The sequence below is a fragment of the Lineus longissimus genome, chromosome 17 (assembly GCF_910592395.1).
Source record: "Lineus longissimus chromosome 17, tnLinLong1.2, whole genome shotgun sequence".
Lineage (NCBI taxonomy): Eukaryota > Metazoa > Nemertea > Pilidiophora > Heteronemertea > Lineidae > Lineus > Lineus longissimus.
The window spans coordinates 1,645,244-1,717,332 of NC_088324.1; the positions used below are offsets into that span (position 1 = coordinate 1,645,244).

The following is a 72,089-nucleotide window of genomic DNA, read 5'->3' on the forward strand; positions in this document are numbered from 1 at the left end:
TCGCATGGCTATTTCCCGATGGCTTTTGTGCTAATCCGTCCCAACGGTAAAGTTTTCGTGCAAGAACATCGTGGTCTTCTTTGTTCAGGATGGGTCTAGACGTTTTAAAAAATTGTCTCCATTTACCAAGTTGAAATTAAACTATAATATCACTATAACGCAACAGGTTAACGAATTATGCCAGAGTTCGCAGTTTTAGGGCGCCTTCCTTACGCTGAATATGGAGGTATTATAAAGCAGGAGACACAACACCGCTCACAGCCACTAATCCCTCTGATCACTTCCTTTGTTCCCCCTTTGTCCAAGGTGTGAATAATTTCCTTTCATTACTCCTTTGATACCCATCAGCAGTTCCGACAACGCAATTGTTTGCAGCACCATCTACAAATTGGCTGGAGTCCCTAAACACGTTTATGAGTTTTTTGGTGTTTTGTGTTTTTGCGTTATTTTTGGCGGCCGTTTAGTAGAACTCCGAATTTTGTCCTCTACAAAGTGGTAAAAAAAGCGTTGAAATCGGTCGCGTTAAACGGAAGCTACAGCCAAATTTGGGTAGTTATGAGTCAACTTTCAAACTCCGTTTTAATACCTTTAAAGTGAGCCAAAGTTAATCAAATGTGGACTGTTTATTAGATCTAAGTGTGCTACTCATGATATACTAGGTCACATGCATGCGCAGTGGTGCAATTTTGGTTTGAAAATCATCAAATTCTGTATATACTCGACTGCCGCTCTCCTCCAACTTGACTGAGTCTCGCCCCCACGCGCACACCTCCTTACTTCCTTCTCCACCTGCATTCACAAAGCAACGCAAAACAAGTAGTCCCCCCCTCATTTGCTTCCCGATTCCATTCCCAACCCCTCCAATCCGGCCCAATACCCAGTCTGCCCCCTGGCGTTACAAATTACATCTATTCTTTTCTTTATATTTCATAACATTTCTTAATTTTTCTCCTCATGCAGGCATACTTTGATTTTTATGTTTACGTTGCCATTACTGTAGATATCTGTATTGTTAAATTTTGTTTCTATGCCCAGGGCTAATAATGCATTGCGTCAGCCTTGGGCTTGTATCTTTCTGTAACCTATAAATACTTTAGTTAATAAATCGAAATCATGTCTAAAAAACAAACTGCATAGCACTCCGTTTTGGTGGTGACATGAATAGCGTTAACGTGGACTTCCTCTTGAGTGGTGGCGTCAAAACCAATGGTTTTGTCTTTCTCGGTTATGATTACTTTTGCCGTTTGCAGTTCTGCTATGACACCAAGTTCCCGTGCCATGGCTTCCACAGTGGTTCTGGCAGGCACATCCTGTAAAGTAACACCACAGCGTAGGGCAAACTTCTTAATTATGTTCTGGACATTGCTGGTGGGAACTTGATTTACGATGCAATCATACACCATCATGCGCATGTCAGGGGAACAGGACTTTCCATCAGTCTTTGTCGGCATCACATCTGCATCCAATTCCTTCACTCTTTCTTCAAACACTGCTTTGTCATGTTGGAGCTGTTTGATTTCTTCATCTCTGTTGCAGATCTTAACTTCAAGATTGCCTGTCTCCTGTTCATTTGTAGCAGATATCCTGTGAGATGCTTTTAATGCCTTATACTTTGCGTTCAGTTTTTGATGTTTTCTTTTTAAAGTGTCTTGGGCTTTCTTTGCAATGTTGTTCCAATGTGGCTGCTGAGGTGCATAACTGTCCTTTCAACATAGATATTTTCAATTCTTTTCATTTGACCATTTGTCGCAGACTTTTGAGAGATCCTTTTTTTCCTGTTTAGCAGTCACATTTCTAATGGCAATCAACTTTTCCTGCTGCATCCACAGTTGTTTTTCCCTCATCGACCTCAAACTTTTTTGTCAAATGTCATCAAGAGTGTCGTTCGAGCCTGGAATCCTTTCATAAAAACATCTGTCTTCTCTTCTTGGGGGGAGAGCAATCATATGCAAAGAAGTATCTGGGTGTATAGCCTGCAGTGTTATTGCCAGTGGGTCATACTTTTTGTGCATCAGAGTGGAATTCCAGTGGAAAATGGACATCTTGCTAGACAGGACAACACTAGAGGGAAAAGGGGACGCGGAGATGGGCGTGGCGCAGGGCGTGGTCGTGGCGCAGGGCGTGGCCGTGGCAGGGGTGCAGTAGATCGTAGCCGCAGCCCTCACTAACATTCTAAACTCTATTGCAATGTACAGACTATAAAAACAGTGATATTGTTTGATTTCTGATAAGTGATAGGACAGTGGATGAAGTGAACTGCTGCAGTGTATCTGCCGGGTGATCTGACAAAAAAATGAAATTTTGTAAAAAAAGAAACTGATGTTTGATAATGTTCCTGATGGAATTTTCACTTGAAATTTCATGAATATATTGGTCTATCTATGAGTAATACATGGTGTGAATTTCATTTCATTCGCTTGAAAATGGATGTATGTTGCTAAGGAGTTTATATTGATCGTCTTCAAGACCATTTTTGTCAAAAGTTGCATTTCCCCGAATTACTAAAATTCAAAACTTAAAACTCCCATATCTCTGCCAATTTTTGTCCGATTCTTAGAATTCAGGTACCAATGAAAAGAGGTTTTTATACTCTTTCATTTGACACCATTATCTCCATTTCTTCAATTTGACCCAAGTGTACTGTTTTGTACTGGAGGGTCACAGATCGTAACTGTCATCTTAACCAACGTTATTTGTCGCAGCCAAGATGGAAATCGACACGAAGGAACCTTTGCACCGTGGGTCGTTCTGGATAAATTTTGCAATGTCCTCGATTTTAGCACCTGGAAGTTAGCATAAAACAATACCAGAATCGTGCGACACGTAGCCGCTTGTAGTCCAAGTTTTTACCGAGAGAGTTAGTAACTACAAGGTGAGCTTGCGGAGGCTCGAGCGCATTCCTGCATGCGTTATCCTTGTGCACCAGAGGAGGGGCTTTCGGCGTGGTAGGTGCTCTCATTACCTTGTGATTGTCATTGACATTTGCCTCCTGTGGGGATTCATCCGGTGTGGTCAATTTCTTTCTGGGTTGCTTTGGCTTTTTCATATTCACACGCTGAAAACCCTCGTCACAGTTTGGCCCAGTGTGGCATTCGATTTATTTAACAAATCCTGAATATGTGACTGAGCAGTTTCATGTTTCGCGGCACACGATTTGAGTTCATCATCCATTTGACTGGATCATTTCGTCCTTTGTTTCAGATTCAAGTCTTGCAAGGTTTAGATCTGCACGTATTGCATCCACGGAGGAGAGAGCTGGTTGGAGACTTTGAAGATTGTTTTTTGATTGTGCCGATAAGCGCGAGTTTTCGTTCACAAGACTGGATTTCTCTGCTTTTAAAATCGAAACCTCAGCTTTCAGTTTCAGGATTTGCACGTCTGCAGTTGGGGACACAGCCGTTTGTTTTTCGAATTTCGCCAACGCGGATTATTGGTGCATGATCTTGTCGTTAGCTGCACTTAACGAAGTAGACAAAGAGTTAATTTTGTCCTGAAGAGACTGACTTGTTGATTGATTTAGAGCCGAAACAATCTGGTTCTCCATTGTGTCCATGCGTTTCAGAATAGTTATCAGCTCTGGACATGGGTCAGAATTCATACCAGGAGGATCACCAGGGCAGGCACTCCCACTGATACCAGGGCTAAGGGCAGTTAAACTTACAGATGGAGATTTCAGAGTTCTGAGACAGGACCACAGTTTAAAGGATACCACTATTTTCAGGGCCAGGGGTGATGGAATCACTATCTGAGACGTGGATCTGTACATCTCCGTTCTGGTTTGCACATGCGACAACTTGAGAATCCTCATTGGCAGTTTGCGCATCCGCGACCTGAGAATGGACTGGTGCCCCGTCAAGAAGGTTTTTTTTTCAATATTGACAGGTGTTCAATGTACCACAACAAGTAGGAATTGCCTTGTACGTTTAACTTCGGCTCCTTTGAATTGTAGACAGTTATTGAAATAGTCCCGAAGATAAATTCACTGACCGGAGATGGTTGGGCACTAGCGCTGTCTGACGATTGAAACACAGATGAGGAGAATCTTGCATAAAACCGATGACCATTTGTGCCCCTGTCCACTGGAGGACCGTATGTGGATGTGCATAAGTCCAGCCAAGCTTGGAACGCTAGAGGCCTGCATCTTAATTACAATACAGTTTGTATTTTCTTTCACATCAATGACCGAGTCCACTGATCAATTGGGCTCAACATCACCACCATTGAGACTACCATCATTTGCTCTTCTTGTGCCTTTGCTTTGGGTATTCAGCAAGTGGGCTTTGGCAGGTCACTGCTTACATTTGGAGTTTGACCATCAAACTGGTTGCTCTCTGACCTTTTCAGGACATCCGGTTGTGTTCGCACCTGAACACGTTTATGTGCTACAGCTGATGCAGGAAAATGAATGCATTCAACTGAAAAAGAGAAAACAAAAGTTGCTAAAGAGCAGACCTTTCAATCTAATGGGAACAACTGCTCCTGCATGCACACCATAGATCATGGGAGGTTCTTTGCTTTCCTATGATTCTGATTATTATAATTCAAAATAAATCAGAATTAGATTTGTGAAAATAATCTCTAATGCTATTTTCCTATTTGCACTTAGTGACTTCTGACCCAAGCTCAGCTTCCTAACCCTTGTGGTTGATGCCTACCGACAGCAGACAGACAGACACCATTTGAACCATTTTACTAGCTTAGTTGACCTTGTCAGCAGAGTTAAAAAGATTTACTTACCTTTTCTTTTTGACAACATGGCTGGAGGTTTTGGGGGATATCTTCATGCCAAACTGCAAAGAAGCTTCAGTTTAAAAACAGTCTTGTGTCTAGGTAACATAGCAAGTACATAGGCAGATTTAGAGGGGGTGGCAGCGGAATACTAGAGCACTTCACTTTTTTCAAATTTTACTTGGGGAGTGCCCCTGAAACCCATTAAGGTCGCACTGAGAAGGGTTACATCCCCTAGTTTAAGTCAACTCTGGATCTGCCCTTGAAGTACGGTGCAGCTGTTTAAATGATTAATTAGATTTAAATTTTCAATACAAACACATGCCATACAGTGGACTTAGAGTAGACTTACCTAAACTTCTTGACAGATGGAAGCAGGAAGGATGAATACCTGAGGCTTCAGGTATGTCCTGATGGTCAACTCCGACATCGGTCAAGCCCTCAGCTTCAAAAGATGTACTGGGTGTTGGTGCCGCTTAACTTTGGCACAGTTAAATTTAAGTGTTAAGTTTGTTTCCATGAGCCTGGAAACCGCTGAATAAGTTTCACTTTAAGCATCGTCTGTTTCTACCGCAACTTGCTATTTTTAGAGTCCATTGACGTCATAGCTATGTCAAATTTGCATAATAATTGGGTTTTCCCAGCTGTTGTCGTGCTGGGGATGCGTCCTGACGCTATCGGTTTGGTATAAATACTGGGATTTCTCAGCACAGAGCAGAAAGCCTTCGGGAGTGACCAAGACTGCATGGAAGCAACGAAGTTGAATGGCTAGACAGGAAGAAGATTGCAGAACTCCAAGAGAAGAAGAAGAGAGAACTCACCTTTGCCGAGGGAACTTCTGCTCTGTCGCTCAGGAACCGATGCACCACTGCTGGTAGAGTCAGGTCACGGTCTACAGGCTATTTTGTCCCATTGAAACTCTAGTTGGGCTAGAGATTTCTGAGAGGTTTATGCACTGTAAGATCAAGATTGTCAAAACCAGAGTTAAGGCTCGCACCACAACACTGGGGTATAGAGCATCATACTCTGCCACTGCCTCAGCAACAATCTGAGAATCAAATCACCATAATTGAATGAAGTAAACAAGATCAAAATCAAATCACCATGATCGCACTCACACCATGCCGACTTGTAATCATGTCATTGCTTTGGGACTCATCATCATCGTATAGATGTATGGCATTAGGCCCCTATGTACTGTACATGGCATCATGATTTTTTTATTTAAGCTAGTTGAAATTAACAACTTCTATAAGCAAATACAAAGAGAAAGAGGTACCGCGATAATTAAACTTAAAAAGTATAGAACTGTTGTCTATTATTACAGCCTAACAGTAAGGGCGCCGTCGGGTTAACAGGATTTGAGTGCATCCAGTTGATACTTACACGCTTCCTCTCTCTCTTCTTGATGGCACCATTTGGCCCCTTCGAAACCTTAGCCTTTTCTGGAAAGAGAATGCTGGGTACTGCATCCTTCTTTCTACGCAGCACAACCCTGAAATGATATGGATGAACTTAAAATTTTGTGAGGGTGCGGTTAGAAATTAGACAAAATGACAGATACCAGATAAAGGTCAAAGGCCAAGCTGTCCACAAAGAAAAACAATTCTAGGTATCGGGGGGGGGGGGGGGGCAGAACTATAGGATTTGAGATGCCGTCAGTTTAGCGCAACCTACTCTTTAGTTCCATGACCATGATTTCGATTCAATGCAGACCACTGCAACACAGTTGCTTGCGATTGACCACTCCGGGCTGCACTGACTGACACACGCACACAATCACAAGCCACTGGCACTGTGCAGTGTTTGCAAATGCATGTGCAATGATATATCCTCAGAAAAGATACCCACGTAATATATAATAATAGTGTGTGCCTAGCCTACATTTACTGTACATCATGTCATAAGTGTACATTTTGTAATGTAAAATGCACATGCTGTTTGGTTGAGCAATTTGCTATTTACTACGGGCCAGATGACATTGTTTACTTAGTAGGCTACTATTAGCTATATATCGTCGGCGGAACATATTAGGGGCCTACCTTTTTCCATTCCCCAACATGATATCTGGAGGCTGGGTAAAACAATCGCTGGTGAAATGCCTTGAACAAATCACAGCCGATCTGTTGCCTGGGGCAGGTTCCTGGAACCCAGTCCTCGACCTCTGTACAAATTTTACCCATGCGGCCCTTACTCCGACCCAACAGCCGGGAAAGCAAACGTCGAAATGCCAAGTGCGGCATTGGCCTCGTTCTTGCAGCCCCCAACTACACAATAGTTGGGCATAATCGAGAACAAATACGGCTATTCAAAACAGCTGAACAATGCATTCAACCATTATCAAATTATTGTTTGCAGTATGAGCTCCCTGTAATGACGTCACTGCCGAAGATTACCGAAGATTGCCGAGCGTTTTCAAGGTGTTTTTTTTCCTCGTTCGGCCGGAAAGAGAGGCACACAAAAATGCCAAAATAATGAAAACTACGGAGAAATAAAGTTTATCAGGTGCCATTTATTGAAAGTTTATATGCATATATTATTGTGACAAAATCTAGTTTTGGTCCAATATTCCACTTCAACGTATGCATTATTTAGAATCGTAAAGTTTTTCGTTGCAGTGAGAGATTTAGTTTCAGACACTTTGTCCGGATGGTATAACCTTGCTAACTTTCTATACGCAGCACAGACCTGTTGTTTGTTTGCAGCAGATGGTAGTTGTAACACGTCGAAAGAAGACATGTCCTTGTTTAGCTCCGGCATGTTTACATTTTCTGTACTCGAGTCCGCCATATTGGATGATTGTTGTTGTTTGTACTTCGAGGTCGATGGGCGGTCACTATTTCGAACCATTTTCTGGGATCGTATTAGCACATATTTAGTAAAACTACCCGACAATATCGGCTATAGCATATCATAGTTCATTACCTATACTTAATTGTCTTTTTGCACTGCCCAATGGGCTGAAATTACTGAAGAAAGGTTGGAGCAAAAATGTTCATGAGTCAGGCGTCATGAGTCATGAGTCCTGAGACTTTATCACATGATAAAACAGATTACCAAACATTCACAATAAAATGTAATACATGAATACAAAATAAGATGGAATAATTTAGCTGAATTGTTCCTGAACCCAACCATTCCTTGTCTGCAACTGGTGTTCATTGAATGACAAGACATAGATGCAACAAATAAATAAAACCATTGCAAAGGCGCTACTCACATGTTGGATCAGTCCAATGACACCCATGGGGGTTTGGGACATTCTGTTTTAAAGGGAAAATCTCCTTGTAATAAATTTTTCTCATATAGTATCCCAAAATTGGTATGACTTCCTTTTTAATGCGAATTTCAACTTGTCTCCTAGGGTTGCGTACATCCATGACTGTCCTTTAGGACGTGTGCTCTCGACCAATATGTTCATTCCAATCAATTGCAGCTAGATTTGCCCGCATTTCATATATTTTATCTGAAAATACAACAAGTTTGCCAGACGTGCGTTCCACTGCGGTCTTTCGATGAAACATGACAAATTCATCCTGGCCACTTCTCCTCCCCTGCGCTTGTTGAATAGAGAAACGAGGCAGCACAACGCTCCCGACAACTTTCACCATGAACAGGATGATGGGTCTTCTTGAAGGTCCTGCACGCAAGTCGCCAACTGTTGTTGCAGATAGTCTTGAAATGTTAGCTAGTCACTAATTACTGACAGTATTTCAGCTTCAGATGCTTTTATCAATTCTCATTACGCAATTAAAACTCAGCCCTCGAGCTTGTGGCCTTTGCCGCAGAATCAGGAAGGGCCGTTGAGGTGTTCCAAGGGTGATCGGTCCCCCAGAACACCCCACAGCCACCTTTTGGGTGACTGCCTCCATTGTCAATGCAAGAACCATCCACGTGAAAGGATATGTCAGCCTCAGGTTTCATCAAGTGTTCAACATCATGTTCGTGCAGGCCTAGGTGGTCCTTGGCCTTAGACGCATCTCCTACAGCTGGCTCAACATCACTGGCACGGCCATCCTGCTTGTGATCTAACAGACACAGCTTGTCAACAGTGACGACACTTGCACTGCTCAGCTTTACAGTTTCAACATCATGTTCGTGTAGGCCTAGATCCATGAGATCCTTGGCATTGGACTCTCCTACAGCTGGCTCACTGGCACTGCAATCCGGACATAACTTGTCACCAGCTCCGGATTGTCTATGGTATCATCACTACATGGGGGGGGGGGGGGGGCATTACATGCACATCAACGTGTACATTCGGCACATTGTGACTGTCTAGATCGAGGACAGGTACCTAGATGTTAGAGTTATTTTCCGGAATGACAGACATAGCACGGCCAGGTGTACCACTAAACATTGACAAAGTGTTCATTAGACATTCATAATTCATTTTCGATCTGTGTCCTGTACGTGGAACTGGATTATCGGGGTAAAATCGTTAAAATTAGCAGATAAAATTCATCGCCATTTGCTTTCGATGAGGTAGCTATATATGTCAGGCATCGCCCCATATAGGCTGCTGCGGTACTGTTGAGATGCATCATCCAGTGGTGCTGCCATCAGGCTAGACATTGATTGATACCCAGACTCTGGTGAAGGAATCCCTTGAGCAGCAATTGGAAAATGTTGTCTCATGGGTCTAGGCCTATATGTCATTGGTTGTGCTGCAGGCATGGGAGGCAAGGCTGGTGATGGGCGCACATTACCCATGTTACCTGTTAATGGAAAGGAATAATGGTCAGGTTGCCCCACTTGTGATTCCTAAATATGTACAATGTACCAAAGGGACGGAATTTATTGTAAGGGTAGAAACGTTTCCCAAGAAGGAATTTTCCGAAACTGAGTAGACCACACATTGGCACCATGGATATGATGCCCATGGAGATCCCCATGACTTCAAAGTTGCTCCAACTCCATAAGGCCACACTTTTTTTAATAAGATGGATTTTGAATCTTATCATCTTTGTTACAAAATGCTTTTTCCCACCCCACCCACATGACATGGGTTTTGGTTAATCCAACTTATCAAAAATGTATACAGAGAATTGAAGATATTTATACACTTACCAGGTGCATTGCCACAAAATCCCATCATCATCTTCTTCGTTTTGAACTGCTGTTCAAATTCTTGCTCTCTTAATGCTTTCTCAGATTCAGGTTGTTGCCGTCTCACTTTTTCTTCATTCGCACGGAACTCTTTTTGGGCTTGGTCTTGCCTCTTGTAGAAATCTTGCAAAATTTCAGCAAGGTCTTGACCAGATTTACGTTTCCTTTTTCGTCTTGAAAAGTCTGAAACAAAATACTACATGTAAGCTTGGAGGAACTTTTTAATTTCAAAATGAGGTTTTGATAAGACTACAGTTAGGCGAGTATAAGTAAGGGACTGCATGTCGTGTGGTTTCAGTTGCCACTGTTGCCTTGGTATAGTTGTTCATACATTGGTATGTACACAGGATACCGTCTATAAATATTCTCTGCCACACAGGAAAAAACCCTGTTTATTCCCCCATACAGGGTGACCCAAAATGATAGCAACTCATAAAATGCATGTCGTTTCTACAACTGATGATGGCTTGTGATTCTTTTGCAAAGTTATTAACAAGTTGATAACAAGTCAGTCCTGAAAGTTTGGGTTCTGCCCAGTCCATATTTTATCACCTTTTCAAAATTGACATGAATTAGGATTTCTTGCTGATTCACCAATTAGGCCCATTTTCTTCTTCCATGTTAAGAGCACAAATTGATTTTTGGGGCCCAGGATACCAGATACCAACTGACGCCAAAAAATTGCACCTAATCGAAGAACCAGAAATCACAAAGGAAGTCAGAATTCATGTCAGTTTTGAAAAGGCAACAACTGAAAATATGGACCACAGAACCCAACTGGACTGACAATTCCAGAGATAGCTATCTAAGGGGTATGTCCCCATTCAAGAATGAACCAAACAGAGCCCCCTCAGGACATGGTAAAAGTGATACCAACCATTAACGAACGTCTTCATAGCAACATTGTCTTCTTCAGCAGTACTTGTCCCAGGAATAGGTTCTGATGGCAGTGATGCTTTTGTGGTCGATTTCGCTGATTTTGCAGATCCAACACTTGTCGTTGAAGCATTTGACAGGCTGAAAGCAGGCCTCCCGGTGTCCAAATCCAGATCTCCAACTCGAAGCGCTCCTTCTCATGTTCGAGTTTGTCCTGCAGATACTTAACATAACATCTGAATTCAGATAGTCTGTTGGACGTAATTGTACTGCCATGATTACAAAGAGATAAGGAAACAAGAAAACGATGAAGAAAATTGGACCCACAAAAACTAAGCAGTGTGATCAACGGTGGTCTGATTTTATACCCTTACGTACGAATAAAATTTAATTCTACTTACCAAATCATCCATAGAGTTATTCCTTTAAAGTATATTCCAATGCATCCAACTGCAGCAAATCAACTGTACCATTGATGACATTCACAAGAGTCACTAAACACTGTCTACAGTTCACTGGAAAGTCAAACATGAGCGGGTTTTGCTGATCTGATGTGTCCAAATGTTTTTCGTGTTCAGGCTCTCTTCCTTCTCCTGGTTGCTGTTTCTGGTATGTGCTCACTCGGGCCGTATTGCCGCAGAACTACGATTTCCACACAAGCATTGTGTCTCGCACAAGCCAAGGGGTTCCTTTTCTACTTATGCCGAACTTTCACCTATCATCATAGTTCGTAATCTATTACAATTTGCGTACCGTACTGTACAATCCAATCCTGATGTATCGAAACTACATCTCCTATCGACATTCTTTCCTATGTCCATAAATCTATATGTATATCATGATATTCAAGACATCTATTAGAATTTCATGCCTTTCGCATTGAGACAACCACCAACGTCCTTTTGAGTAGTCGGATCGAGTTTAAACGACACTGTACACGTTACTCCACTGCATTTTTAACATGCTCTAGACAAATGTTCATGTTGGACAACTGTTGTAGCACCACAAAGGTTTGATGAAAAGTACTTTCATTTCCACATGCCACGTCCAAATCAACTTCTACGTGTACCTGTCCGTCCGAAACGTGTTCGTCTGCTAACTTTACGGGGAAAGAATGAGAAAAAAGTCCTGCCCAAGGTCGCCATGTAATATAAATGATAAAAAATGATTAAAAACAAAAATTAACTTAGTCACGGCATTTTCTTCTTCTATTTGTGTATATGGGAGGGGGTGTCTACACTTAGCTTTAATGTTTTGACATTGCTCAGGTTCCGGACACTTGCGTATGGGCGGGGGCTACGGAAACAGTACCCCTGGAAGTTTATGGCTTTCAGGGGGATTAGAGATAAAGATATATAAATCAAGCCCTTCGGCGATAATGGCTCACTGTGAGAAATGATTGCTATAATGTTGTCAACAGGGACTGGACCAATTGGTTCACTTACTGAATCCAAGATGGCGGACCACCAGACTAAAATGCGAGTACGAATTGAAGAGCTTAGAAGTATAATCAGGCTAAGGCACATTTTAAACCCTATATTTGGAGAAAAATGCAAAAATATGAAAAAAATCTTCACATTCCCTGGAAACACGCAAGTGATGATTTCTAGATATCGCTGAATCATTAAGAGGCACAGATTATATGTGTTGAAAGCATTTGCTTCTTTAAGGGTATAAATACTGCAAAATGTGCATAAACCAAGAAGGGTTGTTACAACTAGTTACACTACGGACTTAGTGATAAGGCCTCGTCCCATCGCCCTTACCGGCCACTACGACAAGTCAATACTCTTGCTGATGATTCGTCATTATTGGTCGTCGCAAAAACAACGAATTGACACATATATCAACTAGGTCAACCAATCACGCGGTAGTCTGGCGGACACACCTCCACGACACACTTTATGTGACTTAGCATGGTGTCCCTGATGGTGATGCGGCCACTAAAGACATGATGACGTAGATTGCCACAACAAACTTGTGGTGTGAAGCTATATTGCAATAAAACTTGCAAAATATGTTTTAAATAACCTATTTTATTGATTAATGTCAAGAAAATATAATTTTGATAACTTTGAAACCTGGTGGACGCTGGTGGACGCTGTTTAGGATGTCCGGCCTATACGTATACGTTGACTTCAGAATTCACCGGCCATCCGCATCAGGCTGCAAGTGCAACTCTGTCAGTCAGTGTCACCCAAACCAGGTCATACCAATGCTGCCAGCGATTCACAGACAACTAATTGACACTTTGATGAGTATTTCCATCACCTCGACATCTGAAAACTTACTGATTTTGTACAGAAAGCAAGCAGTGAACGATGTAAACATTAATGGATGACGGGAATTACGGTGATTACCTCGTTCCGAATGCTCACCATAAGCTTAGTTGCATACAGTCATACACCTGCAATACTTCATCGATCCCAGGTTGATTATCGGCTAATGTAGCATATCATTATCACACCCCCGGATCAAACCTTACTAATCAAACCTGAAACTATCGAACTGGCACGATTATCGTTCTTTTCTTTAAATATTTGTCGATGGAATCAAATGGAATCAAATGGAATAAATTGTTTGTGGCCGATTTGCACTACTCACACGCATCCAAAAAATCTACATTTTGCGAATGTACTCGATTTGTTGGAACATAGTAAGCTCATCCCCTTGTACGAATGTACGTTCATATGACCATAATAAATCAATATGAATAACACCCTGGAAAAGGGGCGTTCAAAATTACATGGAAAAATGAAAAAAACAGATATATACGATGGTTTGTTGTCCAAAATCACTTCACGAGACACTCCTATGATGCCAAACACAGCCAATGATGCCGATTGCGCCCGAATCGGTCAGCCCTTATGGACAAACGAGGTTATCGCAAAATGAGGTTAAAAAACCCATACAACTTTAATGGTCACTATAGACAGTGAGCCAATAATCATTTGTTCCCCGGACATTCAACTTTTGGAACCTCAGTTCCCGTTAGAAATTTTAGGCAAATCCCAAGGGTGTCTATAACAGTTCATGCCTTTGCGTCACCACTATATCGGGCTCCACAAACCCATGACAGATTCCATGCTATTTTCGTGTTCCATTTCAGTTTCAAGCACACTGTGACGAAGCGTGTGCCATACAATATTCAAATATCCCAGTACATTTATCCTGTGATAGAGTGGTCTAGTTTATAAAAGAGCCAATATTACAGCCTTGCCTCTATCTCGACCTAACTTGAAAATAGTACGCATCCCTACGGCCTATATAATGTATGCTATTGCGTGGCCTACTTACTGACACAGACTCCCTGTAGCAAGGTCAGAACTATCTGTCCAATATCAACTTAAGCTAAAAAAATTGCAATGCATCAGGTGGCGATATACTGCTTATCATGTGATGTCCAGTTATCTTTACATGTTCTGTTAACACACAGACCATGCAGACCTTAGCCTAGGAATTTTATGGTCAGGGGTGAAATCCCAAGGTGTATTGTAACAGTGACAAACAGGAATATTGCTTCAAATCTGCCAAAGGTTTGTGGAGTGACTTAGATATGAAAATGTGACTCCTGAGGGTTGAAAGTAGGTAGAAGGCCAGAGGCAGGGGTAGACGGGAGTGAGAACTCTGGCCTTATGATAGTCATCCTCGGTCACCTTGAAGTCACTATCACTATCAGGTTTTCAGTTCTTTCATGACAGACTCCTTCATGAATATGATGATGAATATTTGTTTCATCATCTCTGCCTCAGCTTACAATATTTGAACGAAATTTCATGGACATCAGATAGAAACAGGTCAGGTCAGGCTAACTACCTGCCACTGGTAGCCCTGTAACCCAGTGCCACCTGTCTCAGGTGGGTGACTAGAAATCAAGGTTACTAGTCACTCAGGGCGGATGAGCTCGTCATAGGGTCAACGGCCGACTAGCTTTCCCCTAGCATTGCCTAGCGGAAACTATGTCTCCCAGGTAACTAGACACACATGTGACTGGTCACCTGGGGGTAACCGGGTAGTCTAGGCTCTTCAGACGGGTTATGGCAACCAGACTAGGAGACGGAAACTCTGATATAAAACCTGACTGAAGACGGAGCACACCGGCCATACTGGCGTCTAACCGGGTACGCACGCATTCACAACCTAAAATGCCTATACAAAGCACTTATTTCGTTGTGGCGTCAGACCTATGGTTCGTCAACAGGTAGGTAGGACGCCTGGGCCTCAGCCTCGAGGGGCTCCACCTCATGCTACTGGAGGCGGCTACAGGATGACTGGAAGTACCAGGGTCACCTGTAGCAATGTTACTGGTAATAAACATCTACGAATTGCTCACTGGAATGCTGAGGGTGTGAGAAAAAAGAAGCTAGACCTGCTGTCCTTCCTAAAATCTAATAACATCGATGTGTGCTGTGTCCAAGAAACACATCTCAGCCCTGACCACAGATTTACCATCAGAGGATACGAGACCTTCCGGCAGGACAGGGTTAACATATCAAAGGGAGGAATCATCACGCTGGTCAGAAACAATATAGCGGCCACCCTCACACAAGACTCAGGCCAAGAAGAGACTGAACACCTAGGAGTAAAGATGAAGTTAAAGAACGCGAACAACTTCACTGTCTACAACATCTACTCCCCACCTGACAAGCCTATCTCACTCCACGACCAAGAGCCATCCACGAAAAACTGGGTTATAATGGGCGATTTCAACAGCCACTCCCCAAGCTGGGGCTACAGGGACCTCAATGCAAAAGGGGAGGAAGTAGAGAACTGGATGATACACCACCAACTACAGCTGTTGAATCACCCAGACGACCCACCAACCTATTACTCGAGATCATGGAGGACTACAAGCACCCCTGATCTAGCCATTACCACTGAAGATGTTCAACGGATCAGCAGGAGAGAGGTCTGCCCACAACTTGGAGGGAGTGACCACAAACCTGTGATCATTCATGTAGAACAGCAAGTCAACAACGAGACAGGACTCCCACCCAGCTGGAATTACAAAAAGGCCATTTGGGACCAATTCAAACTGGTGTCAGATAGAAATAGTCAAGACATCATCCTCACCAGACGCAGCTCAAGCAAAGATGTCAAGCGTTTCAACAAAGCGATACTAGAGGCAGCAAAGGTAGCAATACCAAGAGGAAGAGGGAAGGATTACCAGCCCTTCTGGACCCCGCATCTGGATGAGCTGCACACGAGACTCTCTGAAGCCAGAGAGAAAATGGAGAAAATGGACGACAAGCCGCTACATCTCCGCCACAGGACTGAGGTTATAGTTTTACTTGGGCAGGTTGAACGCTGAAGAGGAAGAGGAAGAGGAAGAAGATAGAAACCAATGCAGAAGCATACACTGCTTCTCTGCATCAAAATCATTGAAGATATATAGCAACTGTTCCTTGACCAATCCATGACTCATCATTATATAACATTAGATAACAATTCATGGCACGAATTCAGCAACACATCATCTTTCGCTAACGGGGTCTGGCTGTCATGCGAAGTACTTGTACCGGATGCATACCCTGGCGCTGGTCTTAACGGGGTACTTGACTTCTTGCAGGCACACTTCCAGTAAACATGGGTGACCCCTGGTATATGGATGCATGTTTTCACTGGTACATTTTATCAACCTAGCTTCATCATGATCAGAAGTGGTGTTGGTAGGCACATGACCTTGGCATTTTCTTTCTTGTCACCGGTGGTCTTACCTGGATGATACATGTAGACCCAGCAGAAGAAATTGATGAATTATCATCACCTTTGCCTCCCATCTCATCAGAAACCAACTTGACTTGTTGTCTGTCAGATGTTACTGTTGATCGACTCTGATGCTGGAAAAAAAATAACGAGTACATGCAACTGCGCTGTTTGCTATGATCTTGAGCTTCATTCATTGAATACTACTAGTGGAATTGACTGAGTGGTGTTAGCGTTGGATTTGGATGAACTCTTCAGTGATTGGCTTAGCTGAATACTGATCAGCCACAATGTAAATGTCAGTAAGGATTACTATGATTCACACTTTTCATTGAGTAAAACAATCATCTACCACTTTAGCAGTAACACTAACAGAAATGCGTCCTCATTATCAGTATCACTAGTATGCCCTGTACTGAAAGTGAAAGAACATACGATAAAACTTGACTGTGTGGTACTATTAACTCCTTTCCCGTGGTCAGAAATTGGGAGACTTTTTTCTGGGGTTCACTGTGACCCCCCAATACAGTTAAAACAATAAAACCTTTTCTTGCAATTTTTTTGGGGTAAAACCATATATTGACCCGCCTATACCACCAAGAGGTCCTAAGGTAATTGAGACCATCATGCTTCACCAAGCTCACCTCAAGGTCGATATCCACAATCACTGTACCCACTATACTTTCCTCTGTACTAGAACATGGTAGAGGCTCATCGTAGGCGGAGGAAGTGCCAGGCTGAAAAAGCAATTGTGAACTAAAGCAAACAGTATGGACAACAATCTTTCAACATAAATGTTCGTCACTGTATGTAGAGTAAACATGGTGTCTCGTCCAATCATCTCCATTGCAAGTATTTCCTTTTGGCATGTCCAGCCCATGTCATGAATATCACTGGTTACAATGCTGATTTTCAATGCTTGAACTTTTACATTGTGACCTTGAAATTAATGAAAATTAAAGAAGGCATTTTTTTGACAAAATCACTCTCCTTTTATTCAAGGAAAACATTTATACTCATTTATACAGGAACATAGCAAGCCGGGTCAGGAGATCCTTCAGCCACTTGCTTTCCTTCTGTTCCATTGAGATATTCGAAGAGGGATGAGGAATGTGCTGTTCTTTGTCGCAGTCTTTACAAATAGCTGCAATAAATATTAGAATGAATGAACATGAGGTGCTCGAGTGTAGTCATTACCATGGGTGCATAGCCTACATTGTAGGAAAGGCAATATCATGATATCAAGTGGTTTGTTGTCTGGTTGGAGGCGACAAATTTGTTGACTCTCGCTGGGACTCAACCTCAGAGGCACATATGACACGAGCGATCGATTCTCCAGGTGTCCTCGAGAAAATAAATTATTTTAGAAGGCCCTTCACGACACAGGCCTTTATTAGTAGCCCAAGTGCAAGTATAGTACCGGTATATAAGAGATAGCTAATGAGCTGATGAGCCATTCATAATCAGAGCTAGATGCTTACCAGAACCAACAGGCAAAAGAACTCTCCACTTCTCGAACACCATCCTGGATACGCTTGCTGAAATGCCACGATCTTTTTGTGGGCGTCTGGTGGAAGTGGCTTTGTGCAGAGGATGTTTACACATTCTTGACGGAATCCAGCAAAGACCCAACTTGTAGCGATGAACTGGGCATATCGTAATGTCGAGATTTGGGGATTCAAAGTCGAACACTCCTGCTCGAAGCGCAATGAGCTGTCATTCGTACTCAACCACGTCACTGCATGCAATGCCCATGGTGCCAGCTTCAACATGTTCAACATGCCCACGCCTGCGCCTGCTGGATGACCGAACTTTTAGGCGGGTCAAATGCGCCTGAATATCTTTCTTGCAATGTTGCAGCCCAACTACACTGGTGTCCTTTGGATATTGGGTAAACGGACCACAATCTACTCCACAGCTTATAGCGGAAAATCCGCATTTTAATGATATCTTTGGTTTTTTTGGGCTCAGGCTCGCAGGTGTCAATGATATCAGCCATACTCGCTTGTTTTGTGTGACCACCAGGTTGTAAACTTGCGTGATGAATTCCATACTGGCCGTGGTGTTGCCCTGAATCACGCATTCGTGAAGGCCTGCAGTATGGGTTGGGGGTGCCCAGGTACGCAATCACCAGTAGTCCTGAGCACCTGTTGCTGCTTGTGTATATTCTTCCCAGATGTTAGGAGGATTATTTAGACAGGAATAAACCAGAAGAGACCAGAGGGCATCTTCCAAATCCATCATGGAATGCAGTGCAAAATACAAAAAGCAGCAAACACCTCGCAATATACATGCAATCACAAACTCATCTTAAGAGCGGCCAAATATTTTATTTCTGTAACTGAAAATAGAGTCCCATATTGATCTCCTGTAGAAGTGCCCGTTGCCCAACACCCTGCAAAGGGTGAGGTATACCCCGTGGAAGTAGGCTATCTTTTAACTTTTTAATGATAACGTACCAAAAACGTGTGCTCTTCGCAAAAGGGGGTGAAATCTGTGATAAAACAAAAGTGTCCAAAAATTGTTCTTGATGTCCCCTTTCCAATGATACTGTCGTGTTTGGGGGACTGCCCCGTTAGTTGTTCCTCCATGACAGCCACAATCCAATACAGAACAAGACACTAACAAATGCGACAGGTTATTCACAACATACTTATTATCAGAAACTTCCTACGGCTACACAATACAGGATGACTCTCATCCATGACAGAAGCTCGCGCGGCTCCTCCTCCTGACCTAATTCTGCGTTAAGTCACGTGGTCACCAAAACGCACGTGGTGGTGGGCGTGGCTAATCAATCTAATCAATATATAACAATACCAAGCAAAGTGGACTTCTTTGTCCAGAAAGTTTTTTTTTCAAATAAAAACTTTTTGTCATTTTCATCAAAACTGTGCATTTTTTCTAATGGTTAATGCATTGAAAAAAATAGGATGAGTTAATACCCCCCATTCCTGACCAGTGTGATTTTTCGCCGGATGGCTTTGCCTGCCTTCATCCTACCCCAAGACCAGTCCATGGTAGGAATTTGAGCCAGAAATGTTGACCCCCACTTTATCACTTTTTGCAGATATTGCCTGGTTGTACCGTGGACTCTTAATGTCCTTGTTTAATTCAATGTTCATCGCAAGTGGGTAGAGATGAGCTACAGCCCTGTTTGAAGTTCCAGAGTTTGTTTTGACTTTGGCAGCACGTGTGAGCCCATCCATTCCCATCAATAGTTCAGTTACAATCCCTGGTTTCCTGTCATGACGCGGCTGATCTTTGTGTTGAATGATTACAACATCTCCAGTTTTAATAAAGTCAGTGTTCGTACTTTGCTTTTTAATTTCATAGACGTGGCGCTCTCGTAGTGAGGCGAGGTATTCATTCTCAAAACGTGTCTGAAAATTCTGAATTAGTTGTGTGCGGCGATATGCCACTTTTTCTGAGTGTTCTTTGCCATCGTAGTCCTTGTCAAATTGAGAATCGGAATTTGATCCGTTTGTCCGCGAAGTGACGTTGAGTGTCCTAATGTGACACGAGGTCATACAGACGTTTTAGTTCAGTTTCACTGCTTGAGAATGTTTTTGCATTGTCACAGTATATTATCGAAGGAACTGAGTAGTTGGCACAAAATCGACGAAATGCCCGCAAGAATGATATTGTTGTCATGTCCTCAACTATTTCTAGGGTAATGTGGTGAGTAGAGCAACATGTAAATAGACATATGTATACTTTCCTAGTTTTGCCATTTCCCTTTATCAACAAATGTCCTGTGAAATCAATTGCGTGGCGTTGTAGGCAGGGTTCCCACCCTTTTTAGGCAAAATTTTTCCAGACCTTTTCCAGACCCTTTTTTACCACTTTCTGAGGGTAAAATGTCTGGTAAAATATCATTTTCTGTACATATCCACCAAGGCGAGGGCGCGGATAAAAAATCAACTCCAGGTATTAAAATTTATTTTAAGAACAATTAACTTTTATTTTGAAAAATAGAACTTTCAATTATATAAAACCATACAAAATTACATGAACAGGAAAACTAAAACAAACATTAATTCTTAATAAAAAAAATTATTTAGACTAGACACAATCTTGTGACTTTTGATCTAAAAATAAATTACTACATGTAACAAATGCTTTTCATCATCTCACACAATCAGTGCCCTAAAGCAAGCAATTAAATTATTCCATGATGTATAATTAATAAGGCCCGGCTATTCTCAGGATGCTTAGAATATTAAGAAGACCAGAACTTATTGTACTTCGACTAACAAAACATGAGTACAACATCAACCTGAACCAACACCGATCATTGTAATTTACATGTAGACTCTGGTTCCAGATAGAACCAGAGTCTACATGTAAATTACAATGATTGTAATCTGACCTGAGCTGGCAAAAATCCAAAATCAAGAATTAAAAGCCAAAGGCCTTTGATTGACAATCTCAATCAAAGCCCTTTCAATTATTTGGATTTTTGGTCAAGGTCAGATGAAACTTGTTGAAGTTCACCTTGTGTCTGTTGAGCCTTTTCTCTCAAACAGTTAGACTTCATGATAAGATCTCGCATTTTAGCTGTGCTTACAGATGCTTCGGCCTTCTTGGCCTTTTTGTCTGCATCAGATAATAGGGAATTTACAGATGTTTCCAACACTTTCTGCTTTTTTCTCAACTGATCAACTTCATCTTGCACTGCCTTTCTCTTTTTTGATGCTTAAGAGTCTCTCTCATTCTGTGCTTTTAGTACTGTCAAGTACTTTTGCCTGGCATTTTTCACTGAGTCAAGTAAAGCTGCATCAAGCTGCACTTGTAGTACACCTCCAACTGAATCAATGTGGTCTCTGATAACTCTTCTTGCTATCAATCTTTCTGCTCCCAGATTGGTGGTGCTGACAGATTTGTTCACACTGAACCCTCGTTCCACACTCGCCTGGCCATGAGATAGAATGAGAAGGTGAACAACAACCTCACTCCACAGCTCTTTTGGTCCATCTTACTATACAAAAGGGTATCCAAGTTATTGACCTTGTAGTCAAAGTTTAAGAACTCTTGGTCTGAGGCAACATATTTGATAAAATTGTCATACTGACTGAGGATCTTATCACACAAATTTTCATCTAGGTGACCACACTTTTCAAGTTCATGCAGAATGATTTTCATTTTTTTTTAGCAAGATGTGGGGTTGGTGCACATTTTACCCGGGTCCAGACATGTCAAGCTACGAACTAGCTTATATGTTATAGGAGACTTTTCAAGAATCTTTGTAATGACACCTATCCAGAAGTATTAAGGTAGCAGGAAGGGTTGGGCGTTTGTGGTTTCGGAGTCTGAGGGGGTTGGTGTCTGTTGACTGTGCTTTAAGAGAGACTAGGCATGGCGCCAGTCTCTCTTAAAGCACAGTCAACGGGCCTACCAGGGTTACATGCCATTTCCGCTAGAAAGTGCTGGTATGTTTTTGTACCAGTACCCAATAAACTCAACATGAGTTTGCAATTCTGGTGTATTGTGCAAACACAAACATTGTGTGTCACTGAAGCACCTGCAAGAACACATTCCTTGGGTCTGAATTCCGCAAACTTAGAAAAACCCACATTCATTCCTGGAGTTTCGGATTTAAAATGTGTGTATGCCTCCTTGAGAATACACAAAACCAGTCGTTTTTGAACCGGTTTTCTCTTGCCTTCTGTCTCGAAATATATTGATTTGAAGTCTTTTTTCCCTGGCATAACACGACTAACTGAGTCTGACAAATAAAAATCACGAATAGCCTGGATAACTTCTTCACTTAGTCTTCTCCCAAGTTTTGCATTTGGTGATGCCATCACACCTTGATCTTCTTGTAGCTTCTTTGCTGTTCTTGCCATCCAGTTAGTTACATTGAACTCATTTTCAATTCGTTTGATACTCCAACATTTAGGAAGAAGTGTGAGCATTTGAATTTTCTCACTCCGTTTGGCATGAGGAAATTTGTCTTTCAGTTGGACCACTATCATCTCGTTATCATCTCGGTCTGGATGCATCTGAAATGCATCTCGGACACCGACCTGAAGCTGATCTAACTTTCGTTTACCATATCCATGAAGTTTCAGTCTTTTAGGATCCATGGGAGTTTCACCAATGACATTAAACGCACTATTAATCGTTGGTAGGGCTACTTGTTCAATCATTGAAGTGCTGGCTGTAGGCATAATGGCGGGATCATCCATCTCGGCTGTTAGGTCGCCTGCAAATTATAATCAAAATCCAGTTTAATTCAAACATTCATGGTTTGAAAAGAATTTGATTGAACTCTCCATTTTCATTTGCATTTTCCACAGAACTACCCGGTAATGTTTCAAAGAACAATTAACACTTTTGCTTCGAACGTAAAACAAAACGTTTGCTTCCGTAAGCTGCTGGGAGGACATTTAAAGAAGTTTTACAAAGACATTGTTCATGGGTCCAGTTAGCAATATTTATGCAAGGTTTTAAAAAATATGCAAGGTTTTAAAAAAGATGACAACATATCAATACTGTAATTTCTAATAAAGTACCTGTTCAATAGCAGAGCTTAATAGCTTATGGAAGTTGAAGAAATATAACAAACACGTGCAACACAAGAGATCTAACAGAGCTGATTTAAGGCTTTGGTGTTTGTCACATGCAGAATTCTAATAAACTTGCAAATTCTAACCTTGGCTACTGCTTTCACTCTCCGGCTCCAAGGTATTATCAGGTGAAGGGGGCCTAGTATCATTGTGCTTTGAAACTTTCTGACGACAGGTTGGACACAGTTTTTTCCCTGGTATAAGTTGGAGACTATGGTGGAGTCTTGCCAATTGTAAGGTGATCACACGCAAGCCTTTCTTTACCATCTTCTCTCCGTGACTCCCAAAAGGATCCAAACATTGTTGTTCATTACATGTGTAAAGTCTTAAGAACTTGTCCCAGTGATAATCACATATGGACGTCACTGGAACATCGGCAGTAAGTCCACATCTGAGCTGCAATATCTCCTGCTCATCCTCATTTGGATCATGGAAATTGTCCGATTGTTGAGGGGGGCATTCTTCTGTCAGAGATTTTCCAATAGAACATACTTTCCGATTTGAAGAGAACATCTTTTTGGCGTAACAAAATTTCAATCTAGTGATGTAGCTACAATAAAATTATGGGGTCATACCTATGTGTCCCGGTACCTATGTGTCCCGGTACCTATGTGTCCCGGTACCTATGTGTCCCGGTACCTATGTGTCCCGGTACCTATGTGTCCCGGTACCTATGTGTCCCGGTACCTATGTGCCCCAGTACCTATGTGTCCCAGTACCTATGTGTCCCCATACTAAAAAAGGGTTATTATCTAAAGTCTCGAGATAATAAAACTACACGAGATATGTCTCCCTTAACATGTCTTTTATTACAAATCAAATAATACCGAATTACTTTTTAGCTCACCTCTTAGCAGAGGTGAGCTTATCCTATACCGTGGCGTCCGTCGTCCGTCGTCGTCGTCGTCGTCCGTCGTCCGTTAGCAGGGCACGTTTCGTAACTGTTGGAGCTATTGAGTTGAAACTTGGTACACATGTACCCTTATGTAATGACACCTTGGAGACCAAGTTTCGGTCAGATTCGTTTCATGGTTTGGCCACCAGGGGGCCAAACGTTAAAAGTGAAAATATGAAATATCTCCGTTAATAGTAGTCGGGAAATTTTGAAAAAAATATGGTAGGTACTTCTAGCAAAGGTGCATCATATATCCTCCGGGTTTTTGATTTGCCCTCCTTTTCAAGGTCACAGGGGTCAAATAGTGTAAATTGGCCGTTAGGATGTAACGATGGCACGTTTCTAAACTGCAATGACTATTGATCCCAAATTTGGTACACATTTACCCCTTAGTCAGGTAATCTCAGGGACCGAAGTTTGGTCCAATATGATTCACCACTTGACCACCAGGGGGCAAAATCCAAAAACCTTAAAAATGTGATTATTCCTTAACTTCTTGCCCGATTGCCACCAATTTGATGTCAAGGGTACATCTAACCACCATACAGTATATGTCACACAGGTTTTTAATTTGACCTTCTTGTCAAGGTCACAGAGGTCAAATGGCGTAAATTGGCCGTCAGGCCGTAACTATGGCACGTTTCTTAACTGCAATGACTATTGATCACAAATTAAGTACACATGTACCCCTTGGTCAGGTGGTCTCAGGTACTGAAGTTTGGTGCGATCTGATTTGCCGTTTGGCCTCCAGGGAGGGGGCCAAATCCTAAATTCTTCAAAATGCCATTATTCCTAGTATTACTTGCCCGATTGGCACCAATTTTATATCATAGGTACATCTAATTCTAACAACCATTCAATGTGTCACCCGGGTCTTCTTTGATTTGACCTACTTTTCAAGGTCACCGAGGTCGAATGTACTGTAAATTGGCCATTTTGGGGAAATTGTAATTGCTTGGACCTACATCAAACCTAACACTACATGACACAATACCATGCTCTTTATCCATCTTTCCTCCACATGAGGTGAGCACAATGGCCCTGGCCATTTCATTTAATAATACTGAATTACTGTGGCACTTATCTTTTCAATACGGGTCTCACAATTCTTATAACACAAACAAAAAACATAAAAATCTGTTAACACAAACGAAACGAAACAATTCGAGTTAAAACATATTAACATAGATAATTTTAAGGTGATCGATCGGTCGCAGTTGACAGCCTTTTGCAATAGCAATTACATTAATTAATCACAGGAGGCATAAACAATGATATGTATATGTGACTTTATTCGTACCCAATGCAATGCGATACTGCCCTCCAGTACGAATTTAGGTCCCGGTCCCCATCTTCATATTGGTGTTTGAGATGCACAAGCCTGGCCTCCAGCTTGCGCCACTTCCTTCTCCTTGGTGCTGGTGTGTCTCCACGATCGGCAGCATCGATGGATGTCTCAACAGATGCCTGGTTGTCCTTTAAAGGAATCCTATTCCCATGATGCCCAATGTTGAATGAATGTCAGCTGATAAAAAAAACCCATACGAACCTACCTGCAAAATATTTTGAAAATCTAACGATGTTATTGTTGATTTTAAGCCAATTAATTGAGAAAAATATCATAAATTGCGGGCGCCGCCATTTTGACCAGTCACATGACTGATTTTAGCGGAAGTGACGTTTGCTGTGCGTAAGAAAAGTGGTGTCGTCATTGTAGCAAGTTTTGATTTTTCCGCTGTTAAAATGCCGTATTGCATCGCAAAACACTGCCATAATTCAGATAGAAACAATCCTCGAAAAGTACGGTTCCATCTTTTACCTGCTGGTAAACGTAGAAAGCACATTCGACGGCAGTGGCTGGCAAAATGTGCCCGGCCAGAACCGAAAGACCTACAGGCCTGTGTGTGCAGTGAGCACTTCAGACACCCTGAAGATTACTCTGAAAGTATGGTGAGGCACAATTTGGGCTTTCTGGATGAGCCACTCCTAAATGCGGATGCTGTGCCGTCGATATTTTTCGAAACGCCGCCTGCTAGTCCAGTCAAACTAAGCCAAATGGGGGCAAACCTGACACTAATTGCAAGAAAAATGAAACCACTTGTTTTATGTTCCTCTAGCTCCACCTTATCAGTGACTAAAAGTTCCACGTAAATGAAGGTATGGAACATGGTGAATTTTTATGATGATTGCGACTTTTTCCGATTTTTCAGGCAAGTATGCGGTATTAAAAAACGGTGTAATTTGGCCATTTCTTGACCTATTCCATTCAACTTGGTGTCTATTCCCATGTTTTCTGAGGTGTTCTCTCAGGATAAACTGGTATTAAGTGCCTAGAACCATCCCCTATGCCCGCAACAGGGGTACCCCTACCCCCGACCCTTGATTTTGACCTGTCATGGTCACTTCCGTAATGAAGGCAAACCTCACACTTATTGCAAGAACAATAAAACCACTTGTTTTATGTTCCTCTAGCTCCCCCTTATGAATGACCAAAAATTCCAAACAAATGAAGGTATGGAACATGGTGAATTTTTAGGATGATTGCGACTTTTTCCGATTTTTCAGGCAAGTATGCGGTATTAAAAAACGGTGTAATTTGGCCATTTCTTGACCTATTCCATTCAACTTGGTGTCTATTCCAATGTTTTCTGAGGTGTTTATAGCTGACAATGTAGATCACAATGTGAGAACCTTAGATGGGAGTGGCACCTTTCATGGGATGGGCATTGTTGTAAGCATCACACCAAAAGCAGAATCAGCAAGCATAATCATCAAGCAGAATCAGCAAGCATTGTCAAGCGGGTGTCCGTATCGGCCGATGATGTAGCAAAGGTTGGGAGGATTGATATATACTCTCCTTCTCGTGATGGTATGACGAGTCTGACCTATAAGAAACTCCAGTTGCCACGATGTGGAGAACACTCTCCAAATGTTGATATATTGTGGGAGTTGGCATTTGGTGTCCGGCCTCAGAGACCAGGTTGGTCTGGGTTCATGCAGATGGTATCTAAAGGTGAACACCCTGGGCAAGCTTCGGTCATGCTACTACCAATGATTGACATGAACCCCTCAGATCTTACATGCATCAACTCTACGTTGCACTTTGTTTGTGAGCATGCTAATGATTACGGTGTTGTTCCAGTGCTAACGTTTGATCAACCCCTCTGGTACAAAGCCACCACAATCGTTGAGAACGAGTCTGAAAATAGTCCTCTTCGGCCCATCGTACTCAGACTAGGTGTTTTCCATGCTCTGATGAATTTCTTGGGCGGTATTGGCCACTTGATGGCTGGTTCTGGTATCAGCGAAAGTTTGGAGAAGGTCTATGCTAGTAACACCGTCACCCACATAATGAGTGGAAAGGCTGTTTCGAGAGCACTTCGTGGGCACTTTCTACTGGATACCGCACTCAGCAAAATACTGTTGTACGAAGTACTTGGAGTTGAATCTGAGCAAGGTGATGATGTGGAAAAGACCAGAGAGGAGATGGAAGATGACAATGGTGAGGATTCTGAAGATGACGATGGAAATGATGATGGTTCTGGCGACACCAGTAGCAGTATTCCCACTGACCCAGAGGTTCCGTCGAATGCCGATTCCGAACTTCCCCACCCAGTTCTGAAGGAACTTGCCAGACTCTATGACCAGCTTTTGGCGGGCGAGATTTCCCTGGAAGATCTCGAATCATCCCCTACCTTGGCTTCTATCAAGGAGATGATGGATGAAAAGGCAAGCCATGTGACCGGAAGGACAAGTCGGTTATGGTTCATGTATCTGAAGATGATTGTCATTGTTAGAAAGTTCATTACCTCTGAAAGAACAAGCAACTGGCATCTACACTTAGAGGCAATGAATGACATGCTTCCCTACCTTGCAGCATCAGGACACAGTTTGTACACAAAATCTATCCACATCTACTTACAGAAGATGTCCGATATCCGTGCCACAAACCCTAGTGTGTAATATGTAAAGAGCAATCTCTAGTGAACTCACACAACTGTCCTTCTGACATATATAGCCAGTACATTGGGGGATGAGTCCCCCAAACCCCCTCCCCCGTTCTCTGAAAGTGACAGGTTTTAGTCAGTACATTGGGGGGAAGCCTTCCCCCCATTGGACTCTAAAAATAGAATTCCTTGGAGACGCTGAACAATAAGGCCCCATAAAGAAATAGTCCCCGCCCCGGTAGCTGTCTCATATCTGCTGACAGAAGCAGTGTTTGTGGTGAGTTAATAATTGAATGCATGTCATGGCACCCAGGAGCTTTTTCTCATTTCTGAAACAGTTGCATGGTTGGAATGAATTTCTAAATCAGTCCGTCAAATCTCTATGCAATGAAAATTGAAATGTCACAACTGTCTCCACCGACGTTGTCCTGTATGTCCTAGCAGACGATTTTTAAATAAATGATGTGATTGATATACTTGTAGATTGGAATGAATTATTTCTTCAATGATATGAAAGTTGAAAGCCCTCTGACATGTCTGAGTACAAAAATGCAGAGGCAAGACACATCATGCATGTCATGACACCCAGGAGCTTTTTCTCATTTCTGAAACAGTTGCATGGTTGGAATGAATTTCCAAATCAGTCCGTCAAATCTCTATCCAAATGGAACTTTAAGACCACTCTATATTTGTGCAGTAGTGTTAAAACTGACTTTTTGAAGTAAAGTATGTAAATCGAGAAGAAGAGGACGTTTACTTCGTCTGCAATGAAATGTCACAACTGTCTCCGCCGACGTTGTTGTCCTGTATGTTCTAGCAGACGATTTTTAGATACACTTCAAGACAGTGGCGCCGGTGTGAATAAATCTACTTGCGTGATTGGTCAATGGCTCATGACGTCATGAAATAATTGCGTCAACAACGGGAATCATGGTAACTGTGGTTGCGGTGCGTCGTGAAAGCAGGATCGGCAAGCGCGGCCCGTATGGAATGCAACAAACTGTACCGGAACCGGAACTGTCATGGGTCTGCACAAATTTTTTCAGATTCAATGGACATGATGGATATATGAATTTTGTTTACACTTTATACACACACGTAACCATTACACTCACTACGTTGTGTGAGTTACAAACATTTCATGAATGGACTACACGCTGTTAGAAGGTCAGATAGGTATTGGGCCGGTCTATCCCCAGATCTGGTGATAGAGCAAGTTTTAATGCGCAGTCTAAAGACAACGGGCAGACTGACGAGAGGAAGGGGAATGACAGAGACGCAAAGAATCATTTGGGCTTTATCAAGACCAGTTTGTGGAGAAGTCAACAATGCAATGCAGAAATTGACTTCTGTTGAATACACCACAAGCGAACAACATAAGGACCTTTCAACGGCACGTAAGAAGAGGGATGCCAATGACGTGAACAAGCTACTCACATTCATTGAGGACAAGTCTACTTTCGGAAATGCTGAATCTCTCAGAAATATAGTCAATGGTGTTATTGCAACAGACAATGTGAATGTGGACAGAGCAGAGAATATTGGCAGTAAATCCTAGGGGACATGGAGGGAAAACAAGTTCTGAAGTACACATTTAAGAAGAAAGACCAGGCAGTCACAACGGATTCGAAGTCCAAAATCTCCATCGATGGTGAGGATGTGAGCATTGATCCTCTTCTCCTGTTTCAGAGACTTGTGATGGTCAGCACACAGAAGGAAAGTCTTCAGGACGCATTCGGCTATGAACCCTGTGGCTATCCACCTGCTTTGTTTGAAAAAAGGAACGAACTCTTGAAAGCTAATAAGCCAGCGCTTGCTAACGCTCTATGGGACCTTGCTGGGGATCCTTCTGATGAACAGACGCACATGGATATTGCAACATTCCAATTTGTCCTCGATGGTGGAGCTCTTCTGCACAAGATACCATGGGAAACTGGGAAGACATACAATGCTATCTGCCAAAATTATGTTGCTCATGTCAAGAAGTATGGAAACCCAGTCATAGTGTTTGATGGTTACGAGAGTGGTCCAACTCCAAAGGATGGGACTTACAGAAGACGCACTGGTACCAAGCAGGCCTAAGGAGTTCAGTTTCATGAAAACATGCCTCTTCAAATGAAAAAGGATGAATTCCTGTCAAACAAAGAGAATAAGCAACGTTTCATAAATCTCCTTGGAAAGCATCTTGAAATGGCCGGCTGTGATGTTCATCATGCAAAAGGTGATGCTGATCTGTTGATAGTGAAGACGGCACTGGTAGTGGCCAAGAAAGGTCTGACCATACTGGTTGGCAGCGACACAGATCTCCTGGTTTTGCTAATCCATTACACGACTAAGAAGCACAAGGATATGTACTTTCAGCCCCAAGCTAAAGCAGGTTCTCTCATCCGATACCTTGATATCAAGAAGCTGCAAAATGCTATTGGTGAGAATGTTTGCAGAAACATCTTATTCCTTTACGCTGTTCTCGGATGTGACACTACTTCGAGGTTGTTTGGTCATGGAAAAGCTGTAGTTCTTTCATTGGCAAAGAACAGCCCATCACTTGTCAAGGCAGCTGAAGTTTTCAACGATCCGGGAAGATCAAACAAAGTAATCGCAGAAGCCGGTGTAAACGCTCTGATGTGCATATACAAAGCAAATCCCCGGGTGACAACGAACTTGGACATACTTCGCCATCAAAAGTACCTTGAACTTCTGGCCACCAAAAAAAGGTGGTCCACCCAAAATCCCTACCTCCAACTCGGGCAGCTGCCAAGTATCACTCCTTGCGTGTATATCATCAGATGCAGACATGGAAAGGAGAAGAACTGAATTCAGAGACATGGGGTTGGAGGGTGCAAGGAGAAGCATTATTTCCAGTGGCAAGTGACTTGGATTATGCACCAGAAGAACTGCGAAAAGTAGTTAGATGCCGCTGCAAATCTGGCTGCCAAACCAAGCACTGCGGGTGTCGGCAAAAAGGACTGCCCTGTAATCCAGCGTGTGGGGAGTGCAGAGGTGTATGTGAGAACATGATTGACCAAGGAACACGGTGACTGAGGAGGATGCGTTTTAACGTCTTAATTGGACCCTACAGTACCTAGGCATGTCCGCATGTGGCATGGGGGGGGGGGGCAGACTGGTCCTCTGTTTGACCATGGGCATGGTTTAAAGGACATTTAAATGTCAAATGTGACATAAACAGTAAATATTAATAGTAAAATTCAACATAGGCCTAGATGATTGAAGTTTGACCTGCCCTCGTGTTTGTAACCTGATTTCACCATTTCTGCAAATCTGGCTGCCAAACCAATTAGGCACTGCGGGTGCGACTTCCCTGTAATCCAGCATGTGGGGAATGTGAGAACATGAGTAACAACTGATGATGCTTTTATAATGTTTGCAACAATGCCGAGTAAGGAAATTAGTTCTTACCTATGTGCGCGCGTGTGGGACTGGGGGGGGGGGGGGGGGGGGGGTGTCCTTAGTTTGACCATTGGCATGGTTTAAAGGACATTTAAATATAAAATGTGACCTAAACAATACATATTAATAGTAAAATTCAAGATAGATGATTGAAGTTTGACCTATCCTAAAGTTTGTAACCTTTGACCTAATTTCGCCAGGTCCCTAATATGCAAAATGTTGGACACCCCCAGAAATATATGTTCCACACCAGGTACTTCTTGGAATTTTTAATATCTTATTATATGTACTTAAAGAAGACAAATAAAAGTGGTTTCATTTTTCTTGCAATTAGTGTCACCTCAAACCTTAGTTTGACTGGACTATGCGTGTTCAACGCCAGTTCAACCAGCACCATTGGACACGTCACAATCTACCAGTGGCAGTGCACATCATCGGAGAATGAGAAATGCTGCGAGGAGTAAGAAGAAGGTAGGCACAATTACATCCAAACCACCTGGGCTCAGGGATATTATATGAGTTCAATAACCTGTAAAAATATAAGATGATGTTTTAGCTATGTTTTGATACCACACCACACTGTGCCGTGGTGGCTGCAAGCCACTACCCCTTTAAGTAAGTCAAGTGTGGGGGACTTGCGAAAGGTAGCGGCAGGTGAGAGAAGGACTGCGTCTTTTTTTCGCTGTGTGATTGACATGATTGAGAGAATTTGTGCGAAATAAAAGTTGAATTGTAACCGGAGTCGTGATTTAGTATACTTGGTGAGTGTTCTGCATCGGATTACCCTGTGCTCGTTACCACCATGCACTTCTGCAGGCCATGGTGAGGAATTATGTACGCCAAGAACTGGACTGTCATCGTCATGACAAACTGGAGTGTACTAATACTGTACATGTAGGCCTGTACCTCATGACCTGAGTATAGTACTGACCTATATTTTTGTTTTCGTTTCAGCTTGTAGAAGGCCTGATCTCTCCAAGTGATGCTGGACCTTCTCCTTCAGTGTCAACCCCAGGTTCATCATTGGATGATACCATGGACTGGGATCATTCTGGTGTCGTTGATGAAAACAATGACAGTCTTGACCCTGATCACCCAGCCATACCAGCTTCAAAGGGACCAGAAGAGGAGGCACATTGCAAATGTTGCAGGCATGCGAATCCCATAAAGACAAATGGTGAGGATATTGATTTTCTAGTAAACAAAAATGCCATGACTATAGAACTCATGAACTGAGGCTATTTAGTAGTAACATCTCAAGATGGGTGTTGGTTTTCATTGCTTCATAATAATAATAATAATGATAATTTTGTTATTTAAAGTGCCAATAGAATCTGACCCTTTCTAGCACTGTACAATAACGTGGACCTATAAACTAAAGGTCCATGACAATAATAATGGAGAAAAATACAGTAAAACAAAGTGCACAATTAGATATAAATAAAATAATTTATCATAAGACATACAAGAAATAGTTATACCGAATTATGCACTATCACTTGATGGATTTCATTCTGCTTTATGTGTTAATCTATGTATTTTATTTTCAGAAATGTCAGTACAGACTGATCAGATTGATCTAATTGCTGCCATCGAAAAGGATCATACCTATTCAAAGAAAGTTACAGCCGCTCTACAACCATCCAAAAGTGCCAGCAGTCTTGCAGAGGTAAAGGTAAGTCAAGTGCAACAGGTTAATTTGAGCCAAATGTGCTATGTTTGCGCCAACTGTGGTAGTAAAGTTATGAGAATTGTGATGAATATTTCCCGCCAGTATATTTTGCGAAGTAACTGTGATAAACCGGGTTCTGTGCTCCTTTGTTACTAGGATGACATTGTGACGTCATGCAACCGAGCATCTATGGTCTGGGTCAATGACGCCGTGATGCAACTCTGCGCAACAGAGAGCCCCAGTCTAAAGGATGTCAGTCTCTTGAAGCCTCTTGAATGATCAAGATGGAGGAAGATGTGAACGCTACCAAAGTTATTAAACAGACGAAATAATTAGAGAAAGATACAACTCGGCTTGTTGATTTTACATAGCCTGGATGTGCAATTTACACCAGACCTCAAATTTTGCTAAAATATAGCACGTTTCTCTTTCAGACCTCCAAGTCCAAGCCAGGTAGCAGACCAAGCCCTCCAGTTGTCACACCACCAGACAATCATGACATGAATGAGGAAGGAAGTGTTGCAATGGAGGACGATGCACAGGATTTGGACATGTTGGATGTCAGTGTTGCAATGGAGGACGATGCCAAGGATTTGGACTTTTCTCCGCCAACTGAGACTGAGAGTGAAAGCGACGCAGACTCCGAATGCGATCCATCGGATGAACCACCAGCATCGACAAATTTCGAAGACATTCAAAATTTTGTTCCACCAATGAATGCTGCAGATGACCGCAAATTTTTGGTTTTTGAATCATGCGTCGTCTCCTTATTTAGAAAATGCCAGAAAACAGGATGTGCTGCAGAGGTCAGTGAGTTTAAAAGAACTGTGGTTGGGTCTAGACTTGTAGTTCAGACTAAATGTACTGCTGGCTGCAACTTTACTTGGTCATCCCAACCTACTCTGAATAGAATGGGTGCTGGTAACCTGCTGTTGTCTGCAGCCATCCTTTTTTCTGGCAATACCTATGCCAGATTACAAGATATTTCAGATTATCTGAAATTGCCTATACTCAGTTGGAGTCAGTTCTTTGCACTGCAGAAGTGCTACCTTTTCCCCGTTATCAATGAAACGTGGAAGTCGTGCCAATTTGGTGTGGTGAACGACTTGAGTCGAGAGTCCAACATTGTTTTGTCTGGAGATGGTCGTTGTGACCGCCCCGGCCACTCGGCAAAGTATGGGACATATTCTCTGATGGATGTCAACACCGGTCTCATTGTCGATTTTGTTGTGCTAAATAAGGCAGATCCCCAGGTGAAGAACTCCAATGCAATGGAGCCAATGGGACTCAGAATGTGTCTTGAAAACATGAAGAAATGGAACATCTCTGTCAACATTCTGACCACTGACAGGCACATAACTGTGCGCAAAATCATTAGGGTAGAATTTCCAGAAATTACACACCAGTTCGATCTTTGGCATTTCTGCAAAAGTATCCTCTACCACACAGCCAACATTCATGTGTGGAAAGACAAGAAATTCTTTCATACTTGTCAACATCCCCCCCCTTGGTGATGAAGATCGATCCAAGTCATGGCTTCCAGTTGGGTCACCTGCTCATGATGCACTCACGAAAGTGGTGAAGAACAAAACTGTCTTGGGTGATCTGAAGTTTTGTGCTCTGTACTGCCATACTGGTTATCTAGAAGTTTATCACTCCCTTGTCACCAAGTATGCCCCCAAGAGGCAGCATTTTTCTTACGAGGGCATGGTAAGTAGGAGTCAGCTAGCTGCAATCGACCACAACCATGGTGCTGGTAGGCAACAGGCTACCACCAAAGCTGACCAGCCAAGGTACAATGTTGTTGTGCCAAAGTCCTTCACAAATAGGACCAAATGGGTAGCAAAGCAAGTGAAGGTCCCAAAGGACCACAGCTATCGTGAGGTCATGATGAGGGATGTGATCCTGGTGCGTACTACTGACCTGGAAAAATCTCATGTGGACCTTCCAGAGGTTCGTCGACACATCTCTACTGCTGAAAGGCCTGCGAAGAGTGATGTCATTGAAGCTACACTGCAGAATTCCCGCTTCAGAAATAAATAAGTATCGGTAAATACTGTAAACCATGAAATTTTCGCGAGTGTTTTATTTTCGCGAAGAGGGCCCCAAACGCGAACATTATTCTCGCGAAAATTCAATCTCTAATGCATTATGCATTGAAACTTCGGGAACCGCGGAATTTAAACGGACGCCAAATCAGAAATGAACAAATTCGCTAACATTTAAAGCCGCGAAAATTTCATGGTTTACAGTAGAGTAATAAACTGAAGCCCAATTTTCAGTTATAATAAATGTTTATTATGCAGACTGTTGATCATGTAACATTACATAAGGGTAATTTGATTTATATTATTGCCCTTAGTCATGAATGGACTAGTATTATGAGCTAAGAGTTATACATTTCAACTGACTAGGGTTGCCTAAGAAAAATTCCTGATTGGGATTGAGACCTTTTTCACATTTTTTTCAGCAGTTTACCACAATCACATATTGGACTAGGGGTGACTGTATTTTGATTTCATATTGCAGTGTTCTTGATACTATACTTTTGCAGAAATGTTACACATCTTATATTATTACATGTACAAAAAAATAATGTCTTTGCTATAGGATAACTTCTGTAAAATATGAACCCAGTACGGTGGATGTTTTGTCATGCTTTCATACAAAAGTCGATACTGTAACCCAGAAAAATTTTGCTGCATTTTTTTTTGTGGAAAACTCATTTTTCCCGCAAAATATACATTATTTGTGCGTTTTAATTTGGCGGAACGACAGGAGCCAAAATGCATAATGTATGGATGAAGTTACAATTTGCGCTTGTTAATTTTGCGGATCAGATCGGACCGCAAAATTAAAACTCACGCAAATTTTTCCGGGTTACAGTACATTCCTGTGTATAAAAAACATTCTGTATTGATGAGCTTTGAAAGTTAGTCTGGATAAACATTGTCAGTTTCATCAGCCTCTCTGAATCCGATGTACTCTCCTGATGGTTCTGGGTATTTCTCGCGTATTGATGTGACAACACATGAGGGGATAACTTTCCGAACATGTTTCCCAAGTCTGTTGTGACACCACCATGTGAATTGCCTGTATGCTGCCAATCGGAATGTTCTGAAATTCAAAAGACAAGTGTTAAGTGTACTGGTATTGCTTGACAGTTTCTGTTTCTAATGGTCTCAATACATTGGTAGTAAACTACATGTACTATACTTATGTTTTGAATTACTGGAACAATTTCAACTGTGAATACCGGTAGCTATTTTTTATGTACTCAAAAAATTACTATTTCTTTAACAATTAAACAAACAATGTCTGGTTTTATATCAATGCTTTGTCCATTATTTTATTAGCATTTATTGGCAGTAGTCTCAGTAGGTCTTTCTATTTTGACCCTGGGTCAGCAATAACAACATACCAGTACCGTACATGTACTGACATGACTGGTAGGTAAACTGCTAATTGCTACCCTGGGTCAGTGCGTGGGTGTGTTTCTGTCTGTACCAAATAACTACCCACCTTTCACGGATTGGTTCAACAAAAGATGCACGTTTCACATCTTCATGGCTACCAATGCTGTCCTCAACACAGCTTCTTCTAAAATCACTGTGTCGAACTCCCTGTGTAAAGTTATACAATCCAAGTCGTCCGTGTAGATTTTATTTTGAAGCTCATCGAGCTCCTGGCAACAGAAGTTCATGACGGGATTGTTCATTGCCACACAACGATCATCACAGACGCACCATTCATCGACAGTTTGCCCAACACGAGCACCGAAATCAATACCATGATGATGATTGAACGCATTTTCCTCGTCAGCAAGATCACCGGCCTGTTCCTCTTCTTCACGCTCATCGTCACTTTCTCTGGACTCCTGATGACTCTGGACAATCGGCTCAAATCTGTAAGGCTGAATGCCTCCATCCCTTTGCCCCATATTGACGATATTGCTCAAAACTTCTTCCTCTGACGACGAATCCGACATGTACGACGCCATGATTGTTGTGTTTATAGTGTAATCAGCAGATACTAGTATACGCACAGGTCGCGTCACTTCCGGGTTTTTTTGATCATGTGACAAATGAAAATGGCCAAAATGGCGGCTGTCACTGAAATAGCATCGGTTATGATAAAAAAGTGCTCTTACATCATTGTTTATTGGAGAATATCGCTAATTTTTTCAGGATATGTTCTCAACATAATGCTTGACCATGTACTGAGGTTGGTATTAGTTAACTAATGCCAGGAGCTTTCCTTTAAATACCTGATAAACATCCACAGTGAAGGGTGCTTCACAACAACAGTATCATTAAGCTGCTTATGATAACCTGTAATGAGAACATTTCAAATTGAAGAACATCACTAACCCCCTCAGGACTAACTCAGGAACAGAGTCTACAAAAGTCGACAGTATCAAAAACGGCTACAACTTGTGAAAAGGAGGTGCTAACACAAAGCATCAGTTAATACCACTGGTCAGGAACATAGAATTGAGAACACTTTTTCAATTTGGGATTTTTGAATAACCCCGTTTTAGTTCTGGAAAGTTAGAATTAGTGGGATTATTTTCAACATGTAATTACTTTTAACGTTGTTGTTCGTACGTAGATCCATGTTGCGATCATAGACATTCCACAGGGCTGGTGGGAACATTCCGTTGACGTACGTGTTCCTTACGTAAGCAAAGAAGTCCATTAATGCCGGATATCTGTTGATGAGGTTATTTGTTCTCCTCGCTGCATGTAAAAGATTGAAATTCAATTGGACTAATGCCAAGGGAAGGTAGCCAATTGCCATCAATTTACGCAGACATTTTCGAAGATTTCTGTCACGGCGGTATGGACCCGCCAGGCCAAGTTCCTGAATTTTCCTCCACATGTTCTTCGTGAAGTGGAAATAACATCCCTTGACTTGGGCATGAGGAAGCTCCGTTTCCACAGCAGAAATAAGGGCATGTTCAAAGTCACAGATGACCATCCGTGGCCTCCACCGATGGTGCGTTACATGACGCATGTGCTGCGAAATGGCTGTCAAAACCTGCCGGTAATGCCCGATTCCCCGATGTTCCATCAGCACATCTACCAAAGGTACCACCCAGCCATGGTTCCTGCCAAGGACTGTAAAAAACTGTTTATATGGGGCAGGGCACGATCTGAAAGTTCCGTCCATATAGACTTCACTGCACCTCCTGAGGGCTCTTAGGTTTGCATCAGTTGCGAAAATGGAGATACCCCAGTCATCATCCTGATGGAGCAAAAAGCGATCATGCAGCCATGTTTCTGACCAAGGCCCAGCTATGGTGACATCTTCGACTGCAGCTGGGATTTCTGGCATTTGGTTCATCTTGGTTCTATTCAGAATTGTTCGGAAGGAAAAAAAATTGTCGATCGGGGGAGGTCGGTCTCCACCACCCTGCGTATGTTGTCTGTGTACATCAGCAACTGTAGCATCATACACACGCTTAACTGGACGAGCAGGGTTATCCAATACTGCTTCCCGCATTGTTTCCCTCAATAGAGCACGATCAACCATATTGTCATCAGTCTCATGGGCGTGTTCCTCATGGAACAGTATGCGAATTTCATTCCCACCTTCAAGGTTTTCCATATTGAACACATTCGTTCGAACACGTGCGTTGCATTCTTTCCTCCAGCACCGCCAGTGAATTCTTTCATTAACGTTTCGATGCTTGCGGTAGCGGTATCCATTAATTACAAGGACCTGACCACCACGATTTCTTGCAAGAAGTCTAACATCCATGGCTACTTCTAAACTGCAGTCCAAAAGCTCTGTGCAAGGGGTTGGTGTATTTCCTAGAACTTAGTGAAGATCGATTTCCAGGAATTTGCGGAAATTATGTGATGTGCATGCGACAGCCTTGCTTCATGAGCCCTTCATGAGTAAATGTCACTGACCCTTTTTTCACCAGTACACATAGGTGTACTTGTATCCCTTTCAACAGGGGTCCCGGGACACATAGGTACCCCTATACTATGGGGACACATAGGTACCGGGACACATAGGTACCCCTATACTATGGGGACACATAGGTACCGGGACACATAGGTACCGGGACACATAGGTACCCCTTTACTATGGGGACACATAGGTACCGGGACACATAGGTACAGGGAAAGATAGGTACCCCTTTACTATGGGGACACATAGGTACCGGGACACATAGGTACCGGGAAACATAGGTACCGGGACACATAGGTACCGGGACACATAGGTATGGACCCAAAATTATAAGGCCATGAACTTGGAACACAGTTCCTCGAAATGTGATTTCCGGGAAATCCTAATACTAAGCACAGTACGATAACTGCAGCATAAACTACACCACTCTTTCTTCAGTATCTCGTGAACCTGTTGATTCTCCAAACTGAAATTTAGCACACATAATCATCTGTTCATCTTCTTGCCCGTAATGGAATTTCATCAAAATCAAAAAATACTCATTGCCCGAAAAATTAGGTCAAATGTCAAGGTCGCATTAAATGACCTTGAAAAGGTCATGACCTAGGAAGGTCACTGTGTTACATATTGTTGGAAAGGAAATCTTCTCCCCAAGCCAACGGTACCAAATTTGTGTCAATAGATCTACTGGTTAAGGAGTTATGGCCTATTTTCTATGTCAAGGTGACGCCTTAACGTAAACCCGCGAAAATTTAAAAGTGCTCTAAATCCGCGAAAATTAATGGGAACGAGCTGAAATTTGGTGTGTCGTAGTTTCTCTAGGATGCCAACCTGCATGTGAAATTTCATCAAATTCAGAGGGGTGCGGAAAAAAATTGAGTGGTTTGGCTTGGAATGACCCTAATACACCCTCATAAAGCTCGTAATCTTTAGTTCAACATACTGACTTGGAAGATTTCTGGTCTTTCTACGATTCATATTTTATTGAACCCAGATGCCAAGCCGTTCTTTATTGCCTGCCCAAGAAAGTCCTTCGCGTCAAATACCACCTTCTTGTTCCTGTCTTTCCTATCCTTCAAGTTTCTTGGCAACCACAGCCACAACGCACACGTCGAGGCCGACGGCAACTGTAATGTGCCCTCCTCCTGGTCATAAAACTTCAACACAATTGCGTTGTGGTTAAGCCCCTGAGGCGGAAGTGAAGCCAGTCCAGTACAAAATTGTAGAACATCATTTATCGTGATATTGTTCTTTTGATCTGCAAAATGTGACCTGCTCCATCGAAATGAGGCTTTTGGGTTAATTTCAAAAGGTTGAGTTCTCTGCATATTCCAATAGCATGTAAAGAAACCTTTCCAAAACTGCAATCTTTTTAAAAATCGGTCAATAAATGGCCAAGAAATCGCATTTTGAAGTTTGGGAAAGGTGCATTATTTCAGACCTATTTATTTGAGAAAAAGAGAGACAAAAATCTTGCTTAATTTGTGATGTATGTATTTCAAAACTACTTAGCAACCAGCATTATTTATCAAGGTACACCAACAATTTTTTGACAGGGTATTCTATACATCATAAACTTTCATATATCATTGCATCTTACCATGACCAAACCCAAATTTTGGGGGAAAATCGACTTTTTGTGAGATTCATCAAAATATCGAAAAAACAGCTTTTTAAGGTAAAACCTGTGCCTTTTCAAATGAACTGCTTGCTCATAAATTTACATTTTTACAGTAAACCATTGGCAGATTCTTGGTGGCATGAGTGCAGGAGGGTGTGATGCTAACACTTCTGAACTTTATGTGCCCCCTCCCCCCCCACCCGGGCGGGGTCAGGGGGGCAAAGGTGTTGAGACACACATTTCCTTAAACCAATGTTTTTAACCACATGGTGTACATGAGATGAGCTTTCAAAGTTAAAATCAACCTGTATACATGTATTTACATCTGGATGAAGGAAGAGATACAGAGATTCGTGAAATGGCGGCCATATTGGATTTTTGAAATAATGGGTGAGATTTGAGAATTCCACTTTTTCTCAATAGTAACCCTCCGAAACCAACTGATTTCAAATTTGACATTCCATCTGACATTATCATGAGCCCAATTCTGCTCCTCTCATTCTCAGCTGTCTCTCCCCCCCCCCGGCTGAAAGTCAAGTGAGGCCAAACATTATCATCACAAACAGTCCAATGATCCTAGACTTTCTTCTTCCTTTTCGGCTGCTTGCCCTTTCGCCTGGCAGGTTCATTTGTCACAACAGTTGCTGTTTCCTCTGCAACATGGACTGGAGCTGCAGGCAATTCATCATCCACTGGTGGACAGACGAGATCCTCAGTACCAGGACGACAGAACTCACGGATCTCATCGAACAAGTATTTGCGTCTTGCAAGATCAAGTCCCTTTGGCTGAACAACTGGCAATGGGGTAGCCGGCAAATCTCCCTTCATGAGGTTGAAGGTCCTCTCCTCTGATCCCGCATACTGCCTGTAGTGAAGAATTCCAGGGGAGTCGGCCTTGAAATTAAAGTGCTGATACGATTTGATCCCCTGGAATGCTCTGAATGATGGCTTTAAGTACTGTGTCCAGTCATAGGTGGGGACAAGAGTGTTATTGTTTTCATCACCAACTAGTTGTGCCCGATTGATGCCCTTTGTTGTAGATACTTCCACAGCCTCAACAATGTCTGCCAATGATGAACAGAACTTCCTTCTGAAGGTGCGCTTAAACAAGCCGAAACACCAATCAGGCGAAAATTTGGTGTGGCCTGCTAACATGAAATGAAGGTGCACCGTGTCATTGCGTCCAGTAAGGGTCCTCCAACACAAGTACTGAATCATTGCATTGTTTTTATTTTGCCCCGAACATTTATCTGCGCTTAGCTGCAGATGTTTCTCACCAATGCTGTAATTCTCAAGAAAATGATGTACAAGGCTAATCACAGCATTAGCTCCTTTTTCACTAGACACAGCTTCGTCGATCAGATAGTTAATCTGTTCAGGTAAACCTTCTGCGTGAACACCGAAGACTTGGCATTTGCGTGGGGTCTTGAAGTAGATAGGACCAGTTTGCTGGGGGTCCGCGGGATAATGCACCTGCTGTGCATAGTCGAATGCGTAATGAAACTCGACGTCTCTTGAGTTTGGAGGTGACTTCTCCAGCGTAGTTATGCCCAAATCCTTTGCTGTTTGTTTGGATGCCTCACACTGTTCCCGGTAGAAGGACCTTTCAGCCGTCGCATTGAACAGGTGATCCTCTTGTTTTCTCAGCAATTGACTCTTTGCTTCTTCATCTGTGTTCACCTGAAAGAAAAACAAATGAAAATAATTATAAACAAAAGCCTTTTTTTGGTAAAGCCTATAGAGTTGTGTAAGGTAAATTGGGGTAATTGTAGCCCCGGTTTAATTTAGCCACTGTATTTGAATGTATATTCCCATATTCAAACATACATCTGAAAAAAAGAATACATCCAAAGAAAAGAACTTACATTTTTTAGAATGAGTGTATTATTCTTCTGGCAGACCCAACATAGATCTGAAGCTGGTTTGGCGATAACAATGTATGGTACGAGTTGAGCCCAGAGTTTCCGGAAGGTAGAACACCCAACAGCATGTTGACTGACCGCCTCTGAAGTAGCTTCCTCTTGGTAGATTCGCCATAGAGAAGACTTCGAGTAATTGCTCGGTAACACTTTCACATCATCCCTTTTGAAGCCTGGGATCCGTCCTGGCAGTATTACAGCATGGTCTTCCGCAAAGTTTAGTAGAAACCCAACCACTGCTTCGATGTCTTCAAGCTTAAGGGCATGCTTGATATTACTTCTCCCACCTGAAAAATTAGTGCAAAATCTTTTTAGAGGAATGTTTCATATTTTATGTGTTTACTTCATGGTCAATGAAAACCCAGAGAGCCAGAACTGGTATAAACACATGTCATTGAGCTGTATCCATACTATTGTATCATTCCTTGATAAGTAATGGAAACCAGAATCTTCATACTGTCATAACAAGCTGAATTATTCTAAAACTAACCTGCATGTTTCTCAGTTGGCATAAGACCTTTCTGTTCATAGTGCTTCTTCAATCGGGTGAGGACATTCTTACAAGTTTCCATGAGGAAAAAGAATGTATCACGGCAGATGCGCTTGTGGCCGACAAAGAACGAGCGAATCCATGTGTTGGTGCGTACTGTTTGGGAACCAGCTTTCTTCTTTGACTTCTCAGTAGTGGCTGAATCATTAAGGCTCATGCAGATCATACCAAGGAGAATCAAGTCTTTTTCAAATGGCGATAGCTCTCTCATTTTCATTCTAGAAGTAGAAGTGAAAAAGATCGAAACATTAGATCACAGTCATAATAATCATAAGCAAGCATCATAATGTCAAGGACCAACAGAACCCAGTAATTCTTATGAAAAGGTTGGCTGAATTCTAAAAATTAGATTTTCTTTTACCTGAGGGGGGGGGGCAAACCCCACCAGTGCATGTCAGAATGTACAAAAGAGCCTGAAAGAAAAGCAGCTAACACTGAGAAAAATATTGTCATGTAAGATTAAAGCATACCTGATTTCATTTTGTTCATTTTCTGTGAACTGGTTGATGCAACGATCACCATTGAAGAGCTGCCAGCGACAGTGGTTCTTCCTGTCTGGGACTGCAACAAAGTCAAGCTCGTTTTCGGCCAGAGTTGCTGCCGCCTTCACTTTTATTGCGACTTCATCCACTGCTCCAACTGCAATGTCTGGAGCTTCAGCTTCTGTCTCTTGCTCTGGCTCACTTTCAGCACTGAAATCATCGTCTGGTTCGAAGGCCTCTGCAGGTGCTACATCATCATCACTTTCATCAGGGGTGTCGTCAGAGTCTGGTGCTGGATCTGAAAGTAAAATAGAAACATTGAGTTCATGAAATGACACGAACACTTCTCTGTATTAAAAATGTGTGAAGAAAATTTGGGCATGACCTGTAGCCTGATATTAATGAATTAGCCTTGGGCCTGGGCATGATGGCCAACACTTTACCATGATGATGATACAACTACTTGACTTTTAGGTAGCACAAGTACTGTGAAGTAGGCCTATAACTTTAACTTAGTTTAACAGCTAAAAGCCAAAAGCAGTGGACATCTGATTATCACAGCTGCAGAAACAGGCAAGCCCATCTCCGGTTCAAAGAGATTAGGCCCTGAATTATGACAACAAACAAGAAAGCAGGCTGTTGTGTACAATGTTGACATACAATGCATCATAGGCCATAGGCATAGCATGATACACTACACTCACCAGTGAAATAATCCTGCAGAACGTCCGCAATATCAGTGCCTCCAAAACCCATTTGGTGGGCATTATTTAGCATCCGAGCGATATTGCCCGCATCAACATCATCTCCACTCATAACTGCACAAGACTCATGAACAAAAACTTGATAATAACGCGATATTTTACAATTAAAAAGGCAAACCATGTACAACTTCTAAACTTGCGTTCCAAACAATTAGAACCGGAACCGCTAAAACAGCTACTGCGCGTGCGCGAAGAGACTTCTGCGCATGCGTGAAAACTTTTGACCAATCAGGTGCTTTGTTACTTCTCGCTTCGGCTCCATCACGGCAACAAGGGGCGGGTTGTTTATGCTTGTTTGATCAACTGTCATTGGTTGAATGTTTAATTGATAAACCCAAGGAAGCAGTGACTGACAGGCTGACGTCACAACCTTTACAGACATATATTATAAGGCCACGTGGGCTACGATCGATAGCCGTGAAAGACGGGAAGTTTGTGGCTCGTTTTCTGCTATTGTTTTAGGAAACCTTAGGCAGTTTTAGCAGGTATCTGTTCATAAACTCAATCTAAAACATCTTTAGAGTTTGTTTTGGGTGAAATGACCGCTGCTAGCTGAAAGTTAAAGGATTAAAGTATTGGAAAAGATGAAAAACGCAAAACTGATAAAATGTGCATCAGCTGACTTCAGCATTGTGTAGCACAAAATCTACATGTGCGACTTCCGCCTCATTTCGATGGAGCAGGTCACAAATAATAAAATAAAAGTTTTAAAAAAATGCAGCCAGGCCCCTGTTAAGTGTTGTTTCATATTTTCCCATTTTCTTGAATATGTAACTGCCTGCAAAAAATTGGAGGTGGGGTTAAATTATCGAGGGATGAATTATCCGGGTAAGTGTTTTGCTGTGGAACAAATTACCACAGTCCCTGTAACCTTTTGGTAGGTCACACCTAAAGAAATAGATGGCAGGACTGCACTCAACTCATTGCACACCTCGTCCCTAAGATTGGGTAATGCCAGCTATTTTACAATGAAACTTTTCCCAAGCCAATCTGGGATCCAGGCCGCCCGGTCTATACTGGGTGTGGGCCAGGGGTACAGTACACTCCCCAAATCCTGCAGTAGTGAAAGCATTAAGCAAAGCAGCTCGATCATTGATACTTACTCTCACAACTCTGAAGGAACCTTTCGAAAGTTAACATTGTTACTTTCTTCTCCTCATGCCGGGCCTTGTTGTCCTCTTTCTTGGTGTACTGGACTCGGTACATTGATTTGAATGTTTTGCGGGTAAGTGATTTATCACCCCCGCACATGCTATTTTGAAAGTCTGTTGGGTTCTTCCCCATTACTGTAAACAGATCACCAAGGCTGTTCATACCACTGGTGAACTGATCGATGGCCGGCTTTACTCTGCAAAAAAGTGTAGGTCTCAATTATATGTTTAAATGTAAGTTCATATATAGAGCTCATAATACTGTAAACAAGTCTCTAAGGAGTTTACAATTATTCCCCAGCCTAATCAGTTTTTGAGTAAAGACTGGCACTGGCTCGACCATCGTGCACTGCGCTCCCCACGTTGTCTCAAGTTAAGATAGAGGGTCAAACTCAAAACATGTATTACATGTGATTAGCATTCAGCTGATTAAGGCCATACAGTCCGAAGCATGAAATGTTCATGCGATAAAGCCAAAAAAAGGGAATCGAGAACTATTCATTTGATTTATGATTTGTGACCCAACAGCACAAAATGAGTCACTTGGAGCAAATTGGCAAAAATGAATTACAAGTACCAACAGAAAGAAGAGAATCTAAGCTTCAAAATTATATCAAAAGTTTTATTATAGCTCAAATATTTACAGAGTTATGACAAATCATATTCGGGATTGCACACTGTCTAAACCGCTTTTATTTTGAGGAAGAATAGGAGAAAAATTGACCTGAAGGTGAGGCATCAATACTAGTAAAAAGTCCATAGCAACCATCACAATGGGTGATATGAATAAAGACAAGCAAATGCTAGTCATCAAAGAGTGCACACTGGCGGCCAACATCCAAAAAAAAAAAAATTTCATGAAAATAAATTCTTGAAATTTGTTTTTCTTCCATTTCTCATGAACTACACATTCCATTGAAAACACAAATTTATCATAACATATACATTATTTCTTTCGTCCCTTCTTCTGAGGTGGAGCTCTATATTCCTCACCATCTGAACTGTCATCTGCTGCTGCTACAGCTACCGGCTTGGGACAAACAATGTCTTTCGAGTCCTCACTCATGCAGTAATCCCATATCTTGTCGAAAAGATACTTCTGGCGTGCAAAGTCTAATCCAGGTGGTTTCAAACGAGTTGGGAGTTCACGTGGTGGAAGGTGATTAACGTTCTTGAGCAGTTGGACGGCTTTTCCCACTGTGTCTGAGGACAGTTCCTTCGTGAAAACAACACCAGGATGTCTACTATCAAACCTGAAAAATAATGGTAAAGCAAACTTTAATAAGACCACCAAATATTCTTAAAGTATTCATCTCAAATAAAGTTTTGGTCTCATCAGGTGCATACAAATGATAGTAGACTTTTTTTTTGTTTTTGTTTGGTGAAATTTCAAGATGACTTGCCTCACGACATGCAACGATTTGATTCCATCCAGCGGCTTGAAGAAAGGCTTCAGGAATTCCTGCAAATCGTACATGTTGACATAAGACTCTCCTTGTTCATTTCCCACCAGCTGAGGTCGGTTTGCATTGGCGCTTGTAGTGACTGCATCAGCGATGTCATTCAGAGTGTTCATCTCGCATCTCCGAAACCGTTGCTTGAAAAGCCCAAAACACCAATCTGGTGCAAACTTAGCATGGCCGGCGATCAAGAAGTTCATATTGATACAGTCATGATATCCATTCATGATTCGCCATAGCAGGTACCACACAACAAACTTATTTTTGTTCTGTCCAGAGCAATTATCACAATGTAAGTCCGTATGTTTTTCACCTAAGCCGTAATTTCCAAGGAAATGGTGAACATAAGATATCACTGCATTCGAACCTTTTGATGACGCCATACCCTCATCAATCAAGTAGTTGATCAGCTGTGGGAGCACTTCACAGCAGACCCCGAAAATGGCACACTTCCTCGGTGTAAGAAAATAGATTGGCCCTGGTTGGTAAGGACTGTACGGGTATTGGACTTGCTGGGCAAAGTCAAAACTGTAATGCATAGAAATATCCTTGGAGCAAGGTTCACTCGCAGATAGGGTCACTATACCAAGCTCAGCTACTGTTTTCTTGGCCTTGTTGGTCATGGCCCGCAAAACATCTCGTTCCTGTTCAACGATCCTGAGGTGCTCCTCCTGCTTCCGTAACTTTGCATCCTTCACACAGTTGGGGAGATTTGCACTACGATATATCTTGTAGTTGTTCAGTTGGCAATCCCCACACAAGTCTGTCATCGGTTTGGTCTGCACAATGTGAGGTGCAACACTCTTCCATACTGACTTGAAGGCACTCAGTTTGGCAGTTTGATGACCTGTAAGTAATAGATGAAAGTTGACTGTTATTTTTCGTGAAATAGAGATTATTTTTTTCTTCTGAAACTGATGGAATTAGTTTCTAATTCATGTAAAAAACCTGAAATTTAATCTATAATCAGGTTAAAAGTGTCTATCAGAAATAAATCTGAGCTTTACCACTTACCTAGATCAGTCACAGCCTTGCAGTATTTTCTCCATATCGATACCTTCGTTTCACAAGAGGGAAGTAGCTTGAGATCTGCTCTCTTGAAACCTGGTACGCGGCGTGGGAGGACGAGGGCATACTGTTCAGCAAAGTTGATCAGGAATGTGTTGATTTGCTGGGTATCTTCATACGTGAGGGCACGACGATTGAATTTACGACCACCTGCTTTCTTCTCCCTATGGCACATCCCTTTTGTCTTATAACTTGCAATGCAAGCTGTTAGCTTGTTCTGGCTGATGCTGGAAAAGAAATGAAAACCATATCAAATCTGACTTCTTATTGCCATCTTCTTCACTAAAGGTAGGTTTCAAGATGCTAATCCACTTCTCTGTACTATAAGACAGATATTAAGATAGCTGGGAAGTTGTATTTAACATTATTTTACAATCAATATCCTGACCCTGATCAGTCATGTTATCATACTCACTTGTGCATGAACTTGAAGGCTGAACAGCAGACAGACTTTCCTTCAATCACATACTGGTTGTTCGGTTGCAGTCGATCCTTATCAACAGCACCATGTTTGTGGTTGACTCTTTTCTCCGAGTTGTTAAAGTTCACCCTCAGGGTTGCCATCAATACCAGATCTTTTTCAGCCGATGTAAACTCCATCATGTTGCGAGGGAGTGCAACTATCCAGCGATCGTCAAACTGTTTGATGCACTGTCCTTCTTTGAACTTCTTGCACCCACAACTAAATTTCATAACCGCCTCAAGATCTGCATCTGTATCGTTGAAGGTGGCACCCTCTCGTAAGCCCACAGCATCCTGCATGTCCTCTAGAAGGGGTCCATCATCATCATCATCATCATCAGAATCTGAACCAGCAGGTGCACCACCATCATCATGAACATTGTCTGCATGCACCAACACGTTGTTTGCTGCATCTTCAACCATTTCCAACAGCTCAGGGTCTAACTCTCCAACATTAAATGTTTCAGTCAAGTTGTTAGCAACCAATTCATCATCACCAACGCTGTTTTCATTTGTACCTTCAAGCATTTCAGAGTCTGAATCACCATCAGTATCAGCTTTGTCGGACTCCGAATCAGACTCCTGAAGAAAATAATCATTTATCGTCGCTAAAACAAAGTCAGGGGCCGAAATGTTCAGCATGTTATAATCCCGAATATCATTCAAAGCCGTAGCAACCTTCTTTTTCTTACTTAGAGCCATTTTGATGGCTAAAAATTGATATGTATTGCAGAAATAGTCACTCAGGAGACAAGACCACAATTGATTTTTTAAGCCTTTTAGCAGTTAAATTGTCAATGTTTGACCGCGACGCATCAAAGAATGCGTCAAGTAGTGAAACTGAAATTCGGATATGATATACGGGTTAGTCTTGCGAGTAACTGGTGCGATTTAAATTGGTGATTGACCACGGAATTTTTTTTTTAAATTGACAAGTTTGACACAAGTGGACATTTTTACCCATATCGGCCATTTTCACTCCAAATTTTAACCACCCCCCTATGGCCAGGTTGTCGAAATTCAAAATTATTTTTTTTACCAAACAATTTATTTATATCTGCAGACTTGCCACAGCAAATATTTTTTCAATACCTCTCCAAATATGTACTTGAGAGTAAAAAACATGCACTCGTCTAATTGATAGGCCTCGACCCTCCAACCTATGAATATTCATCAGTGGTCTTGTCTCTCAGTGAGATAAGACCACAATTGATTTTTTAAGCCTTTTAACAGTTAAATTGTCAATGTTTGACCGCGACGCATCAAAGAACGCGTCAAGTAGTGAAACTGAAATTCGGATATGATATACGGGTTAGTCTTGCGAGTAACTGGTGCGATTTAAATTGGTGATTGACCACAGAATTTTTTTTTTTAAATTGACAAGTTTGACACAAGTGGACATTTTTACCCATTTCGGCCATTTTCACTCCAAATTTGAACCACCTATGGCCAGGTTGTCAAAATTCCAAATTATTTTTTTTACCAAACAATTTATTTATATCTGTAGACTTGCCACAGCAAATATTTTTTCAATACCTCTCCAAATATGTGCTTGAGAGTAAAAAACATGCACTCGTCTAATAGATAGGCCTCGACCCTCCAACCTATGAATATTCATTAGTGGTCTTGTCTCCAGTTTCTCTAAACCATGGGCGCCGCCATTGAATAACCTCGTTTTGAATCGGGATTGGGCCAATTAGCGTGCGTTTTACGAAATGCCTTCGGCTTGGGTGCTTTGTTGATACTTTGGATAACTTGTATCCAAGGCTCTTATTGGTAGATAGCCGTGAATATTTGAATTCATTATTCCATATTTGGAAAATCGAAGCCAAGATCTGCATTTTGATATACGACACGTGATGATAGCGCGGTTGTAAACATTTGTAAAGTTACGCTAAAAAGTTGCAATTTTCATTGTTTTCTGCAGTAATTAACCAATTTGGAACTGTGTACTCTTCATAAAATGCAGGATTTAACCCATTAGGCGCCAGACGTTTAAAATTAAATGCAGCTTTTCTCTCAGAGGTTTTTGCAGTTTTTCACATTTTCGACCATGCTTTGGTTTTTGCACAAATGAGATAGAACAAGTTGGAGATGATGTATTACAAGTAATATTTATTTTGATCCTTAGAACATGATGGACATGTTACAATATATTTTTCTTCAAAAATGTAAAAAATAGTGAAAATTAACCCCCCCTGACCCGGACCATGACCAAAAATCAATGAAATTTAATTTTGGTCCCCATATTGCCTGTATAGGCATGAATTGTTGGGTACATGTCAGCAACATTAGTTACAGCAGGTACAAATCATAAATTGACAGTTGTTGGGGAAAATTAACCCCTTTGTAACGATTTGGGGAAAGTGTCAAAAATTGTGTTTTTCGCGAATTTTAATTTTCAGTGATTTCTTGTTTCTCAACACCTGTACTCCAAAAACATTGTTGCTGACATGTTTACAGTTACATATGTTCATAAACAAGTGTCCAAAATGAATATAGATGATATAAATTAGTAAAACAACCGGTTTTGACTGGTATTTTTTAGCAAAAAAGTTCAATTTGCTACAGAAAGTTCAGTTCAACATCATAGTTCAGTTCAACATCATTCATGGTGCTGCCTGGGGTGCTGCATTGTGGAATTCCAGGAAACAGAGATTGTTTCTGCACAGAAAGACTTTGCAAGAGTCACACCCATAACTCGTCTGGATGTAGTTCCCGGCCCCTGTACGCCGGTGTTGTCTGTTGCACTGGACACAGGTCTTCTTTCGTCCACCAAATTTTACCCTGGAATGGCCAGCAAGAACATCTCGATCAACAACCAGTAGCACTTCTTTATCACCAGCAGATTTGTGGGGGGTTCTACGCCTACCACTGTAATTGTCAGCTAGCTAATTTTAATTTGAAGGCTCTCAGACCCCATTTCCGCTTGTTTTTCGGTGGTTGGTCTGGACCATTGAGAACACAGACATGGCACCACAGTATGTAGGCATTGATGATTGCCATGTTTATTAGCGACCAGAAAAGAAACTTCCACCACTTCTTTCCACTTCTTCCTACTGAAAAATAGGCTCTTAGTTGATCAAAATGGTCAACGCCCCCCATTGATGCATTGTAAGCGGTTATTATTTGAGGGACGTCAATGAGTTCGTTTTGCCGAAATCTGGTGCGACCTTTGCGGACGTTTTGTGCCCCGTGGCATGTACTAATAGTGTACACATCCCTCTTATTGTCCCGCCACCTACATGCTACTACTCCTGTTGTTGCTTTTTGCCATTTGATACTTTCTGTATATTGTAATCTAGGAGTAGTCATTTCTGAAGGGAAGTCCCTTCTGTTGTACCTTGCTGTGCCAGTGTAGTAGGTGTCGGCCTGGCTGAGGTCTTCTGCTAATGTAACACTTGAAAAGAAATTGTCAGCAAACAACTTGTGATTAGACAGGAGATAATCATGCATGAGTCGCATGACAACAGCATATCCCAGCCCAAAAATTCGGACTGCATCATCATTGTCGCCAGCACCAGTATACACCGAAAAAGCCAAACAATACCCAGTTTTGGAATCACAAAGACACCAGATCTTCATACCCCATTTGATTGGCTTTTTCGGCATGTACTGCTTCCATACTAGGCGACCATTGAATTTGACCATGGCCTCATCAATTGACAGTTCTGAATCGGGTTTGAACATGGCTGGAAAGGTTCGATCCAGGACAGTGATGAGAGGGCGGACTTTGTCCAATCTATCATTTGCATTGACCTGATTAGGGTTACTGCAATGAATAAATCGGCAAAGCCTTTCATATGCCCTCCTTGGAAATTTTGATGTGATGTACTCATCACGAAGAGCCGTGTCTTGCGACCAGAAATCTCTGTAATCAGACACCTGCTTGATTCCCATCAGGATATTTATCCCAATAAAAGCCTTCATTTCCTCAGTTGTTGTTGTCTTCCATTCCTTGTGGGAAGTTGCATAGGGGTTGGCAGGGTCAGGGACATCGGGTGGCATTGTTTTAGCAGCATACAGGTTGGTATTCTCAACCAAGTCATCCAAAAAATCATCTCCTAGCATAAGCATGAGAAACTGGAGTTCTGAGGCATCTGGCCCCAAGGGACAAGAGGGCCCAACAGGTTGAGTAAAAGGATGTACCTGTGGGTCCAGAATTTGATCCCTCCAACCAGCTGTAATATTTACAGGATTTCCCTGCTGCAGGCCACCTCTGCCCCTGCCCCTACCCCTGCCCCTGCCTCTGCCCCTACCTCTACCTCTGCCCCTGGCTCTATCCTGACCTTGACCTCTAGCTTGGTTCTGCCCACGCCCATTCCCCTTACCAGGCCCACCTCCTCTTGGTCTTCCTCTTGGCCCACCTCTCCCTCTCCCTCGTGCCCTACCACGCCCCCTAACATTATCACCAGCATTGTCATCAGGTAAGGGCCTATCGATATCAGAATTGTCTGAATCGGACATATCGTGAGCTGCTGGAAAAAAGTTTGGATCGTCAACATCAGTGTCAGAATCAACATGGGCATCAGCAACACCATCAAAGTCTTAATCAGCATCAGCATCAGGAATTGCCATGTCCTGGTCACCATCAACATCTTGATCGGCATCAGCAATGTCCATGTCTTCAGCAGTGTCGCCATGATTTGCATCAGCAACAACTTCTGCGGGGTGGGGGTTATCATCATCAACATCATCATCATTCCCCTCCTCATCATCTAATTCCGTGCTGTCATCATTATCATATGTCTGAAAGGAAGAAAAAAAACTAGTATCTACTCAAAAATGGAGCCCCCCCCCCCCAGCCACCCCGACCCCCCCCCCCCCCTTCAACCAACTGTTACTGATATCTAAGGGCGAAGGCCTAATAAAAAAATTGCCTCTTCTCTAAAAGAAATAACAGAAGAAAAATTTCAACAGACCCCCACCCACAGACCCCCCCCCCCCCCACGGACCCATCACAATAATCAGCTGAATTCATTGTTTGCATTACCATGGCGCCAATGTAAACAATAACAGATGCACGTATGATCGAGGTATGGTTTGGGAGATGTTTTATGCCTCGGTTCGTAGCAAGGCGGTTCAGGGCGGCAATGGCTGTATTGGGTTAATACATGATGCCTTTGACGGCCCGTAGCGCAAAATCAATAGGTGCGCAAAACGACTCATTTCGTGGTGTTGGTGATGCAGCAACCCAATCACATCACACACACATTTCAAAGAAAAACAATAATACTGACACATACCTATAAAACAAATAGAATGCAATTAAATGCCTCAGGAGTGGTGTCCTTTGATTGAGGGACTTCATCCCAATGATCTGGGGGAACTGTGATCGTATCCCCAATCTGCAAGTTCCCTGCAGACCTGGCAGAACTCCTGATCAGTCTTGCACTCCTTCAACTGAAACAAATTAAATAATTTCAAATGATGATGATAATATAAAACATCTGCAATCGGGGTTGTCTCTTCCACTCATATTTCCATTGGCTTAATATGGGACTCTGTTATTGTTGTGTCTGTAACCTTGATGTGGTGTACATGTAAGAGCTTGCATGCTTCATTGACCTGGATGGCAATGCTAGGTGAAAACTCCTGGCAGGTTCAACCATGCCAGATTGGCTGAAGGCGAGAAGTCAGATGAAAATCAGACTCCTGGTGCTCTGTTGGGGGGGGGGGGGGGATTCGGCATGGCATCCCTAAAAGTCAAGTTAAACCACTTCTGAAAAGTGTTCAAAAGTACCCCACACATGAGAGACTTGAAATGGATTCGCATTTACCTTGTTTAATTTATTCTGCACATCAATATCTGGCACATGGCTGACATCCTCATCTTCAATGACTCCACCGGTCATCAGTGACCACACTTGGTTGCTGAGGTACTTAACCCTTTCGTTTTTGCCCAAAATCCCTACACTGCTGGGCATGTTTTGGGGGTTTACAGTAAAAACAGGTAGTAAATTTTGGGCCTTTCTAGCTCATGAACTATCAGAGATAGGAAGTTGGTGTAAAGGAAAAGTTTGTTGAGGTGATACTAAAGTTTCATTATAAAGTGAAAAAAATGTTTTTTGACTAATTATGAATATGCTAATTAGCTAATTACTAACGAGATACGAACTTTTCTGAAGAAATGACTGTTGTCACATTAAATCCCAGTTTTTTTTTACATAATATGACTTTACACAATGCTTTGAACTTGCCAGAGTCACTACTTCATCAGAAATGGTCTCATCTTTATAAGAATTTAATTAATTAGCCTAATTAGAGGTAGGCGTGAAGGCACGGGTTCAAGCAGAACTTCACTTGGATACTGAAAGTATATGCTGTGCCGTTTACTTATTTGTCTTCAAATTTTGATTGTGTATCATTGATTTATATGTCCTGAAATGTAAAAATAATGCATGTGAAAACAATAAAGTGATAAAATGTGTCCTACCCTAGTTGTTGTACTTCACTTTGTAGTCTTGAAGGGTGTGGTAGCGTTCAAAACAGTTCTCGACACACATGGGAAGCTCACAGGTCTTGCAGTAATACTGAGTCTGATGCCTGTTCTTAGTAAGTCTATCACTGCATACAACACACTCTGGTTTATGATTTCTGCCAGTTTCATATTTAGCTGGGAAGTGCCTTTCAATAAGCCTCTTTTGGCGTGATGCATCAGACCTGTCCTTGCATTTGGCTGCCTCCTTCCTCTCATCCGGGATCAGTGAATCAATAACCGACTGCCTGAATTTCACCTGATCTATCTTCTTCCCTGGATTTTTGTCTTTATAACAAATAAAGCCATTCACAAGTGCTGTTTCCCTTATGAAATGCCACATACAATGATACCATTTTTGCACTTTGTGGGGGGAGGAGTAATATGAACAGTACTGATCAAACCGATCCACCCCTCCCATATACTTGTTATAGTCATCTACCAGCTGAGGTTTATCCACAGTCCTGTGCCCATCCACTACTCCTGGTCCTTCCTTGGCTCTGACTCTTTTCTGAGTTACATCTCTTGAATGCAATGTAGAAAGACAGGTAACCCTTGCAGTGTCCTGCCAAGTAGTCAGTATAAGTTCATTTTTCTCCCAAAAGACTGGTGGCTCACCCTGTTTCATTTTCAGTTGCTTTGGTCCAATACCTGCAATGATGCCTTTCCTATTGCATCTGACTGTGCCACAGGCACCAATATTCATATTCCTGAGATCCCCAAACAGTTTTGGTGAAGAAAAGAAGTTATCCATGAACACTTTGTGACCCCTATTTTCAAATTTTGCAAGCAATTGAATTCCATCACAACACGATGCCCTAAGCCATCATCATCCGTGTCCCCACGCTTTTTTCCTGTGTAAGCATTCCAGGCCAGGTTGTATCCACAGAATGCATCACATAAGGACCATATTTTGATGGGTGTATACAAAACTAAGACCTAAGTCCTAAGAGGTACAAAACTAAGACCCAGGTACAAAACTAAGATCCCGAGGTACAAAACTAAGACCCAGATTTTAAAATATTAAAACACACAAAATATCAGAGTCTTAGTTTTGTACATCAGGGGATCTTAGTTTTGTACGTACAAAACTAAGACCCCTCGAGGTACAAAACTAAGACCCATGATTTCTTTCCAAATTCTGCCCCTCTTTCGAATTCATTTTGATGTAGTAATATCACCTTTGAGATGCATGCAGTTGCTCCATCTCAATAATACCTCCATATGCACTATGCAGGCACGACGAGTCATCACTCTAGCATATACTCTAGCATATACGGCCTCCATCCAGCTCCACAAAAAGTGGTGAAACCGGTGCAATACTCCTTTGAGTCATTCGGAGGAGCGCCGCCATCGGAAGAGTTGGAACGAGTAAAATATGAACGTTTTCTTATCCATCAATTACATACTAACCGAGTCAAACAACGTTATTGCAATATAGGCCGTTATTTAATGAATTTACATAAATCGATCAGAATATTTTGAGAATTGTGTACAAAATATTTGTGGGAGACTGAACTGAAAATATACCAAGAAGCAAAATGAAAATGTTCCTTTGGCATTTAAGTGTACAGAGTCGTCAAACACAGCTTTTACAACGAAATGAACATGGGTTGTATCAAACATCCATGCGTATGTACATGTTGCATATAACAATACATTATACACAACAGAGACTCCCTTCTTACCTCAACACACTACTAAGCTATTTCATTTATGACTTGTAAAATGGGAAATTTTTGTGGTATTTTCAATTTTGCGTTTTTTGCGAATGTCTGTAATCCGCAAAAATAAAAATTGCAAAACAGGAATTTTAAATAAAGTTTATTCAAACAAATCCGTGAAAATACCGTAACCAGCCGCAAAAATTTTCCGTTTTACAATATACTACAAAAATTAATTAATTTTCTTCCAAACAATATCAATTATATTTCAACAATGAAATCGGAAATATTAGTTCCGTATACACGCATGAGCAAACTACCTGTCAATAATGATTGCATAAAATATAGTGTTGGCATAAACATCAGGACCCGCTTGCACAAAGGTGCAAGACCAATAGCCTCGGGCAGTTACCCTTTCCCGTATCAGTTCATTTTGAAAAATAATGATACAGTATGTTCATCTAACAATCAAAATAATGAGTCAACGAAACATGTATGAACTATATTTTGCAACTGCGACGCAAAGCCAAAACTAACAATGAAACTAAAAGAAACTTCATATACAACTCTGCTGACCGGTGTAATAGAATCAGATGCCCCCTGATATTAAATGCCCTCAATAATAAAACACGGCACCATTCAATAGGTCTCTAAAGAAGCCAAGACCCTTAATCCGAAGACGAACAATACAGGCGGGCATCAGGAAAGGGAGGGCATTTGATTCTATCACACCTGTGTCATCCTAATGTTCCACACGCTGGTTCTATGTTTTCGTACCAAGGATATTCTATGTTCCCCGCAGCAGCTGAAGGCATGGCAGAAGAGGCAAACTCCAAAATAAGGTCTCCAAGTTCACTTTACAAAGTAGCACTTGGTACAACATCTCGAGTCAATAGCTCCAGTAGTTACCATCCGTCAATTTACTAATTCGACCTCTGCGACCTTGAATAGTTGGTCAAATCGAAAACCCAACATTATAGCTATGTATCATCATGAGAGGTACGTACAATAAAAAATTGGCAATGATCACAACCAAGAAGCGAATTGGGCTGTATATGTGTGTGATAGTACATGTACCTTAAGTTAACTAACCTATGCTGCCATGAAATGGAAAAAGCTAGTAACTCACATTTTGAAGAAAAGTGAGTTATTGCTGAAAATGAGTGCAGTACATGTATTTGATCCTGATTCTTTTGATGCAGCCCCATACATTCCTAAGTAAAACACCATTGATGTGAAGACATTGCAATTCTTTTCATCGCAATTTTCAAATGAGTCAACCAATTTCACCCATTGCAAGAGATTGTGAACCTTACTTGGTAGGCCAAGAGGACTAAAATCAAAACATTCATAGTCCATCATTAAAGCGAGCGGACTAGAAGAGATGGCTCGGAATCGACTGATGTATTTGTGGTTGATAGAATGAAGAAGTGTTGCTTCCTTAACAAGATTCCTCTCTTCCTCAGCGTCTTCATCTAACAGTCGTTTCACGACAACTATTTCATTTCCGTATCGGGCTCTCACAACCGCCCCAAATGCCCCACGTCCGATTTCTTCCTGATTAGACGAACCATCCCACTCGAACTGGGGAAGTCCACAATAGTCTACTTTCCTCCGCTTCGAAACACAAAATTTTGGAATTGTGAAGGCCATAGCAAAAGAACGATTTAACAATTCGACAGTCTTAACCAGAATGAGGAGGGGAAACTATCTATAGAATCCAGTGGCATTGGTAAAACATAGACTGATAGGTTACCATGCAGGTCCCCTGGGAGCGGACTTTTTTTTCCAGAACCTTTCGTACAACACAGTGTACATCGATAAAACTTTCAACCAATCAGATGGAAGGAAGCTTGTGACGTAAAATTTGCCGCTTGACTATGTCTTTTGGAGAGTTTATGAAAGTCCGATGTTCATGATGGGCGCGAGTTCGAATCCCGATGGTGGTGTTTTTATTTTTTTATTGTTTTTTTCTGCCTGTTTCTTTCTTTTTCTCTTTCCATGTTTTAGATTATGATTATTATTTTAGATTATTTTGCCAAGAAAAGTTAAATAGTAAACTTAATTAGATATACAAATAAATCATAACCAAATTTTTTACACTACAGGCAGGAGCTATTATATGTATTAGTACAGAGACTGTGTAACCTTGGAATAATAACTTTACTCAGCATACTGTGTAACCTTGGAATAATAACTTTACTCAAAGGTGTAACCTATTCGGACTGCCAACCTGACTCCGTTTAAAACAGGTCTACGAATGAACTTGGCAAGCATCTGTGTCGTTATCATCTGCGTAGCCTACCCCAAATGAGGGACAGTGGGACTTCGGAGATCAAGGCTTTTTTGCTGCATGCCTCATGTTTGCATTATGCATGCGTTTTGAAGCCTGGTTCACGAGATGGTGGTGATGGTGGTGGTGGTGGGGGAGGCACACAGGAAAACTTTCTTTACTTCAGACTCCAGTTATTACTGCTGGGGTCACAAATCAGACCAATCAATGCAATTCAACCTCCATATTTTCCGAAGGTGTAATTCAAATGGATTCACTATGGAACCACAATAAATCTAATGTAGTAACCGCTCCTAAGTTCACAGCCTACTTCTACTGCCACATTTGACACATTTAGTTAGACATCTGCTGTATCAACAACCTGATTCTGAAGTGTTATTGACAGATGTGGTGGTGTCATCATAGACTCTGCAATCGCAACCAATTTTGCAGTAAATTCTTATATGAAAAGAAGACAAGAAAACTACAGTTTATGATAATCAAACATGTTATTCATTAGTATGCATGAAATTACACATCATAGTACATTTCAACAGAAAGGAGTGGTGTTTTCTCCACGGTACACTGTCAGAAAACCTTGAGTCAGGAAACAAATAATTTGAATGACAGTCTGCTCATCTGAAAGTGTTGCTATTCAAGTTTTTTTAAACTATAGAAGGGAGCCAGGTACAAGTAGGTCGGATTATGTAACATGAAGTTGGTAAAACAGCTGATAGCAGTTTCATCTATCTTACAGTGGGCAGTGCATCAAAGCTATTTACAATGACAAATGTCAATGATCATTGAATCAAACATCATCCAGACCCCAGCTGAGCACATGCGAATCATAGTTATTTTGCACTATGTGTCTTGCCCAGACTTTGATTGTTCTGAACACATGTAGACAAATTATGTGGCGCTTTTCTTGGTCTCTTTTTTGGAACCAGACTCTGCGAAATGTCATCACTTGGTCTTTTCAATGGACATTTTGATTCTTTGAGCTTTCGACCAACAGTGAGAACTGTTCTGCCCCCAAAGCAGTTTTCCTCCTTGCAACTGCACCAGGTTGAACACTTATGTTTGCTCCAGTGGGCCACAGCTTAGCGGACGCTTTGCTCCCTGTCTTCGCAATACCAACACCAGTGTAGCGACCAAAACAAGCAAGAGCGGAATCTAATGCAGAATCGGTACATAGGCCATTGGACATCTGAACAAATTTCTTGGCTGATGGCACAAGACTTGGATTTTGATCTAGCCTCCGACATATATCTTCTGCTGCTTGCATGAATTCCCTTTTTACTTGGTCAAGACTGTCAACAGACACGCTGGCGCTGGCACTTGTTGCAGACCCTGCCTTTTGCAATGAAGACTTAGACCGACCAAGAAACAAATTCTGAGTCTCTCTTTGTTGCTCAAGACTCCATGTAGCCCTCTCGGTATGACCATGTTCGGAATCACTTTCGAATTCATCAGCCGAGTTGTATGATGGAGGTGCCACAGATGAGATACACGAAGGTTCCTCAGACGACTGCTGATGGAGGAGACTTGAGAACCAGCGAAGTGGGACTTCTTTGCATCCAGTAGCGAGCTGGAGCAGCTTAGCACGCAACTCTGGGGAATTCACTGGGACGAAATTCAAGCTGTCAAAGCCAAAGTGTTTTACAACAGAATACTGGTGCTTACACGGAGCACCAGTGTTGCCAACGTAACAGCTGCACAACCAGATTGATGTGTCAATAAAGTACACTTCACCCTCTTTGGTCTCACTGACCACACTGAATAGCGATTCTGTCACTTTGACAATTTTGTCTTTGTCAATGGCACTTTGTCCTGGCAGGAATCTCTTTGAAATTGTCATTCCCAACCTGTTGTTAGCAATGTCGATTTTAATCGTCTCTCATAATGGGCTTCAAATCTTGTGAGCATGAAATCTAACAACTGGACCACATTGAACGCCTTTGTTCGGTGAAACACTTTGTCTTTTAACACATGCATGGCAGCTTCAGCATAATTGTTGGTATTGTTACCACGCACTGGCAACTCCTGGCGCATACACACAGCCCATTCCTTCCTCCGCTCATACACACCATTTAGATGATGAATGTAATTGTCATATTTCGTTGCCACTGCATCATTTTCCAAAGTTTGGAATGCCTCTTCAAGTGCAGCCTCATCCTTGGAATAGACCATGGTCTTCAACAAACCAAGCAAATGTGGCCTATCTTGCTTCGAAATGCCATTCTTGGCCTCCCACAAATATCGCCAATTTGCTTGCAACAAGTGGAAAGTACACAATAACAAGGCAGCATCTGGAAAGCAGTCGTGAAGGGCACCACGTTCTGCACTTGAATCATCTGTCAGGAACACTTCAGGGCCACTGTGATCTCGACCGTAAAATGCCCCCTCTGGTAGGATCTCCTTCAGCAGATTAAGTCCTGCTGCAATGACTTCTCGTGACTCCGAAGTGGTAATAAAGCAGCCAAGAGGTACACCCCCAGCACATGAGTGAGTTAACAGCAGGAAAATCCGGCAGTGATGACGATCCACCCCACCACTAGCATCGATGAACACTAACTCGTCACTCTGTTGGTCTTCAGTTCATAATCATGATGGGCATGGCAATCATGAGTGGGACATGACGTCATGTCGATTGCATGTCATCGTACAACAGCAGCACACTGTACAGTCTTACAGAACAGAAGAGTTCGTTAATAGTAATATAGATTATTTTGTATAGTATGAGTAGTCCTAAGTCAAGACTAGGGACTAGTAATTAGTACGGCTCAAGTCCTGATAATAGATACTGGACAAACTGCCAACCAACAGAATTAAAAAAACACATGTAGAGTGGTTGTATGTTCTAACAGAAGCATGTATAAACAGAACTATGCCTACACACAGTACACAGTAGTAGTGAGTACATAAAACACACATCATATGCATGCACATGATGAGGCAGTGCATGGTGTGTGTGTGTTTGAATAATGCAACAAAGCACCAGGTTTAAAGGCGAAATTAAGACAGCATATCCCTACAAGCGTCATCCAATGAACACTAATTGATCGGGGGTGAATGGTAGATCATTTGACAATTGTAAAACATACCTTAAGAATATTTGATCCTGGAATATTGTGGTTTTGTTGACGATATTGTTGTGGTTCTAAGTTTGGATCGGCCGCCATTATGATTCTGACGAAAATTTACGTCACAAGTTTCCTTCTATCTGATTGGTTGAAAGTTTTATCGATGTACACTGTGTTGTACGAAAGGTTCTGGAAAAAAAATTCCGCGGTCTGGCTCATGGTGCCCGACGGCTCATGGTACCCCACTCTCCCCTACCTAAAAGTGGGGAAAACCCTGAGTCACCAGAAATTTTTTTATTTTTGATTTTTAGTCAGACCTTTGGCAGGGTCTCTTCACCATCAATGCATTTTTTCTATTGACAGTGATCTCAGCCATAAAAATTCAAACACCTGCTATTGAAACAGTTCTGGTAGCATTGGAAAGAGCTCTGAAAGACAATTAAAAATGGTTCTTGGATCAACTTAATTGCTTGAATAATAAAAAAAGTTATGATGATTTTGAAATTGGGACACGGGCCTAATTGGTACTGCTAAAACAATAGGAATAAAAGAAAAAGTTGTGACCGCTCGGAGTAGTTTTGAAGTTCAAAGTGGCATAACTTTTTTATTATTCATAGGATTCTAATGAGATTTTTAGGGAGGAAAGCCATACTAAAACCCAACAGTTTGCACCTGTTGTCATCTAATGGCACCCATTACAACATTGTTTATTTTTAATTTTAGTTTGAACAATTCACCTGAAATACACAAACACTCGACAAAAAAAACCATAAAATGTCGATCTTCCAAGTCATTTTGCATGGAAAATGCAATTCTTACCTATATGCAATATTTCCAGTCTTATTTACAATGTATCCACTATAATCCTTTATGAAATAACAAGGTCCTCACAGATGAGGTCAACTGCCAGAGCAAACTTGGAAAGGTCATAGTCCTCGGCGTCTTTATCATATGTCTCACATGCACTCCCTTGCCAATATCCAATTCGATATGTTCCGCCATTCCTTTTCAATAGTTTTTTAATTTTTCCGTTATACACAGATTTTTCCTGGGTATCTTCATCATACCAGATGTGTGAGATCTGATGCCCAACAACCTTCCCAGACAAGATGTCGCCAACTACCTCAAGGACAGCAGGTTCAGTGTCTTTAAAGTCTGGCTGAAGACGGATGTCTAATGATTTAACATCACAGTTCCTTAGCGTTCTTTCCAGCTTATTACGTTCTAACGACTTCTTCTTCTGGACCTTTTTAACCAAACGTTTCGAAATTTCTGCCTTCAGAACTGTATGTTGTTTGCGTTTATCTTGCCTTTGTTTACGGCCCAATTTCACAGCCAATTTGACTACCTTTTCTCTTTTACCAGCTGATAGGCTATCAAGATAATCAGTCACTTTGTTTTTTTGGGCACGGATGCGAGATGACAAGTAGCACATAGTTGCATTGGGGGCACGGTTTTGGGCGGCACTGAACATTCCCATGATCTCCTCGGCATCAATGTTATGACACCGAGCAGACTCAGTCTCCTTACGCAACTTGTCGGTCAGGTCCGTGACGAAATACCGTTGATATTATCGTTCTAACACCTCCATGGTTTTCTTCAGACAGCCTGCCATCATGGAAGAAAACTGTTCTACGTTCACTGGCTCCTGTTGGAGTGATACGGAATCGGAGGCTTTCAGTTCGTTTCCAAAGAAATCGGTTTTGGTAGTTAGTGTATCCAATGGCGCATCAGAGAAGTTCTTGAGTACACCGACAACATCTTTGACGACACAAATGCCATCCACATGGGTGACCGGAGAGCTGCTAGAAGTGTAAAACTTCGTCATCCAAGGCCCTGACAACAACTTTCCAAGGAGGCCAAGAGTCTGGATTTCCACCTTTGCACATGGGTTTAAGAAGTCTTGCCTGAGACCCCCCTGAAGTCCCCCACAGGTAACAGTTCCTTCTTCAAAGAAGGTTTCGAAGAAGTTGCGGTGGCAATGAGGCTGGGCACAAATATGGAACATTATGTGCAGCCGATTTCCTCTATAACGTGGTATAAGTCCTTTTGGCAGGCTAGCATTTTCCAAATATGTTGTGAATCCCTTTGGATCACCCCGACCATCCTTGTAACGAAACTTATTGACAGCCAGAACAATTTGGTGGCTGATGGACTCATTGCCCCAAAGTTTTTTCCCAGATTTTCAGGTTCAAGAGCCTTGAGTGTGGATCTCATAGAACTACCCAGCTAACGAATTACATGGGCCCCATCTAAACAAACCATGTGGGACCCAGATGGGAAACATGGGGCCCACTTCAACCATGTGGGGCCCATATGTATTTTGCACCGTGGACGCCCATGTGGGTACCATCTGGGCAAAGTGGGGTATCTGGGTATGACGTGGGGGTTGCATGGGCAAGCACCACCTTAAACCCCTGTAAATCCCAGTTAGTGCCCACCTGGTCTGATGTGTTCTACACTTCTTTGAATAGTCTATGTCATCCCCAGACACGTTGTCTCAAAAAGAGATTGGGGACACTGAGTTGAGTTCATTGAGAATGGAAACGAAACAAAACGTATGATAAAAAAATGAAAATATTTATTTGATTTCTATAATGAATTGCAGTTGATATAGAAATACTTATAATGTACTGAGTATCAACAATGTCAAAGCACCAATGTCATTGAATAAACCTGAGATTTTGTCCTGCATAACAAAATGTATGATAAAAAAAATGAAAATATTTATTTGATTTTTATAATGAACTGCAGTTGATATAGAAATCCTTATAATATTGTTAGCCTCACAGCATAATTGCCTAACTCATATTTAAAGGTTTTGAGAAAAATTAAAGAAAACTATTTTTTTAGAAAACGCTCATGAAATTTTTACTCAAACTTTAACAATAACTTATAACAGATGTCTCAACATTTTAAAAACCATGAAAATAAGTAAACAATGCTTGAATAACACAGAATAGTGACATAGGCAATTATGCTACGATGCTAACGATATACTGAGTATCAACAATGTCAAAGCACCAATTAATGTCGTCCTGCATTTCCATGTTTTGGCAAGTCACTGTTCATCACTATGTTTATATACATGTATATTCTTAATTGTCACTATCAATATTTTGTGGCTCTGGCAGGGCAGGGTCATTTCCACCTGGCAATTGCTGTTCAATGACCACTTCAACTGCTCTCGCCGCACGTTTTCCTCCTACTCCTCGATCACGCGCATTCGTGAACCATAATGACGTTTTCTCTGCGGTTGCCTTGTCTGTTGCCTGCTTTTGATAGGCATGTTTGCGAACACTTCCTGAAACCAGAGACGTATAGTGTAACAGTGTTATGTACATCACAATAGTTTTCTGACAAGAAGACAATCAATAAGTAGTATGACAGACAACAGATGAGCTATATTTCATAATTGACATCATTTTTGTGATCTAATGGAACTGCACTCAATTTTTGGGTTGCATGGACAAAGTTTGAATTGCTTCAAGTTACATTATGTCAGTATTTCCGAATAGAAAATAAGGGGAAAGATTCTAATCAACTTTCCAATCAAACCCCCGATCAAAATTGGAGTGTTACTTTTTATTTCAAACACACATGTTTTCATCCTGGTGATGGATGGCTCACAACAGGCGCTGTGAGAATAAATTTAACTTCCGTTGTAAATGATTTTTCCTTTATGTCGCCAACTTACTTGTTATTGCTTTGTTTAAAAGCTTGAACTGATTGAAGGCATCCTTCTTCTTAGCCCCAGTTGGATTAATGGTTTTTGCCAACTTGCAATCTACCACCTCCTTCATTATGTTGCCGACAATGCCCTTGAGGTCATTGCCCCCAACAAGACTCAATCGCCGCGTCTGAAGTAAGAAATGGGTATAGCTATATTCACAACAAAAAAAACAAGTTTCTTTACAAAGGCATTAATCAGCTTGTTCCAAGAGACTTCTTTGCAAACCTCTCAGATTCATTTTCAGTATTTCACTTAAGACTGCTTTTTGTTGAAGACTATGCAATTTAGAATTGTTTACCATTTGATAAAACACTGAAAGATATCGCTGTGTAGTGCAAGGACAGGTACACTTGATCAGAGAGCGAGTCAAACTTTGGTGCGGTCGTTACTTCTTGTTGCTCACCAACTTCTTGAATACAATTTCTGATTGCAGACTATCTTCGAGGTGGCGAAGGTCTGGAAGAGAAGTGCAAGGGATTTCCAACTCTTCCTCGACAGCCTCATCTTGTTGTGGGTTGTTTTCCACCAGTTTTTTCAACAAGGCTTCTTGGGCAATTTGCCTGTCCAAGATCCTCTCCAGAAGACCAAACACCCTTCCTGCAAAAAAGATAATGAGTTGCAAAGTTCAAGCCATTTTGTTATGACAAAGAAATCAATACCACAGGAAGAATCTTCAACTTCAAAAAATACTGTCAGTGTCACACAATATTCAAATGCGGTGGACAGCACAATGATTTCCTGGTTATCAAGAAATCCCCACAATGTCCTACTGGTACCAAGTTATTTCTTGATCTTGATCTCGATTCCAACAAGGTATCAAATTGTGAAGTTTTTTGTCATACTGTTTAACCAAAGGATGCTTAACACGTTGACTGCCGGCTACGAGTTATCTCGTAGTAGTAGGTTATTTGTATTTGCCACTATGAGTAATTCAGGTGACACTGAACTCAGTTGGTCACTACGAGATAAGTCTGGCAGTGATGAATGCATGCTAAAATTTTTGCCGGCAGCACGGTAGGACTCAGTATTCATAATGCATACATTAGCGAGGTGTAGACTGTTCATTACTGGAGGTAACAAGTTTTGGTGAGGGACCCCTGGGTAATGGCGGACCGGGAGATTCAAAACTTTTTGGTCGGCGGTATACGTGTAAAACTTTATAAATGAAATGACCAACATAAACACTTACCCAAGGATACATTGGCAACAGGCTGTTGCACATGTGTTGGAGTACCACTCATGCCACTATCAGAAGGTCGAGGGGATTGCAACGGCGACCGAAAACTTTGGACCGAAGTCCCAGATGTACCATTTCTTCGATCTGAAATTGAAAACAGAAAAAGTTGTTTCTAAACTGTTTTATATCAGTGCTTACCACTCTATTACACCAATGCACAAATCATTACTTCACACCATCTTGCGACATGTACCCTCCTCATGACCATTTCATTGATGATGGAAGCATGCATTTTAAAGCAAGCATTTTAATGCAAGTGATACAATATACAAATAGTGGATGTTTGGGAGTCCGATATGGAATTTTGATGGACGAAGAAATGTCTTCTGATGTTTTGCCCTTATCCCTACAAGGAGGTTTCCTGGTTATCAATGGGCTACAAAGCACTTGATTGATAATGACCAATATCAGAGCTGAGCTTTCAAGGCATTGAAACTTACAGATCTGATGTGTTCCTAAGGTACTGAATTGCACCTGATTTGTCATGTTCAATCAGATAATAGTTTCTTTCTACAAATTGTCTTCACTTACCAAATGATGCATTATCACTATCAGCAGTCTGACGTGGCGACTCCGGCATGAATGTTTCGGAACATCCTTTAGGGGATTGCAAACATGATGGAAAGGCGCCTGAAGAAAACGAGCTCCGGCCTGAAAAGAATAATAGAGTATACAATGTACAATTACTTTACGGTGTAACAGCGATGTCACTGGCAATGATGGAATCGCAGTTCCTAGATTTAGCCATCAGTATCATGATCTAGCCAAATTTTCCCACAGTTACAATAATTGCTTAATCATGATTTTATATATCTTGAATTCCATGATGATGATACATAAAATCACCAGGCAAAAATAAGGACAATAAATCGAATGGTAGCCAATGTCCGTGTGATAAAGGCTAACAGTCTTGACAAGCGAGTAGCCAGGCATGGCAGTATAGGTTTAATTCAAAATAAGATGACATTTAATGGCCCAATAATTGGACTACAAATATCATGAAATGTCCCTAATCCAAAAATAGGGGATATTGCTGCATTGCGTTAATTACCACTGATTCTTTGCCTCGGGGGTGGCTTTGGTAAATTGTTACCAACATATGACAATGGCAGGCCGACTTCCAAAGGGAAAAACGTAGAAGACGATTCTTCGGCATCACTAATATTACCCTCCGGCTCGTACCCAAATCGATCTGGAGACCTGAAATTTAAAACAAAATTAAGCCACGAGGATACATCACAATATTCTGTCATAATAATGCACACACATTTGAATTGATTTACCGGGTACTCCTCTCAAAATAATGTGACGGTTGCAGTGATTGTGCTTTTAGTAGTCCTTTCTACTAGTTGACAAGTAAACAGCTTTATGGCAGAGGCCGATCAATGAATCATTTTCTATAAGGCCTACCTTCTTCTCCTCTTATTCTTGTGAAAAGATTCATCTCCATCCTCATCTTCAGTTGTGTCCAGGGAGCTGGTATATATGGACTTGTCAGCCTTCTTGTTGGCCTTTTCCCAGTCCGCTGTCAATGAAGAAGAAATTAATTATTGCAATGCTAATTTTGAGATGATTCCCAAAGGTCTGTTGTGCACCTGTGTTTCGGCGCTGAGACCTCATCACACTGAAAAGGAAATTTGTGTTTAGGCAGAGAGAGAGAGGGAGAGAGACAGAGAATATACTTGATCTTTGAGAATGCATTCTCCCTAGATTTTAAAATGTATAGTATTAGTCAGTTATTATTGTATATTACATGTAGCTGCTAATAATTTTAATAATGTTTCATCCCATGGGCAAAGCATGGGGCAAGCAAATGTTTTGTGCCACTGCAATTACATTTATAACAATGAATCTTGAATGTAAACAATTTAACTTACTTGTTGTGTAAAGAACGCGACTGATCCTGTAGACTTTCCACCTGTCAGAGGGGGCTTCACCCCTTTTCGCAGCAGCCTTTATCTTTTGGGAATCCTTGATGTGTGTTGGCCTCAAAACATGTGAAGACAGCTCGTCAGGTTGCGCATTAAACCAAACTTTTGGGATGACCGCCACTGAAGTTTTCTTTGCATTTTCATTCCTGCCATCTACTACAAATTCTACTACGAGGTATTCCTTTTCCAAATCCTTGTTTGGTTTGACAAATGATGATTCCATATTTACCTATTCATGACAAGATCAAAAACATGAAAGATTGTGAAATACACAATGTAATAAACCTGCAGAATCTTCTTGTTAATGTATGATGATTAGGAACATACCGTACTACATTACAACAACCAATTTTTTTTACTAATGTTGAACCGGAACAGAGTTCCTGTAGGCCATGTAACTTTTTTAGCCTGATAACTACCAATGTGACCACCTAAAGACCTTTTGACAAACTTTTAACCTCAACAAAATCTACATAAGCCTACATTGTACATAGGGGACACTTTCCTAAAAAGTAAAATCACGGAACCTGGAAGTACACAGCAGTTTCAAGAGACGACAAAAAGTAGAAGTATCACCCACTTAAAAGAGCTGGTGGAGGATAGGGACAAGTACAAATTCCTCTTTGTTGAGAACGAGTGGAAATCTCTGTTCCTTATATGGAATCCTGAATAACTTTGAGACAAATGAAGACACTTTCTCCGCCTTAAGATATCCAGACAAAGCACTAACCTTGACAATACCAAGGTCCCTTGAGTCCAATGGGTATTGAAAGAATGCAGTTACAGATTTAAATTCTTCAAACATCACAACTGGCTCCGACTGCTTATTTTTTGAATCCCTACAAATATTCCTAATCAGGTCATATTTTGAGCCAATCTGCACACAGCTATCGCCCTCCTGAGAAGAATATCTAAAACCATCAAGTTCCATGCTCTTGTACTACAAACAAGTCCTGTATGGGAAAAGAACTGGACCAGAGGAGTGCTCTTGCCTGAAAATGAGGCCTTCTTTGTTCTTCTCTTTTGCTGTCCCCTTGGATTCAGAAAGCCTACGAATAACCTGAGAAATTGCCTGGTTGGGTTTACGCACCAAATTTTTAAGTTTACCCAACTGGTTTTCAAATGGAAAGGCAGAGAACCCATCAAGAACACCATAAATCTTTGCATCAGCTTCTAAATGAACAAGTCCATGAACATTGTACACATACATGTCTCTACCATAAAACTTCCCCCATTCTATCACAAATAACCTGAGTAGATCACTTGCATATTCACAATGAGTAGTGAGATACAATGGACTGGACAGGCAATAGATAGCAACGAAAAGTAGAGAAAAATGGCAATAACAAGCATCAGACAAATTTCTTTTAGTCACCACAATTCCACTATACAGGACAAATTGGCGGAACTCTGTTGCCTTCCATCTATCAACGTCATCAAGTGATCGACATTTTCTAGGGAATTCCCATGGCACGAATTTGTGACACGAGAGGAGAGAACCAGAAATCTGACTGACAGCATTGAAACCAATACGACAATTGTTTGCAATTGGGCCCTTGATCCAAGACCAGATGATTCGTTTAACAACACCAAGATACACCAGATGCATGGGATCAAGAGGGAAGTTGGAAACCATTCCCAATGAAAGCTCTGAGAGAGGTGAGATACCAAGTTGGTGGCCACCTTCTGCCATCTCATCAAAAGCAACATCAGTTCGCAGAGGAGAGTCAGCTTCTGGATAGGTAACCTTCTTCACCCAGACACCTTTCTGAACACACTTATCACAGCCATAATATCCACTGTATAATTTAGTTTTCTTCACAAAGCAACGTGCTGGAGTATCACATATGAAACATGACAAATTGAGTAAAAACTGCTTCCTGAAACCATCAATTTCGATGTCAATCCCATTCTTTTCAACATACTTGACTTCAGACACAAAGGCAGCAAGAAATACATCAACACTGTCTGGCTTACTTTGTCCACAAAATAACCCAATGATAAATGGATCAGCCGTAAATGGCATGGAAATCCTTCCCAAAATTGGCCAGAACTGCGTCTTTGAACTCTTGTAGAGAGGCAAACCATCTATATTGATCTGGATATGAATAGTGCCACCATTGCCGATGTCAAGTAATTCAGATGAGCTGGTTTTTATACCCTGAACTAGGCCAAAATGGTGATAACTACCCCCAGCTATGTTCTGAATTTCATAGCTTGTGGTCGTTTCAAGAAGGGTGCGTGGGTCCTTGGGAAGACTAGGATGAAATGGGCGTAAGACGGAAAGAAGACCTCTTATTTTGTTGTGTGGAATCTGAGAATCAGCTGCTCAAACTGCAAGATTATCAGCGAGCTGTGAATGACCACAACCTTCATCATCACTTTCACTCGAGTCTGAACCCGACGTATTATCCGAATACGAGTAGTAGTCAAACTCATCATCATCATCATTATCATCAAAATAACCGTCAAACTGATGTCTTTTTTCAACATCATCAACCGGCCTGTCATTTACAGAAGGAGTGAATTCCTCATTGTCCGACTGATCACTGCATAGGCCCACTAGGCCTTTATCCAAGACTGAGGCTGGCCCCACACCATCAAGATAAGGGGCCTCATCAACAAAAATAGGATCATCTAACCTGGGATATTTACTAGGCCTACTACTTGACGGCGATGAGGTTGCTGCTTCAAACCGACCCTCGGCCACACCACCGCCCTCACGCTCCTGGTCCTGGAGGACCACCTCATCCTCAGGCTCAGCTTCAGCATGTTGATGTTCAGGTTGCGGCTGGTTGAAAAAAATCAAGATGCGCATTGACATTTTGTTTGATTTTCCTCCATCGTGACCAACGTGACTTTGAGTTTGAACAACTCATGACGACAAAAAGCAAAAATAGCAGTAGCACTAGATTAAGATTGATTGAACAGGATAAAAACAAGGCTACGAGTACCACTACATAGGCCTACAATACATGATCATGATAAAACAGCAAAACAGGTAGGCAAGACACACTGCAGTGTATTTTCACGTACATAACTGTACACAGTTAAATGTACAGTGTAGCATGTACAGTTACAACAGCACTAGCAGCCTACAACGAATGGGATATCACAACAAGAACATCGAAGAATCTGCAGGATTGTATTGAAAGAATGTATATAAAGCACACAAACATCAAGATTGATGCTTTAGACAAGGTCACAACTAACCTGGCAAACAAAAAACTATTCTGGTCAATGAAATTATGGGAAAGGTTCTCTGCTTTTTGAGTAATGGCGTGAAGAACAAAATCAAATATGGCGGCAGACAATGGCGTGCAAGGAGGTGACAATACTCGTCCCCATCAGCTCATTCAGCTCCATTGGAGACGCACGA

General features: G+C 41.7%; 1 protein-coding gene across 1 annotated transcript; it reads left to right on the plus strand.

Moving 5' to 3' along the window:
* Positions 1-31,627: 31,627 nt before the first annotated feature.
* On the plus strand, positions 31,628-34,427 carry LOC135501685 (uncharacterized). The gene is made up of 4 exons (XM_064793925.1): positions 31,628-31,712; positions 32,196-32,392; positions 32,792-32,916; positions 33,348-34,427. The coding sequence occupies exons 2-4, from the start codon at positions 32,224-32,226 to the stop codon at positions 34,425-34,427; spliced, it is 1,374 nt and encodes a 457-aa protein (XP_064649995.1). The 5' UTR covers positions 31,628-31,712; positions 32,196-32,223.
* Positions 34,428-72,089: the final 37,662 nt, after the last annotated feature.

What these genes read in the sequence shown, in the direction of transcription:
- LOC135501685 (XM_064793925.1), top strand. Translation starts at nt 32,224, where the DNA reads ATGCTGGACCTTCTCCTTCAGTGTCAACCCCAGGTTCATCATTGGATG. An exon ending in GCACATTGCAAATGTTGCAG is followed by an intron (nt 32,393 to 32,791) that starts GCATGCGAATCC and finishes TTTTATTTTCAG; the next exon opens with AAATGTCAGTACAGACTGAT. An exon ending in GCAGTCTTGCAGAGGTAAAG is followed by an intron (nt 32,917 to 33,347) that starts GTAAGTCAAGTG and finishes TTTCTCTTTCAG; the next exon opens with ACCTCCAAGTCCAAGCCAGG.